The 72,089-nt window shown below is 42.6% G+C and overlaps 1 protein-coding gene across 1 annotated transcript; it reads right to left on the reverse strand.

Annotated features, from left to right (window-relative positions):
- Positions 1-667: 667 nt before the first annotated feature.
- LOC135221261 (general transcription factor IIH subunit 2-like) lies at positions 668-55,010 on the reverse strand. Its single transcript, XM_064259077.1, has 8 exons — positions 54,985-55,010; positions 53,980-54,181; positions 53,583-53,711; positions 53,130-53,303; positions 16,873-16,968; positions 16,321-16,484; positions 5,045-5,153; positions 668-787 (listed from the first exon to the last, which is right to left on the reverse strand). The coding sequence occupies exons 1-8, from the start codon at positions 55,008-55,010 to the stop codon at positions 668-670; spliced, it is 1,020 nt and encodes a 339-aa protein (XP_064115147.1).
- Positions 55,011-72,089: the final 17,079 nt, after the last annotated feature.

Genomic DNA, 72,089 nt, shown 5'->3' on the forward strand with positions numbered 1-72,089 from the left:
GATCTAAGCATGCGTTGCCAGATATCACAAGATTCCTTGCTTTCATCTGTTTTTTAACTGGATCCAGCTAGGCGCTAGAAATTATCCTATTGTTAAGACCAAAGGTTTGTTCGCGTATGAACAAGGGAATTTTCATGCAATGGAGTCCGTAGCGAGAAGTTGGAGTAGCCTGAGATGTTGGGGAACTGTGGTGCTGTATAGGTGGAGTGATGAAGGGATTATGCTGATGTGGATAAAGTATCTCCAATAAAATGTATTATACAGGTTTTGAAGGAAAAAGTGCATGCATCATTGAATCTGTTTCCCTCTCTTGATCTGTGGTATTCACTAGACACTGACAAGAAGAAAAAAAAAAGAAAAAAAAAAAAAAAAAAAAAAAAGTAAGCATAACTGAATCTTCTATCCATCAAAGTTTGGCTTGCTTACTCATAGACAACTATCAAAATATTTCAAGTGCAATTTTAAAAATCTTTCCCTCTCCGTCTAAAGTATTCATCAGACATCAGTCATAGGCTTAGATCTAGTCATGAGTCCTGGTTTAACAATATCATGACGAGGCATTAGAATTCAACAATCACAAATGAATGTTGCTCAGCAACATTTACACTACTCTAGTGTCCCAACTCTCTTGTGGTGCTTCAAGGAGTTCCACTTCTAGGCCCATTTTCTAAACTTTGCTGTTCTCTAAACAATCTGGTTTATCTATGTATGATTCTCTTTGGTATATTATGCTTTCTGATATCTCTCTAGCTGGAACTTGCACTGAATGCAAGGCATTTTCTGTTTTCTGTAAAATTTAACTAATGGAATGATTTACCTACTTTCAACTTATTATTGAAAAGGTAATACTGTATATGAAATTTTCCAAGACCATTTGTATTTTTCATAGCTACAAACCTGAGGTCTTAACAAATGGATAATTTTCTAGCACCTAGCTGGAGCCGGTTAAATTGTAGATGAAAAAGCAAGGAATCTTGTGAGATCTGGCAACGTGTGCGTATATCGGGTGAAAACCAGTCAAAGACCACGCACCCACGCTACTATGTTCAGCATTTTTCTTAACCGCCTGGGTGTGAGTCGCAGTTGCCCCCTCTCAGCTTGTGTTATGGCTTCCTCTGCTTCTTCTCGGCCTCGCCAACGTATGTGCCCGGGAACTCAAGGTTTCCTGTGTTCTTGTTTCCTGGCTTCTTCAGTTACAGACCCACACTCCATATGCAGTAGATGTTGTGCTAAAGTTTATACCATAACGAATCCCTGCCCGGAATGTTGTGCGTGGCCTAGAGCGCAGTGGAAGTTATTTTATAGTAAGAGGGAGCATCGTAGAGTTTCGACCCTTCCTTCGTGGGAAGGGTTTTCATCTCCTCGCCCCAATGCTTCGCCTTCTTCCGTAGTCACACATCATGATGCTAGTGTTGTCGTGCCTGTCTCTCCTTCTTTTTCTTCCATTGATTCATCATTGGAAGTATCAGGAGGTCCTCAGGCTGATTTAATGTGTAATGTCGGCCCCTCTTCCTCGGGAGTTAATTTACTTCCCGCGATGGAGGAGGCTATTTCATCGGTTTCTTATATTTTAGGTTCAGAGGTGTCCAAAATGGTGGTGCTCTGGTCATTGCTTGGGCTAAGGGGTTCACCCTCCTTGGAGGATTGGTTAACACATTTCATGGATGCTCGCCTTCCCCTCAGGCATGCATTGTACGTAAGGCAGGGGAACGAAAAATTATGAAACTTTGCCAAAACTAATTTGTGCATTTGTACATAGATTCATGCAATTAAAGTATACTTTATTTAAACAAATACCTCAGAACTTTGAGTGACTGCAAGATGAATGAAAAAGGAATGATAATTTCACCTTATGAAAAAATACTTTTACATGTAAATTTAACAACATACAGTAATACTTTGGGTTACGAACCGATTAGTATACGAATTTTTTAACTTACGAAGTGACCGCCCTCATCTGGAATACGAATTCACTTGGAATACGAATGCGCAAATTTCTATCATGGGAGGCCGCCTGCTTTGTTTACATCGGACATCGGATGAGCGTGGGATCTGCGAACGCATTTTTTTCGGCCAAAACTTAACGAGGGTCACGTGACTTCCTCCCACGCATCCCTTGACCCGTTTTAAACCATAACTCTTTCACTATCTCGCTGGCGTTAAGATTGAACGCATCTGTCCGTGATACGCTCTCAAATTTGCTTAGTGATTTGCGCACGTGTTGTGTTTCCGTGATAGTGCTTATACATTACTATTACCCAAATACTAAAGACAAATGGCTCCCAAGATGACGAAGGCAAGCAGCAAGAAGGAAAGCATAAGAAAGAAGGAGATGATTACAGTCGAAATGAAGAAGGAAATTATCCAAATGCATGATAAAGGCGAGCGCGTGAAAGACATTGCAGCATTCTTCAAGCGGTCGCAATCAACGATCTGCACTATTTTGAAGAAAAAGGAAGAAGAAATTAAAGCCAGTAAAGCATCAAAAGGTGTCACAGTATTGACGAAACAACGGCCTTATATTCTCGACGATGTAGAAAATTTGCTCATGGTTTGGATAAACGAGAAGCAGCTGGCAGGAAGATTCCGTAAGTGAGAGGCATCATTTGCGCAAAAGGCTCATAAGATCTACGAAGATTTGAGTAAAAATGAGCCCCAAGGCACCATCAGCAGACAGTGAAAAAGACAGTTTTAAGGCGAGCCGTGGCTGGTTCGAGAAATTTTAAGAGAAGGACTGGCATCCACAGTGTTGTTCGCCATGGTCATGAGGGCGTGCAAGCTCAGATACGAAGGCGGCAGAGGCTTACGTAAAAGAGTTTAAAGGCTCGTGGATTCCGAGAAATACCTCCCCCAACAAGTCTTCAATTGCGACGAGACAGGGTTATTCTGGAAGAAGATGCCCAGGAGGACGTTCATTACGGCAGAAGAGAAGTCACTTCCCGGTCACAAGCCCATGAAAGGGACTGTTAAACCCTACTGTTTTTGTTTTGCTAATGCAAGCGGGGGATTTGCAAGGTTAAGCCTCTCCTCGTGTATCACTCGGAAAATCCACGCGCCTTTAAGAAAAACAAAACACGTGCCAGAAGAGCTGTTGCACGTTATGTGGCGGTCTAATACCAAGGCTTGGGTGACAAGGATCTTGTTCGTCGAGTGGATAACGAGGTTTTTGGTCCCGAGGTGAAGAAGTATCTCCGGGAGAAGGACCTCCCATTCAAAGCCTTACTTGTGATGGACAATGCTCCTGCCCATCCTCCATCCGTTGAAGAGGACTTACTGGACGAATTCAAGTTCATTAAAGTCAAGGTTCTTGCCCGCCAACACCACTCCAATACTCCAGCCCATGGACCAGCAAGTTATCGCCAATTTCAAGAAATTGTATACGAAGGCTATGTTCCAGCGCTGCTTTGAGATGACGGAAGGCACCAACCTTACCCCTCAGAGAGTTTTGGAAGGATCACTAATCTGTTTACAACTGCCTCAATCTGATTGACAAAAGCCTGCAGGGAATCACCAGGAGAACCCTCAATTCTGCATGGAAGAAACTGTGGCCCGACTGCGTTGCTGAACGAGATTTTGAGGGTTCGAAAACCGTCAGAAGAAGGGGCAGTTGAAGACGAGATTGTATCCTTGGGCATGTCCTTAGGGCTGGAGGTTGACACGGACGACATCGAGGACCTCCTGACTGAGCATGGGCAGCAGCTGACGACCGACGAGCTGTTGGAGCTACACAAGGAGCAACAGAGACAGGTAACGGAGGAGATCTCATCTGAGGAGGAGGGGGGAAGACGCTGCACAGTCGCTTCCTTCGAGCGAGAGCAAGGAGGGTTTTTTGAAACACTGGGATATTGTGAAAAGTTTTATCGAGATCAAGGATTTTTTGAAACACTGGGATATTGTGAAAAGTTTTATCGAGAAAAATCACCCGAATAAGGCTGCGTCAGGGCGTGCAACAAATTTGTTTATCGATAATGGGGTGGGTCATTTCTATAAAATTTTAAAGAACAGGCAAAAGCAAGCCTCCATAGAAAAATATTTTTTCAAAATTGTGAAAGACGACATAGTGTCGCGTAAGCGTAAAATTAGTGATTGTAGTGAACGGTGCTCTCTAGAGAAAGAACCAGAAAGTCTTCCAGAAGTGTTCACGGAGGGAGATTTCCCCCCCAAGCCATAACCCTCTCCTCCTCACCCTCCCCTCCCCTCCACCCCCGTCTCCGTCAAGCCAGCAGCCACACTCGCCAAAGGTAAAGTTCAGGTTTTACTGTGCATGCATATTAAATCTAGTGTTTATATTTAATTTCATTCTTCAATTTTATAATTTTATGTAATTCCTACATGAATTTTCAAGCCTTAGTGAACAAAATAAAAGAATGGAAAAAATATGAATTGAAATGGTCATATTCATGGTTCGGTGGGGTTTGGAACGCATTATTTGCTTTTATAACATTCTTATGGGAAAATCCATTTAGGTTACAAATTTTTTAGGTTACGAAGCAGGTTCTGGAACGGATTAAATTCGTAACCCAAGGTATTACTGTACTTCAAATACTACATTACATCATGTAACTATATTGTACACTGCAGTGGCTCTAGTATACTTAGCAAATTATTAGACTAAGTATGAAAGATCATCAGTTTTGACATGATTGTTCCATTTCCATTGTTTAATAACTCTCCTGTACTAAGTAGATCATTCCATTCAGTAAAAATATTTTCAGTTTTACTGGACTAGGAAAATTGTGTTAGCTAATGAAATCTCAGGTAATACTTAAGATTTTTAACTATTATTCATAAAACTACCTACAACAAACAGTACAAATAAATAATTTTACATAAATTATTGTACCTTTAAACAGGAAAAAACTGTGCATTATTAAGTAAACAAAAATATGCAAGATGGGGGTGTACATAAAATATAATTGCCACCAACACTGAAAGCTACATAGTACTGTAACAAATACAAAAATACCAAACCAACATAATATTCACTTCATATCAGATAAAAATACCAAGCACCAGTGAATCAAATGACAGAAAGTATGCTTACATTTTTGTCTGCAGAACTGTCTGTAAATGGCTTCAGACAACCATAGCAATTTGTTGCAGAAGTGTTTTGTGATGGTTCCTCTATGAAATGCTTCAGAGGAAACAAGTGTCTGAAAAATTAAATGAGAAAAATAATAATTAACTCTAAAAATAATAAAACATAAGGTACCACACAGTAATAATATTCAATACAATATCATCTACATTATCATTAATCTTAAGTTGTTATTATTATTATTGGTTTGCCAATAATAATATAAGGGCACTGATGCATTTATTACATGCATAAAACGTCAAAATCAAATTTGTGACAAAAACACAATGCAGACACTCAGAAATCTGTAAATTAATTCCAAATTTTAAAAATCAGTGTTAATGTACATGTAGACACTGCAGCAATTGTTACCAATTGTTAATGTATACAAGAGCAAGGGGACTTATTTACTTCAAGTACAGTAATGGGATTTGGCACTGGTCCTATGTTCAATAAGTACAAACTTCAAGGATTCATTGACTAAGCAAAAAGTACAGGGATTTGAATATCATTTATAAAAATAAAGTACTTTTGCTGACTGCACAGGAATACATAATAACACTTTACAATACAAAAAATAAATTACTAGTATATACGATAATTTTCAGCACCTATGTAAGATAAATCAAATGAAAATTCTTTTATATAAAAAAAGTAAATAAAAAATAGTTTCATTCATTAGCAGAGGAAGTGCAGAAAATGGATGAATCCCATAAAGTAACAACAGAATAACTTAAGACTGGTTTACACCTATGCACTTTTGTGGTGCAGTCTATTATGGCGTGGGACCGCAAGAAACTGCATGGAACCGCACTATAAACGCACCAAAAGCGTGCCATCTTGCTGGCGGGGGTAGGCGAAGACCGTTTAAGCTGCACTACGCTGCCCGGATTTTAAATCATTTCAAATTTCTGCGCGGCGTCTGGCGGGTTGATAAAGTCACACGAAGCCGTAAGCGGTGTGGCGTTGCCCCGCAACAAAAGAAGTAAGAACCCACACGGTGATGTGCCACACCGCACCACACCCCACATGGTGCGATGTGGTGAGACGTAGTACCACCCGTGAGGGAGTGTTATGGCGTGATGTTACGGCGTCATGCAGTGCCCTTACGGCGCCTTCATACACGATTAATAAATGGCGCACACATGTTGCGGGGCGTGCAGCTTGCGTGCGGCGTGTTATGGCATCTCCCTAGGTAGATTTTTTTTTCTTTTAAGTGAACCTCAATATTTTTTTTTTCTTTTATTAAGAAATATTACTTTACAAAATTATATTTTACAATTTTGTATAAACATTATAAGATCTATGTATAATATAAAAATATTACAATTTATTATTTTTCTAAAATATGTTTTTAAATTAGAAAACATACCGATTCTTGAAAATTTTGTTAACATTAGACTTAAATCCTATAATATTTATATTTGATGTATTTAACAGTCTATTCTTTATACATTTAATAATTTGCTGGTCAGTACTTATTCCCAAATATCTTGCCATCCCCAAATATCTTGCCATCCATATACTTGAAATAAAATCTGCTATTATTACCATTGATGTATTTTCATCCCTTTTTGAGTTTGCTTCAAAACTTAGTTTTAAAATCCTTAACCTGCTATTAGTTTTTAATTTACAACATTTTCTAAGCAATTCGAATACCCAAGACAACAAATTCTTAACCAAAGGACAGAAATATACCATATGCATATTAGTTTCTATGCATCCACTACCGCATTCCTTAACATCTTTTATTTTCATCATGGCTAGCCTATCATTTGTACTTAAAACTTCATGAACATGCTTAACAAAATTTCTCTACTTTTATTTTCTATATACTTATTATTTACGTGTTCCCAAATTAGTTTCCAGTTGAATAGTGGATACAATTTTTCAATACTTGGAACATATTTACTGTTTTTCATTAAATGTTCATATAGCACTTTTGTTTTTATCTGTGAATAAGAGGTCATCTTATTAGCACTTCGTAATATATTTATCATACTTTCATAAAAACTAGGTGTAAAATAGTGCACTCCTGATGTTGGCATTCATTTTCTATAAGGTAGGTTGCTCTGACTTTACAAAAATAAATAATCATTTGGTAACCAAAACAACGATCTTTTAAACATTTTAGAAATGTACTAAACATGATTGACTTCGCTTTACACTGAATATCAATAATTCCACAACCACCTCTTAATTTTGACAAAAACATAGGGGGAGGATAAAAGGGGCCGGACAGACCACGGGGGCATCATTCGCGCTCTGACAGCCTGTCGACAATGTATAAATAAATAGAATTTTAATTTTTTAATAATAAATTATTTTTTAGTTATTAAAATGATATTGTTATAATACAATAAAGTTTCATACATACTTACCTGGCAGATATATACTTAGCAGACTCCGTCGTCCCCGACAGAAATTCAAATTTCGCGCCACTCGCTACCGGTAGGTCAGGTGATCTACCTGCCTGCCCTGGCGGCAGGACTAGGAACCATTCCCGTTTTCTATCATATTTTCTCTTTCCACCTGTCTCCTGCGGGGAGGCTGGGTGGGGTGGGCCATTAATCATATATATCTGCCAGGTAAGTATGTATGAAACTTTATTGTATTATAACAATATCATTTTCATACAATGAACTTACCTGTCAGATATATACTTAGCTGATTGGCACCCTTTGGTGGAGGGTAAGAGACAGCTAATATGGAATAGACAGGTAAACAACATATGTTGTAGGTATAAAAGAAAAACCTTGGTTCCTACCTGATAGGTGGTAGACTTCGTGGCTGTAGCCCGGTAGTCTGCATCACCTCAAGACTTTAGCGAGATATGTGATCTATGGCTAAGAGTTCTTGTGGGTCTGTCGATGGGTATATGAACCGCTTACTCGGCAGAGCCTGAAAGGACTTTGTCAATGGGTACTGGACCACTTCTATGACAACACACCTTATGAAGGAGCACAACCAATCCCGACCACCTGATCCTAACCACCATGTTAGTATATAGAATTGTTCTGAGTTATCCCCGAACTCATTACAAAACAAACCCATAACTCGAAACTAAAACGCATTCATACAAAAATTCTCAAAAAAAAATTTTAATACTCCTCTAAAAGATATCACAAGAGTTCCTTACTGAACAACAGTGACTGGCCGCCAGTGCAGCACCGAGCCCTCTTTGTCAGCAGAAATCTAGAACATATCTAGTAGAAGGTATGTACAAAGTTAAGGATTTGGTGTTTGTCCCGTACCCAGTATCGTATCGCGATACGAAAGGCCCCAGAGAAAAACATTTCTCGTAGGTCACGCGAACGTCTTTAAGATAGTGAGATGCAAATACCGAATTGCACCTCCAATATGTCGTATCAATGATTTTCTTTAGCGACATATTCTTTTGAAAAGAGAGAGACGTGCCACTGCTCTAACTTCATGAGCTTTTATCTTAAAAGCGGAAAAAGAGTCGTCCGGACAGAACTTGTGAGCATCTGTAATGACGCTCCTCATGAAGAAAGCTAATGCGTTCTTAGACATGATTCTTGTGGGGTCCTTAATCGAACACCAAAGACTTTGTCTAGAGCCTCCCATTTGTTTCTTCCTTTGTAAGTAGAACTTCAAGGCTCTTACAGGGCAAAGAGACCTTTCTGTTTCTCTACCTACTAGACTCGATAGCCTTTAATCTCGAATCTCTTGGGCCAGGGATTCGAGGGGTTTTCATTTTTCGCTAGAAAAAGTGTTCTAAACGAGCAGAAGGCCGAGTCTCGTTAAAGCCGACTTCATCTTCAAGGGCATGAAGTTCACCAACTCTTTGGCTGTCGCCAAAGATAGGAGAAACAAGCATTTCCTCGTTACATAACCTAAACGAAGCTAAATGAGGAGGCTCGAATCTGTCAGACGAAAGGAACTTGAGAACTACATCCAGGTTCCAGCTGGGAGGAGTTAGTTCCTTATATTTTGTCGTTTCAAACGATCTAATCAAGTCGTTGCAGATCTTTATTATCAGCAATCTCTAGGCCTCTGTTTCTGAAGACTGCCGAAAGCATGCTCCTGTATCCTTTGATAGTCGATACAGATAAGTGAGAGACCTCTCTCAGGAACAAAAGGAAATCAGCGATTTCGGTTATAGAGGTACTGGAGGAGGACAACTTCTTAGACTTACACCACCTTCTAAAAACCTCCCACTTAGACTGATAGACTCGTCTAGTGGAAGCTCTGCGGGTTCTAGCGAGCTAGCGCTTGCAGCTTCGCTGAGAAAAACCCCTCGCTCTGACAAGTCTTTCGATAGTCGAAAGGCAGTCAGCGCGAGAGCGGGGAGTTTTGATGAAAACCTCTCGAAGTGTGGCTGTCTGAGAAGATCCATCCTTCTTGGAAGGGATCTTGGGAAGTCTACTGTCCACTCCAGCACCTCTGCAAACCAATCTTGTGCTGGCCAAAACGGGGCTATCAGGGTCATCCTTGTCCCGTTGGACGCTACAAACTTTCTCAACACTTGCCCCAGGATTTTGAAAGGGGGAAAAGCGTACACGTCTACATGAGACCAGTCTAGCAGGAAGGCGTCGACCACGAGAGCTCTTGGGTCTTCCACCACTGAGCAAAAGACTTCCAGCCTTTTGGAAAGGAATGTTGCGAACAGATCTACGTGAGGAGTGCCCCAAAGATCCCAAAGACTCTGACACACCTCTGAATGAAGGGTCCATTCTGTGTGAAGGACCTGGCTTCTCCTGCTCAGTCTGTCCGCCCTGACGTTTCTCGTACCCTGAACAAATCTTGTCAGGAGGGAGATGTTCCTCTGGGGAGGTCCAAAGTAGCAGATCTCTTGCTATTTCGTATAGGAACAGGAGTGTGTTCCTCCTTGCTTCCGAATGTAGGACAGGGCGGGGTAGTGCTGTCCACATTCACTTGGACCACACTGTTTGCCACAAAAAGGTTCGAAGAACTTTAGAGCCAAGTGAACTGCTAGAAGTTCTTTGCAATTTATGTGCCAGGACACCTGTGCTGCCTTCCAGGTGCCTGACACTTCTCTCGGTCCTAGTGTTGCTCCCCAACCCTTTCTCCGATGCGTCTGAATATAACACACTCGGCTTGGGTTCGGAACTTCCAGAGAAATTCCCTTGTTCTCTTTTAGAGGGGACAACCACCATTGCAGGTGTGGTTTCATCTCCATTGGAAGGAGAAAAACTGTCGGAGAGAAGTCCCGTCTTCCAATTCCATGATCTCCTTAGGAAAAACTGAAGAGGATGAAGATGCAGTCTTCCTAGAGGGAAAGAACTGTTCGAGCGAGGAAAGGAAAAGGGTCCCTAGAAGGCTTAACCATTCCCTCGCCGAAGTCCGTTCTTTCCCTAAGAAGAGAGAGACTTTCTCCAAGCCTCTCACGATTCTCTCTTGCGAAGGAAATACTCGAAAACCCCGAGAATCCATCTGAATCCCCAGATAGACCAAGTTCTGTCTGGGAATCAGTTTGACTTCTCGAGGTTCACGAGTAGTCCCAACGCCTTTATCAGGTCTAGGTCAAAGAAAGTCCTCCAAACACTGTCTCTCTGTTTCTGGCCCTGATGAGCCAATCGTCCAGATATAGAGAGATGTTGAGCCTTTGAGGTGAAGAAACCTCGCCACATTCTTCATCAGGTTTGTGAAGACCTGAGGAGCTGTGGACAGGCCGAAACACAAGGCCCTGAACTGAAAGATCCTTCCCCCATCATGAAACGGAGGTACTTCTTCGAAGAAGGGTGAATCGGGACATGAAAATAAGCGTCCTGGAGATCCAGCGACACCATCCAATCTCCTTGACGTAAAGCCGCAAGGACTGAGGCCGAAGTCTCCATAGAGAACTTCTCCTTTAGAACGAACTTGTTCAGAGCGCTGACATCTAGTACTGGTCTCCAGCCCCCCGAGGCTTTCGCAACGAGAAAAAGCCAATTGTAAAACCCCGGAGAGTTTTGCTCCAGAACTAATTCTATAGCTCGTTTGTCCCACATTTGATTCACCATCAGACGAAGAGTATCCCTCAGTACAGGGTCCCTGTATCTGGCTGACATTTCCCGCGGAATAGTCGTTAGGGGAGGACTGTCCTGGAAGGGGATAAGATATCCCTTCTGATTATGGACATCGAAGAGGCGTCCGAGTTTATGAATGTCCAGGCGTCTGCAAATTCGAGAAGCCTGGCACCCACTGGTGTTTGGAGGTTGTCTGTCTCACTTCCCTTTCTTAAAGGGATGGGAAGAAGCTTTACCTCTCCTCTCAGGACCTCTTCTCTTAGAGGGAGCTCTGGAGGAGGGCCTCCTCGAAAGGGCTGAACGTAGAAGTCGGTCCTTTCTTGTCAACCGCAACTTAGGGGTCTTCTTCTTCCTTGCAGTTTGAAGGAGAAGATCCTGTGTCGCCTTCTCAGTCAGTGAGCGAGAAATGTCCTTCACTAACTGAGAAGGAAACAAGAAGTCTGACATGGGAGCGAAAACCAGGGCTGCTCTCTGTGAGGGAGAAACCGCCTTGGTTAAGAAGGCACTAAAAATACTCCTCTTCTTAACGGAGTACCGCTCCAAAGAGAGAGGAGATTTCTCCCGATCCGTCTTGTACTGCCTTATCAATACAAGAAAGAATACTCAGAATGACTTCGGGGTCTAGACCTTCCGAGTCATGAGCCTTCTTAGACATCACCCCAAGGGACCAGTCTAGGAAAATTAAACACTTCCAAAATATGGAAGAGGCCCTTGAGGAGATGATCAGTCTCAGAAATCGCCCAAGTCACACGAGCTCCATTCAAAGCGTGTCTCTGCAATGAATCAACCAAGGTTGAAAAGTCCGCTTCAGCTGCCGCTGGGAGAGAAAGGCCCATGTTCTCCCCAGTTCGGTACCAGAAACCTCTTTTACCAGAAAGTATGGCTGGAGGCATACAGAAGGTGGTTCTGCCCAGATCCTTCTTCGACAACATCCATTTGTCCAGAGACTGTAGAGCTCTCTTCATAGAGATCGTAGGTCTCATCTTCAACACCGACGAAGACTTTGCTACGATCGCACTCGAAAACAGTGATCGAGGCGAAGGAGGAGCCGCAGGAGTCAACGAATCTCCATACTCCTGCAAAAGAAGGTCCGTCAGAACTCTATAGTTAGAGAATCCTTCTCTACCCATTAAATTCGTCTTGTTCCGAATCTACTTCCACACCGTGCGGAGAATCGGCTTGAAAAAACAAAAACGAGATGGATCTTCACCAAGTTCTCTCACTACTGGTGACAAACTCCTACTAGGAGAGGGACTCATAGAGTGAACAGATTCCCTCTCAAGTCCTACTAGTAGTCTCGCGTCTGCTTGACTTCTCACGCCTGGAAAGCTTCTTCGCGCTTGGCTGGCGCCTCGCGCTTGGCTGGCGCTTCTCGCTTGGCTGGAGCTTGTTGCTTGGCTGGCATCTCGCGCCTGGCTGACGCCTCGCGCTTGTCTGGCGCCTCACGCATAGCTGACTCCTCGCGCCTGGCTGGCATCTCGCGCTTGGCTGAATCCTCGCGCCTGGCTGGCGCCTCGCGCTTGGCTGATTCCTCGCGCCTGAGCGTATCCTTATCTAGAGCAACTCGCTCGGATAGCTCCTGACGCTTGAAAGAATCTTCGCGCCTGGAAGACGTCCCACGCTTGTAAGGCTCTTCATGCCTGGAGGACGCTTCACGTCTGGCAGGCGAAACAAGAGAGACTTCTTAATAGGAAGTCTAGCGTCCTTCTTGCGAGGGGATCCCTCGAAAGAACTCCAACCAAAGAGGCTAACTGCTCTTGTACTGCTAGCAATATCCTCTTGGAAGCCACACCAACGTCCTCTTCAATAGAAGAAGCAGGAGAACTCGAAGGAGTGCGATCCTCAACTACCGATCGAGGAGGCGTCGAGACCAGCTTAGCCTTCTTGATAGAAGAGTGGGCTTCCTCCGAGAAGCGCTCCGGGCTCGAGTCAAACGCGCGTTCTTTCCAGTGCCTTTTCAGTGGCCTAGAAAGATCCAGATCCTTCCACCCTCGTTTAGGTGAAGGAGAACCGGCACGACGAGAAACAATCTCGTAGGACGCTTCTATTAAAGCGGTCCTGAGCAGACTGTAGCGAAACAGAACCTGCTGAAGGACGCCTGACCGTTGGGGATTCCCCACAACCTCCGTACGACTTTCGACTTTCCTTCTCCTCTGGGTATGTGAGTTTGGAAGAGGTCTAGGCCTGGGAGCATCCCACAACACTGGGAACACTCACTTCACTAAGTAATTCACTATCACTTCCTTACCTTGCATGGCCGCCATTTTTGTCTTTCATTTTACGAAGAGTAGCCTCAGATTGGCGATTTCAGAAGCCGAATCCGAATGCAAAGCCTGTGAGGGTTCAGATACATAGGGAGAATCAATCATTAATAATAGGAGAGTTAGACTCAGAAAAAGGCTCAATAGGCCTTGTACTCACACCCCTTTTGTGCAGCCCGTCTAATTCTATCCCTCTCTAACTTCTTCAAGTAAGAAGTTAGAGTCTTCCATTCATTAGCATTTAACTTTTCACACTCAATACAGGTGTTAGCTAAAGAACAGTCAAACCCCCTACACTTACGACATACCGTGTGAGGATCAACCGAAGCCTTCGGTATCCTCACCTTGCAGCCTACATTCACACACACTCTCACACTAACACTTGAATCAGACATTCTATCAGAAAAATCAAAAGCAAGTCCAAATCCAGTCCACAGTAGCGAATGCCAAAACAACGATCCAGTACGTCACCAAGAAATCCAATATAGATGATCAAAAAAGTCTTGAAAAGCGAATTCCAGTCAGGAGGTAGTAACAACAATGTTGATACCACCGGCGACAGAGAAAATATGATAGAAAACAGGAATGGTTCCTAGTCCTGCTGCCAGGGCAGGCAGGTAGATCACCTGACCTACCGGTAGTGAGTGGCGCGAAATTTGAATTTCTGTCGGGGACGACGGAGTCTGCTAAGTATATATCTGACAGGTAAGTTCATTGTATGAAATGATTTTGTACATTTTATATCATTCATAATGTTTCTTTTTGTAATAAATAAGTTGAAATACTGAATTGCATTTACCATTTCCTTATGATGCTTAATTTATATGTCATGACAAATATATATGATGATATGATTGGGTGAAATGAAATTGAAAAATGAAAAAGCATGGCCATAAAGAATAATAACATGAAGAAATATAACAGGAAATCTAACATGAAATATGATATATGAAATATGAAATAAATAGAGCTCGGAAAATAACTTGAACTATAAAATGGAATGTAACATGAAATAAATATGGCCATCAAATGATATGATAACGTACAAGGTAAAGAACAATAATATAATATTGAGAACAAGATCAAATGAACATGAACACATACAAATATGATAATGAAACAATAATTAACATTGACTGGACATAGTTATTAGCAGGGGAACAATGAAAAGTCAGTAACAGACTAAAGACATATTGACCTCAGTTGATCATATATGATATTTGCAGTTGAAAATGTTATGGTATAAACCAAGTCCCAATTTCATTTTTCTACATTTCTATACTTTTAATGTTCATTTCCTTTTTACAAGTCTGTGCTTTTCATGTTCATTTCTTACATTCAATTGCTTTTCATGTTCATTTTTCTTACTTTCATGCTTTTCATGTTCATTTTCTTACATTCTATGCCTTTCATGTTCATTTTTTTTTTTTTTTTTTCTTACTTTCTATGCTTTTCATGTTCATTTTCTTACATTCTATGCTTTTCATGTTCATTTTCTTACTTTCTATGCTTTTCATGTTCATTTTCTTACTTTCTATGCTTTGCATGTTTGTTTAGTATAAGTATTTTTGTTATGTCCATCATTTGCTTCTCATTTGTCTCATTATTATGAATTTTGTTATTATTACTCCGCAACAACACCGCAACCCACCGCCAACTCCGTAACACTCCGCTAGACACTGCAAGAACACGCCAAGACATGCCCGTAACACACTGCACGGGTCCGTGCCACGCTGCCCAATAAGGGTAATTTTTTCTCCCCACCGTGTCAATTTTGAGGCAGTTTCTTGCGGCCCCATGCCGTAATAACCCGCAACACAAAAGTGCGTAGGTGTAAACCTAGCTTTACTAAGCTTTGAGTTAACCTCATGGTTGCTGCTTGACAAAACTCATTTCATAATTACAATTTAAACGATCATTGACATAAAGAATACGTTTACAATTTATGTACAGTGTACCCATACCACAAAAAAAAGATGGTAATTAAAAAGAGTTCAGACAGCAAATCTTTCTGTATCATCCCAAAGTTTGAATCAATGAATTTTCCTTTTTAATACTTATAAAAGGGATAGCAGGGAGAGAGGATAGCTCAGGCTAGATGAAAGCAAGTCCAAACATGGAGTTTATTATTTAGAGACTGTCGGTGTTACACTTACACAGGAAAATAAATATACAGATACAGTGTTCCCCCCCGTATTCGTGGGATGCGTACCAGACCCCCCCGTGAATAGTTAGAATAATGCGAAATGTTTGGAACCCCTGTAAAAGCGCTAAAACAGCCTATTTCGTTAGTTAAAACTTAAGAAAAACCACTAAAAATTTTCATACTGGTTTTTTTTTTTTTAATTTTTTTTAAGTTTTTATTTTATCAAAAAGTGCATTTTATAATGAAATGATCACAAAAAACCAGGAATTTGTGGATATTTCTCATAGAAAAATACCGCGAATGCGCGAATTTTCCGCGAATAATGCGGGGGGGAAACGTTCCCGAGAGAAATCCGGTGAATGTGTGAGTCGCGAATCCGGAGAAGAACGAATACGGGGGGTCCACTGTACACTGTATTTCATGACAGATATAATGATAATTATTGAAGTGCAACTATACCACTGATGCCTATTCCTAGACTCTTAAAACAGAGCCCAAAGGAACTGACATGTGCATGGGGAAAACTGGAGCAAAACAAAGTTAAAAAATTAACACAACTAAAAAAGCAATACAATTGGAGCTGAAGGGATACTGCAAAATACTTTAGTACGTCCTAGTGTATGAGAAGTCACACTGTAGGAAATGAGCCTCACAGGAAAAGGCTTACGTAGACCTTATGATTTTATAAGGCAAATGGAACTCCCATAAATGTGATGTCAAACAAAAGAGCTCATACAATATTAACTACAAATACATGATACAATCAGATTCAATACTATGCCTAAACTGTAGGCTTATTATATATGCTTTACAATAAACATATGCAAAATCAATATAACTCACCTATATGACCGTGCAAGATGTGGAGCAGTCACAAGCATGAGACCACAAACTCTGCATTCAGCTGGCAGATCGCAATATTTAGCAGTGCACTGAGGGCAATAGTAACCCCTGGTGTTAAGGGCTGGAAGATCATCTAAATGGACTATAAAAAAAAAACTGTTTCTCTTTAATTAAAAGTGAAAAATATTTCAACTTGATAATGAACACCAGCAATGACAAAAGACTAACACAGAAGACAAAATCTGTAGTTGAATCTAGGCTAATTCTCCAGTCAGCATAAAACTAATGGTATAAAAAAAACATACATACTATCTCAGGTAAAAACCAATATCACATTGTCTACATTTTGTTGTATGAAAGAAACATAGAGAAAATTCAAATTACAATTAAATATTACTTACCACATGCAAAGGGCTGCTTTGGCATCAATGTTAACCTGATGAGGAAAGCAACTTTGATAAGTGTGTGATCCATCTTGACGGACGCAGCAGGAGGCTTCCAGGTGTTCATTAATTAGTTCTTTGAGATGAACATCATTCATAGAAAACTGACATTGGATCCTCCTGTCTCTTGGCTAATTTCTTTACATACATGGAGCTCTGCTGTAAGGCCAATGACAGACACTCGAACATTAGCCTCCTTGACTTTCTGTTTAATTGTGAGAAAAGAAAAGTACAGTAATGTGTATACATTAGAATAATGCAGATATATTTAGTAAAGAAGAAAATAAGGCAAGGTCATTGAATGAATAAGGGAGACATACATACATACATACATATATATATATATATATATATATATATATATATATATATATATATATATATATATATATATATATATATATAGGCAGTCCCCGGGTTATGACGGGGGTTCCGTTCTTGAGACGCATCGTAAGCTGAAAATCGTCGTAAGCCAGAACATCATCAAAAATACTAAAAAAACCTTACTTTTAATGTTTTGTGTGCATTCAAAACTATGTAAACTGCATTCTTATTGCATTTTTAATCAAAAAAACCTTTAAATATTGATTACTTTGCATTTTTGGTATTATATTTCATCTGCCAGACCAGCGTTTGTAGGCGTCGTAACCCTGGAACATGCGTCGTAACCGTGGAAATAATTTCTGATGAATATAATTGAAAAGCGTCGTAACCTCGGAACGTCATAAGCCGAGACCGTCGTAACCCAGGGACTGCCTGGGCGGTCCCCAGGTTACGACGAGGGTTCCGTTCTTAAGACGCGTCGTAACCCGAAAATCGTCGTAAGCCAGAACGACGTTCTTGAAAACATGTCCACAGGGAAAATTTCACTACTAATTTGTAATTTTTCTTAGGGCTGTATCTCTAAAATTATCACTAATTTACTTTTTTCATGTGCAACACTGTGTAGTATTCACAAATTACTGTATATTTTCATTAAAATACAAGAGAGAGAGAGAGAGAGAGAGAAAGAGAGAGAGAGAGAGAGAAGAGAGAGGAGATGAGAGAGAGAGAGAGAGAGAGAGAGAGAGAGAGAGAAATAACTCCTTACGTCTGTTGGCAACTTTTTCCCCCTCCCTTAAATACATATATTTCTCCAGAGAAGAGAGAAAGAGAGGACTGTGCAATTATGTTTGCAGTCTATCAATTCTTGCTGAGAGCGAGAGAGATAAAAGGAAGAAATAGAAACACCAAATGTATGACAAATATCTTGAGAGAGAGAGAGAGAGAGAGAGAGAGAAGAGGAGGAGAGAGAGAGAGAGTTGTCCTTACAGTATTTAAAGAGAGAAACTGGAAATGATTATTATATTTAAAATACTCAGATATGAATTTTGTACGTACTTAGTTAATAAGTATTATTATTGGAAAATATTAATGATAAACTTATTACATACATGTCCATGAAAATGATCTCAATCATCAGTAAGAGAGAGAGAGAGAGAGAGGAGAGAGAGAGAGAGAGAGAGAGAGAGAGAATTACATAAAACCATTAATTCGTTGACCATTGTTATGGCATTAAGCTCCGAGTGTCACTCGAATTGAGTTAGGGATATTGATACAGACAAAGGGAAGAATTTTCTTTTGAAATTAGTTATGTATTATTACTACCTTCTCATTATTATTATTATTATTATTATTTGAAAATATAATAAACACATGCATCTACCATAAAAAATTCTCTCATTCTAGTAAGAAAGAGGAATTATCCTTACAATTGTGAAATGGAAAGGTAATTTTCATCTCTTTAAATACGACCATTATGAATTTTGTAATTAAAGTTTTATTATTATTATTATTATTATTATTATTATTATTAAATAACTGAAATTATCAATAAACATTTTACATACTAGTACCATAAAAATTCTTTCATCTCGGTAAAAGAGAGAGAGAGAGAGAGAGAGAGAGAGTGTTTATCTCTCTCTGTTCTCTCAAAAAATACTTATAACGCTTCCAGTGAAAGAGAGGGAGTGAGTTACCACTATGACACATTATTATCTTGTGTGGCAAAAGAGAGAGAGAGAGAGAGAGAGAGAAGAGAGAGAGAGAGAGAGAGAGAGAGAGAGAGAGAGAGAGAGTTAACCTTAATTAAAAGTGACATGGATAGATTAGTACGTATTGTATTTCTTTAAAATACTACTCATATATGAATTTTGTAATACAGTTATTACTATTATTATTACTATTTGATAGTATTAAAAACAAATAGTACAAGTACATAAAAAAATCTCGAGTCTCAGTAATGAGAGAGAGAGAGAGAGAGAGAGAGAGATGAGAGAGAGAGAGAGAGAGAAAAGAGAGAGAGAGAGAGAGAGAGGGGGAAAAATTCAGGACCACGTCATTGCAACACTGCAGCATTTCCCCCTCCTGGCTGTCACAGAAACTTGATATATCTGACAGTTTTAGTACCTGGATCTCGAGGAAAAGGTTACAGAGAAGACTGGGATTTCCTTCATTCTTCCATAATTTTTTAAATATAAGCTAAAATCTTACTAATTCACTATGGTTTTTTCTTTAATCGAATTGAAGATATTATTGCTGTAAATTAATATTAATATTTGAAAATAGTAAATAATTTATTTATCATACAAAAAAAACATACATAAACTTTGTAACCTTACAAAACCTTACATCTTGTTCGGGTTGCCCCAGGTCCCTCAGTGTGAGGACCTCTAATGTCTACCAGAGAGTGCTAGTACATCTTCCGGTATATTTGCATCTTCCAATCTTGGATGGTCTGGGATGCAGCTTAGTATTGTCAAGCTTATTCTTAAACACATCTAACGACTCACTCCTGATATATTCCTCAGATGAGCTGGCAAACGCATTGAATAGACGCTGCATTATCGATGCTGGTGCGTAGTGGATTAACTGTCCTGTGTGCTTTCCTTATTTTTCCTGGTATAGTTTTGGGCACTATTAATCTACCTCTGCTTGCTCTTTCTGATATTTTTAGTTCCATGATATTTTATGCTATTCCTTCTATCTGGTTTCCATGCCTGAATATCATGTAGCGTTTCTTGCTCCTTTCTAGACATATAATTTTAAGGATTTGTTAGTCTTTCCCAGTAGTCAAGGTCTTTAACTTCTTCTATTCTAGTTGTAAAAGGGACCTTTTTGTACACTCTCTATTTGTGCAATATCCTTTGATAGTGTGGGTACCATATCATATTGCAATATTCAAGTGGACTACGAACATATGTTTTATAAAGCAATAATCATGTGTTCAGCTTTTCTGTTTTGAAGTGCCGTAACAACATTCCCCATTTTTGCCTTACATTTTTGCCAACAGAATTGCTATTTGATCATTGCATAACATGTTCCTATTGCATTATCACACCAAGGTCTTTAACTGCTTCCTAATTTGTGATTGTCTCATTATTAGGTCCCCTATATACATATAGCGTTTCTTTCTCTGTCTCCATAATTTATTGGATTCAAATTTATCAGAGTTAAATACCATCCTATTTACCTCTGCCCAATCATATACTTTGTTAAGGTCTCTTTGTAGAGCGTTCCTATCTTCATCACAAGTAATTTCTCTACTTATCTTGTGTCATCTGCGAAACTACTCACTACGAATCCTTAACATTACTGTCTATGTCTTCAATCATAATAACAAAAAACAGTATTGCAGCTAACACGTACCTTGCGGCACACCAGATATACCTTGGCTTCATCCAATTTCTCGTCGTTTGCAATAACTATCTGTTTCTGTTGTGTAAAAATTCTTTTAACCATCTTCCTACTTTATCCACGATATTGTGTTTTCTAATTTTCTTCGCTAATATATTATGGTCTACTTTGTCAAAAGCTTTTGCAAAGTCTAAATAAACCACATCTGTTTCATTTGTTTCCGCTTTTCATATTTTGAATATGTTGCTCACGGTGGACTAACAGTTGGGTTTGTGTGCTTTTTCCGGGTACGAAACCATGTTGTCCTTTATTAAACAAATTATTTTTTATTAAATGTTTCATAATATTTTTCTTCATTACCCTTTCATACACTTTCATAATATGTGATGTTAGACTCACAGGCCTATAATTACTTGCCTCTAGTCTTGATCCACTTTTGAAAGTAGGGGTAATATATGCTAATTTGTGCTCATCATAAATCTTGCCTGTATCTACACTTGTCTTAATAATATTGCAAGTGGCTTTGCGATAGAATGAACTACTTTCTTTAACAAAATAGCAGGCACTCCATCAGCCCTGCAGCAGCTCCATTTTTAATTTCATTAATAGCCTGCACAATATCAGCTTCATAATATCTATGTCAGCTAAATATTCACTATTTTCATCCCTTACTTCTATATCATTATCTTCATTATCTATTCTAGGGGTGAATTCTCTCTTATATCGTTCTGCCAATATGTTGCAAATTTCCTTTTTTTCATTCGTTAATCTCCCTTCAATTCTTACAGGGCCTATTTCTATTCTTCTTTTATCATCTTCTTCGCATATGAGTATAATAGTTTGGGATTTGCTTGATATTTAATAGGGTTTTTTCTTCCAAGTCCCGTTTTTCATTTTCTTTTGATTGTATAATCTTTTTGTTCTGCATTTCTATCTTACTTTTTAGTTCTATAACTTTCCATGCATTTTTTTCTTTTGCAAGACCTTTTTTCCACTTTCTGATTTTCTGGAACAAGATCCCTCTGTCTCTTGGTATGCATGACTGATGTTTACTTTTCTTCTTCGGTATATATTTATCCACTATTTTCTCTAATATTTTATATAATATCTCCGTATTTACCTTTATGTCATCACTTACGAAAATGTTATCCCAATCTTTGTTTAATTCTCATTTATTTCTGACCATTTTATATTTTACTTAGAAGTTGTATTTTCCATATCCTTCCCACTTTTTCATTTCTTGCTTATCTCTGTTTTCACTTGCTTTGGAATGGACTGTTAATTCTATGATATTATGGTCTGAAATACTCGCATTATAAACTATTATTTCTTTAACATAATTCATCTCGTTCACAAATACTAGGTCTAAAGTATTTTCCTTTCTTGTTGGCAGGTGATTTATTTGTTGAATGTTGTATTCTAGTAGAGAGAGAGAGAGAGAGAGAGAGAGAGAGAGAGAGAGAAGAGAGAGAGAGAGAGAGAGAGAGAGAGAGAATTATTATTTTTATGGAGATACCGAGTTACTGACAGCTATAATGAAACATTACCCAAGGTAATATTAAAACAGAAGAATTCTAAAAAATACATACGTACTTGTTGGCTTCATGATCGCAGTCTGATTTATTTTATATTTTATGAAATGTATTTAGTCATGAAAATAAACATCAAAATACACTAATTAGTGATTATTTTCGTTGGAAAATACAAAGAGAGAGAGAGAAAAACTGTGCTAAACTATAAAGGATTCTTATCATAGTATATATCTATATATATATATATAGATATATATATATTATATATATATATATATATCTATATATATATATCTATATATATATATATATATCTATATATATATAGATATAGTAATATATATATATATATATACAGTGGACCCCCCGTACTTGCGTTCTCCAGATTCACGGACTCACATTCGCGGATTTCTCTGGGGAACATTTCCCTGCATTTATTCGCGGAAAATTTGCGCATTCGCGGGTATTTTTCTATGATAAATATCCTCAAATTCATGGGTTTTTTTTTTGAAATTCCATCATTAAAATGCACTTTTTGTGATAAAACTATTAAAAAACCAAGTATGAAAATTTTTAGTGGGTTTTTCTTGAGTTTTAACTAACAAAATAGGCTGTTTTTAGCATTTGCGGATTCTAACTATTCACGGGGGGTCTGGTACGCATCCCCCGCGAATACGGGGGGAACCACTGTATATATATATATATACAGTGGTCCCCCGTATTCGCGGGAGATGCGTCCACCACCCCCCCGACCCCCCCGTGAATAGTTAGAATCCGCGAATGTTGGAAACCCCTATAAAAAGGCTAAAAACAGCCTATTTTGTTAGTTAAAACTTAAGAAAAACCACTAAAAATTTTCATACTTGGTTTTTTTAATAGTTTTATCACAAAAAGTGCATTTTATGATGAATTGATAACAAAAACCAGCAATTTGGTGGATACTTCTCATAGAAAAAATACCGCGAATGCGCGAATTTCCGCGAATAATGTAGGGAAACGTTCCCGAGAGAAATCCGCGAATGTGTGAGTCCGCGAATCCGGAGAACGCTAAGGAGAACGCGAATACGGGGGGGGGGTCCACTGTATATATATATATATATATTATATCTATATATATCATATCTATCTATATATATATATATTATATATATATATGTATATATATACAGGCGGCCCGCGGTTAACGGCGCAATCACTCAACGGCGAATCGGTTTACGGCGGTCGTCAAAAATATTCATTAAAAAAATAAGGCATTTTAAAGGTATCTTTACGGCACAAATTTCAGTTAACAGCGCCGCTAGCGCCGTTGTCTAACGAGTTCATACATATGTAGAAATGCCGTTCAGACCATAAAGGTTATGCAAATTATATTAACAAATTTTATGGAGAGTTATTACGTAGGTATTAGGGTAAAATATATGCCTCTGACGCTGTTCTATGCCGAAAATATCGAGTTACATAAGTGCAAATTAGTTCATGCTTTTGTTTAAAATGTGTGTGAAAATGTATTATGTGAAAGGCATTTTTATTTCTGTACAGAAATATGATACAAAGGCAGCTTTTGAAACTGCCCTTCACGATACCGAATACGATGTTTTTTTCATGTTCTTTCTTTGTAAGCCGCGCCTGCCGCTCTTCCGAAATATCGATTTAAAAAAAGTGCAAATTAACGATCGATGTGTCGATTTTATAAATGGTTTATGCTTTTTATGTTTAAAATGTGTATTGAAAATGTATTACGAATATGGGTATTTTTATTTCTGTGCAGAAATATGATAAAAGGCAGCTTTTTGAAACTCCCCTTCAAGTTATCGACTGCGATGTGTTTTTCAAGTTCGTTCTTGTATGCCGCGGCGGCATACAAGAATGAACTTGAAAAACACATCGTAGTCGATAACTTGAAGGGGAAGTTTCAAAAGCTGCTTTTTATCATATTTCGGCACAGAAATAAAAATATCCTAGCCTATTCGTAATACATTTTCATACACATTTTAAACATAAAAGCATAAACATTTATAAAATCGACACATCGATCGCTATTTGCACTTTTTTTGCCGCCGTCTGCCGCTCTTCCAAAAATTATAGTTAAAAAAAAGAAAAAAAAAAAGCGCAAATTTAGCGATCGATGTGTCGATTTTTCAAATGTTTATGCTTTTATGTTTAAAATGTGTATGAAAATATATTGCGTAAAGGTATTTTCATTTTTGTACAGAAATAAGATACAAATTAAGGCAGCCTTTGTAACTACGCTCCACGTTGTCAGGGGATGGTTTTTCATGTTCGTTCTTGTCCGCCAGTTCCGAAAAATGCATTGTGTTATTTTATTAATTATGCATCTTTTCCATAAACCCTTTAAAAAGTTATAACATTATTTCACTGTATCCAAGAATATTGTATGTATTCTCATATTATTGTATTTTAAAATACTACGGCAAACTTAAGCCCGTATTCCGCGGAGCGGCCAATGTTGTGGTTTGAAATCAGCTGATGAATACGAGTCTGTTTCACCATAACGCAATTCTGAGCGAATGCTCTTGCTTCTAGTTAGCATAAACGAATATCTAGATACTTGACTTATATGAGACAAAGTTATTTTTCCTTATACAGCGTGTTTTAAGATGGAATATTGTTTATGAATATGTCTCGTTGTGAATGTGAACTACTATTTTTTTTGTTAACAGATTACGTTGGCGGCATCATGTTTATTGCGTAAAAAATTAAGTGATTCCGTTCGCAATACGTAATCCTTTATATCATCGTAATACGAACTTTACGTTATTTATCTTATATCGGCGTGAAACCAACAGTAAAATGTGTTCTTTCAACACAGTAGTTTTTATTAAAATTATTTTATCCCAATTTTATCTATGGTTGTGTGTGATGGCAGACGTTTACTGCAGTTTTTATCCTTGTTGCCGATGTACGATATAGTCATTAGCAGCTTGAACAGTTTTCTCAGCTTCAGTCATAATTAGGTTTAATTTAACGGTATATTTGCCCGATTGATCTTTAATCTATATTGATCTCTGATCTTAGCGAATAAAGTTATTACATTAAGATATCTCTGTTCTATTCTATACATAACGCCATTTATAACAAATACGGTAATGTTGCACTGTAGTACGATGATCGAAATACAAGCCTAAACAGATGTATCCAGTTCGGTGTACTTAGAAAAAAAAAAAAAGAAAAAAAAAAGTCGTTTTCTCGTTCGGTTGTTTCATGGTTGTACACGTTCACGCAACGAGTATAACGTTAAAACCATACTTTCATCATCTCTTTTGCTGTTATTGAACTTATGTAACTAGAAGATGGATAAAGTTAGGCCATTGTAATTTGATCTCTCATAAAAATCGAACTATCGTAAGACTAATGATCGTAACCTGAACACTACAGCTACTGTACACTGTATAAACTTTATTATATCTTTACATACTCTAGACACCCACATGTACTGTACAGTAAATTCTATAGTACTATACTAGTATAGATAATTTTACTTATTGTGCCGTTGTGGGATTACGGCCCCTTTGACTGGTCCTTTACAGCTAGAATAGAAGAAGTTAAGGACCTAGACTACTGGGAAAGACTACAATTCTTAAAATTATATAGTCTAGAAAGGAGAAGAGAACGCTACATGATAATTCAGGCATGGAAACAGATAGAAGGAATAGCAGAAAATATCATGGAACTAAAAATATCAGAAAGAGCAAGCAGAGGTAGATTAATAGTGCCAAAACTATACCAGGAAAAATAAGGAAAGCACACAGGACATTAATCCACTACGCACCAGCATCGATAATGCAGCGTCTATTCAATGCGTTGCCAGCTCATCTGAGGAATATATCAGGAGTGAGCGTAGATGTGTTTAAGAATAAGCTCGACAAATATCTAAAACTGCATCCCAGACCATCCAAGATTGGAAGATGCAAAATATACCGGAAGATGTACTAACAACTCTCTGGTAGACATTAGAGTGCCTCACACTGAGGGACCTGGGGCAACCCGAACAAGATGTAAGGTCTGTAAAGGTCTGTAGAGTTTTGAAAGAAGGTGTGCGGCGGCCGTAGGCTTTAAAAATCGCTCAGCGTCGAAAATCGCTTGCGTCGGTGGCCAGGAACGGAACCCCTGCCGCTAACCGAGGGCCGCCTGTATATATATACAGGCGGTCCCCGGGTTACGACGGTTTCCGGCTTACGACGTTCCGAGGTTACGACGCTTTTTCTTAAATATTCAATGGAAAAATCCGTCCTGGGTTACGACGCTTGTTCGAGGTTACGACGCTGACGCTTCCGACGCTCCCGAGTTAAACGACGCTTTTAAAAAACGATACTATGATAAAAATCCTTTATAGTTTAGCACAGTATATTAATAAAAATAAGTTTTCTGGTTAGATTACAACAAAAATTTTGAGATTATGATGATTTTCGACACTTTTTATGTTGTATTTTTCTATGTTTTTTAGTGACGCCTCATATGCGGAACTAGTTTCCGAGCGAATGAATACATACTAGTTTACATATAACAGTCCAAAAGCGCAAATAATGAAAAAATCATTGCTTGTTTCCAGTAATAATAACAAAACGAAGTTTCTGGTTAGATTACAACGCAAATTCCAAGTATCCAAAGAGAGACATTATCCAGTAATTTGATCAGGAGAGAGAGAGAGAGAGAGAGAGAGAGAGAGAGAGAGAGAGAGAGAGAGAGAGAGAGAGAGAGAGAGAGAGAGAGAGAGTCTTCCGACGCTCCGAGTTAACGACGCTTTTAAAAAACGCATACTATGATAAAAATCCTTTATAGTTTAGCACAGTATATTAATAAAATAAGTTTCTGGTTAGATTACAACAAAAATTTTGAGATTATGATGATTTTCGACACTTTTTATGTTGTATTTTTCTATGTTTTTTAGTGACGCCTCCATATGCGGAACTAGTTTCCGAGCGAATGAATACATACTAGTTTACATATAACAGTCCAAAGCGCAAATAATGAAAAAATCATTGCTTGTTTCCAGTAATAATAAACAAAACGAAGTTTCTGGTTAGATTACAACGCAAATTCCAAGTATCAGAGAGACATATCCAGTAATTTGATCAGAGAGAGAGAGAGAGAGAGAGAGAGAGAGAGAGAGAGAGAGAGAGAGGACCTTACCTTACCTTACAGACCTTACATCTTGTTCGGGTTGCCCCAGGTCCCTCAGTGTGAGGCACCTCTAATGTCTACCAGAGAGTTGCTAGTACATCTTCCGGTATATTTTGCATCTTCCAATCTTGGATGGTCTGGGATGCAGTTTAGATATTTGTCGAGCTTATTCTTAAACACATCTACGCTCACTCCTGATATATTCCTCAGATGAGCTGGCAACGCATTGAATAGACGCTGCATTATCGATGCTGGTGCGTAGTGGATTAATGTCTGTGTGCTTTCCTTATTTTTCCTGGTATAGTTTTGGGCACTATTAATCTACCTCTGCTTGCTCTTTCTGATATTTTTTAGTTCCATGATATTTTCTGCTATTCCTTCTATCTGTTTCCATGCCTGAATTATCATGTAGCGTTCTCTTCTCCTTTCTAGACTATATAATTTTAAGAATTTGTAGTCTTTCCCAGTAGTCTAGGTCCTTAACTTCTTCTATTCTAGCTGTAAAGGACCTTTGTACACTCTCTATTTGTGCAATATCCTTTTTGATAGTGTGGGTACCATATCATATTGCAATATTCAAGTGGACTACGAAATATGTGTTTTTATAAAGCATAATCATGTGTTCAGCTTTTCTTGTTTTGAAGTGCCGTAACAACATTCCCATTTTTGCTTTACATTTTGCCAACAGAGTTGCTATTTGATTCATTGCATAACATGTTCCTATTCATCATCACACCAAGGTCTTTAACTGCTTCTTATTTGTGATGGTCTCATTATTAGGTCCCTTATATGCATATAGCTTTCTTTCTCTGTCTCCATATTTATTGATTCAAATTTATCAGAGTTAAATACCATCCTATTTACCTCTGCCCAATCATATACTTTGTTAAGGTCTCTTTGTAGAGCGTTCCTATCTTCATCACAAGTAATTTCTCTACTTATTCTTGTGTCATCTGCGAAACTACTCACTACCGAATCCTTAACATTATTGTCTAGTCTTCAATCATAATAACAAACAGTATTGCAGCTAACACCGTACCTTGCGGCACACCGGATATTACCTGGCTTCATCCGATTTCTCGTCGTTTGCAATAACTATCTGTTTTCTGTTGTGTAAAAAATTCTTTTAACCATCTTCCTACTTTATCCACGATATTGTGTTTTCTAATTTTCTTCGCCAATATATTATGGTCTACTTTATCAAAAAGCTTTTGCAAAGTCTAAATAAACCACATCTGTTTCATTTCCGCTTTTCATATTTTTGAATATGTTTTCACGGTGGACTAACAGTTGGGTTTGTGTACTTTTTCCGGGTACGAAACCATGTTGTCCTTTATTAAACAAATTATTTTTATTAAAATGTTTCATAATATTTTTCTTCATTACCCTTTCATACACTTTCATAATATGTGATGTTAGACTCACAGGCCTATAATTACTTGCCTCTAGTCTTGATCCCACTTTTGAAAGTAGGGGTAATATATGCTAATTTGTGCTCATCATATATCTTGCCTGTATCTACACTTTGTCTTAATAATATTGCAAGTGGCTTTGCGATAGAATGAACTACTTTCTTTAACAAAATAGCAGGAATTCCATCAGCCCTGCAGCAGCTCCATTTTTAATTTCATTAATAGCTGCACAATATCAGCTTCATTAATATCTATGTCAGCTAAATATTCACTATTTTCATCCCTTACTTCTATATCATTATCTTCATTATCTATTCTAGGGTGAATTCTCTCTTATATCGTTCTGCCAGTATGTTGCAAAATTTCCTTTTTTCATTCGTTAATCTCCCCTTCAATTCTCAGAGGGCCTATTTCTATTCTTCTTTTTATTCATCTTCTTCGCATATGAGTATAATAGTTTGGGGTTTTGCTTGATATTTAATAGGGTTTTTTCTTCCAAGTCCCGTTTTTCATTTTCTTTTGATTGTATAATCTTTTGTTCTGCATTTTCTATCTTACTTTTTAGTTCTATAACTTTCCATGCATTTTTTTCTTTTGCAAGACCTTTTTTCCACTTTCTGATTTTCTGGAACAAGATCCTTCTGTCTCTTGGTATGCATGAATGATGTTTACTTTTCTTCTTCGGTATATATTTTTCCACTATTATCTCCAATATTTTATATAATATCTCCGTATTTACCCTTATGTCATCACTTACAAAAATGTTATCCCAATCTTTGTTTAATTCTTCATTAATTTCTGACCATTTTATATTTTTACTGTAGAAGTTGTATTTTCCATATCCTTCCCACTTTTTCATTTCTTGCTTATCTCTATTTTTCACTTGCTTTGGAATGAAACTGTTAATTCTATGACATTATGGTCTGAAATACTCGCATTATAAACTATTATTTCTTTAACATAATTTCCCATCTCGTTCACAAATACTAGGTCTAAAAGTATTTTCCTTTCTTGTTGCAGGTGATTTATTTGTTGAATGTTGTATTCTAGTAGCATATCTAATAGCTTTTCAAATTGCCTCTTATCTTCTGCCACTACTATTACTCTCTTTTTATATGTATAAGTACAACCACAATCTCCTATTCGTTCTTTCATTCTACGAAAGGAAAGTTGAAGTCACCAGATAGGAGAATAGTCCAGCCTTGTGATTTCTACATATATCTATCCAATTTTCAATTATTAAGTCAAACTCTCTAGTATTAGGAGGTCTATATATTACTATGTTCATCAATTTTTCAGATTCAAATTCTACCGGCTATTAGTTCACATTCTGAGTTACTATATTTCTCATATTTTTACCTTGTTTTTTGTCTTTCCCATATATTGCGGTTCCCCCTTGATTCCTATTTTTTCTATCTGATCTATAAGTTTGGAACCCTTTATTTGATCATCATTCCCAGTCTCTTGGGAATACCAGGTTTCACTTATATTCATTATATCTATTTTCTTTTCATTTTGGGTTAGTTCTTCTAAGTACTCTATTTTTCTTTTTGAGTTACTCGTAACTAAACCCTGCGCATTCATCACTATGATGGTTTGGTCGTGTTTTTTCTCCTTCATTTAATACTGATAGTAATAAGGATTTTTCCCATGTCTCAATTTTCCTGTTCTGGTATGCTTGTTCTTTTTTTTTCATTTCCAGAAATTCTGACATTAAAAAAATCCAACTTTTCATAATATTTGATCTTCCTTCATCATAATTATTAATTTTGTGTCTGAATCTGCAATCTCCGTCCTTCTGCAATATCCTCTTGCATAATAAATACAGTATTATCTCTTGAGTAGAATTTCGGAGCTGATGCTTTGAATTTTTTGCTGACACCTCTGAGAGAGAGAGAGAGAGAGAGAAGAGAGAGAGAGAGAGAGAGAGAAGAGAGAGAGAGAGAGGAGAGGCGTCTTCCGACGAACTCCGAGTTAAGGACAGAGAAGTGTTCGTTTCGCGTTAAACGGCCTCTGACTCATGCCAGTAAATGTTTTGTTGATTACTAATAATATAAGCCATATTTAAAGATACGTTCACTTTAATTAGTCTATATGATACGTAAATAGTAATCAACTGTTCTTGTAGCCCTCAATATTTGGCAAAATCGAAGTATCCAAAAGAGAGACATTATCCAGTACGTAATTTGATCAGAGAGAGAGAGAGAGAGAAGAGAGAGAGAGAGAGAGAGAGAGAGAGAGAGGAGAGAGAGAGAGAGAGAGAGAGAGACGCTTTGGCAACAATGGTCTCGGGGTTTTTATAGCTTCCTTCTGCTTGATGATCGTGATATTGTAGAAGGATTTCGACCATACTCGTTGCCAAATCGACGATACGAACGCCACGTTCATGCTTTGCTATAATTTCATGTTTTGCTTCCATCGAAATCATTTTCTTGGGTTTTTTTCTTATCACCTGCTTTGTCTTTAGCTTTGAGACCCATGGTTAATAATAAAATAGACAAAATAACACGAAAAATAGGCGCAAATACAACGAACTAAACAACGACGTGTTAACATGCAGCACCAACAAACAAACAGACTGAACGCCATTTATCGGTCGCCTATACAACTAACACTCATCGCAAAATCGTATCTCAAATATTTCGTTGTATATCAAAGCTGTATTTTCGCAAATTTTCTGTTATATCTCAAAACATTCGTATATTAGGGCAATCGTATGTCAAGTTTCCATTGTAATTTGATCAGAGAGAGAGAGAGAGAGAGAGAGAGAGAGAGAGAGAGAGAGAGAGAGAGAGATAGAGAGAGAGAGAGAGAGAGAGAGACGCTTGGCAACAATGGTCTCGGGGATTGACGTAACGTTTATTTTCTGAACAGATAGGACAGAGAAGTGTTCGTTTCATTAAACGGCCTCTGACTCATGGCAGGAAATGTTTTGTTGACTAATATATAAGCCTATTTAAAGATACAATTTACTTTAATTAGTCTATATGATACGTAAATAGTAATCAGCTGTTCTTGTAGCCCTCAAGATTTTGCAAAATCACTCCAGGTGTACATAAAAACACTTCAAAGAATGTAGTGTCACCAGAGGATTACAATAGTTTTTTACCTTCAAGAACCAGCATTCTTTTATGAAAATAACTCCAGGTTGTACATAAAACTACAGGAAATCACAGAACTGTAGTGAACCAAAGGATACAAGTAAGGTTTTATAACTTTTTATTAGTTTAAGACATATTTCCCAAGCGTCGTTCCGGCTTACGACGATTTTCGGCTTACGACGCGTCTCAGAACGGAACCCCCGTCGTAACCCGGGGACTGCCTGTATATATATATATATATATATATATATATATATATTAGATTTATGAAGGGAAGGGGAATAACAGATGGTATATTTTGTCTGAGGCAACTAATGGAGAAATTCAGGGAAAGGCAAAGGGACCTACATATGGTATTCATTGACCTTGATAAGGCTTATGACCGAGTCCCTAGACAAGAGGTATGGAGGAGTCTGAGGGAGAAGATGGTGCCAGAGAAGTATGTGCGATTGATAGAAGAGATGTACCAAAATGTATTTACCAAAGTGAGGAGCAGTGTTGGGGAGACAGAGGGTTTTGAGGTGGGAGTAGGATTACACCAGGGGTCGGCTCTGAGCCCATTTATCTTAACCAATAGTGATGGATGTTATAATAGAGGAAGTAAGGGAGACAGTACCATGGGGAACATATTGTATGCAGATGATATTGTTCTGTGTGCAGAGAGCAGGGAAGATCTGGAAGTGAAATTGGAAAGATGGAGACAAGTACTGGAGGACAGAGGAATGAAAATAAGTAGATCTAAGACAGAATACATGTGTACCACCACTGAGGGGGATGATAGAAAAAGTTCAAATAAAGAGAGTTGATAAATTTTAAGTATTTGGGATCTTTTGTTAACGCTGGAGGAAGTATGGAAGAAGAAGTAAAACATCGGGTACAGGCAGGCTGGAACAACTGGAGAGCAGCCTCTGGAGTTCTTTGTTACAAAAGAGTACCGCTTGGAGGTTAAAAGGAAAATTTCACAAGACGTTGGTAAGAACAGCAATGCTGTATGGTACGGAAACAGCAAGCATGAGAAAAACAGAGCAGAAGAAGATGGATGTGGCAGAAATGAGAATGCTCAGGTGGATGTCTGGGGTGACAAGAGAGGATTGGATCAGAAATGACTACATAAGGGGGTCGACTAAGGTGGTGGAAGTATCAAAGAAAGTGCAGGCGGGGAGGATGAGATGGTATGGACACCTGTTGAGGAGAGGTGAGGACCTCGCTGGGAGACATACTATGGGGATGGAGGTTCAAGGAAGAAGAAGAAGAGGGAGACCAAGAAAGAGATGGAAGGACTGTGTGAGAGGAGACTTGCATGAGAAGGGAATTGATGAGGCAGAAGCGCAGGATAGAAATAGATGGAAACGGCTCATCCGAAACAGTGACCCCATATAAAAATGGGAACAAGCTGGGAAGAAGAAGATATATATATATACAGTGGACCCGCCGTATTCGCGTTCTCCGGATTCGCGGACTCGCACATTCGCGGATTTCTCTCGGGAATGTTTCCCTGCATTATTCGCGGAAAATTCGCGCATTCGCGGTATTTTTCTATGAGAAATATCCACAAATTCCTGGTTTTTGTTACCAATTTCATCATAAAATGCACTTTTTGTGATAAAAACTATTAAAAAAACCAAGTATGAAAATTTTTAGTGTTGGTTTTTCTTAAGTTATAACTAACAAAATAGGCTGTTTTTAGCGTTTTTATAGGGGTTCCAAACATTCGCGGGGGGGTCTTGTACACATCCCCCGCGAATACGGGGGGACCACTGTGTGTGTATATATATATATATATATATATATATATATTATATATCTATCATATAATTAATATCTAAATATATTATATAAATATATATATAATTATATTATATAGATAAGAATATAATATATATAATAATATAATATAATATATATTATATATATATATATATATAATAATTATATATATATATATCTATATATATTAATATTATATATATATATATATAGATATATATATATTATATTATTATATAATATATATATATTTATATATTATATATATTTATCTTATATATATCTATATATATATATATTATATATATATAATATATATATATATATATATAATATAATATCTATAATTATATATATATATATCTATATATATATATATATATATATATATATATTCTCTATATTATATCTATATATATATATATCTTTATTATATATATATCTATATATATATCTATATATATATACTTATTTATTATATATATATATATCCTATATATATTATCTATATCTATATATATTATATCTAATATCTATATATAATATATCTATATATATAATATATATCTATAAATATATATATATATATATATATATATTATATATATATATATATATAGATATATATATGCAGTGCATCCTGTACTTACGGCAGAGGATCCGTTCCAGCACCACGTTGTAAGTTGATTTCTGCCATAAGTTGGTTTTTCACCATTAGCAGCACTTAACCATGCTGAAACTTGATGTTGCATCAAGTTACAGCGCAACAAGCGGTTAACCCTTTAACGCCGATTGGACGTATTAAACGTCGACGAAAATTGTCTGTCAGGTGTTGAACGGACGTATGGTACATCGACAAAAAAAGTTTTTTTTAAAATTCGCGGAAAAATAGTTATAGGCCTACTAGGCGAAAACTTTTGAATCACGCACCTTGGGGGATGCTGGGAGCTCACGGATCAATGCGTTGTTTTGTTTACAATCGTTACCCAGGCCCGCAAGTGCGAATTTCTTTCTTCTAAAAAACATCAGCGACACATCTCAGAAATTATTTCGTCACATTGACATAATTTTTGCACCATTTCATATTAGCCGTTACATGGAGTATTATATATGAAAATGTGTGCAATTTCATATAGAATACAACTAAAACCAACCCATGGTTGTAGCTTTTATCAGTTTTGAAATATTTTCATATAAATAATGATAAGTGCCAAAATTTCAACCTTCAGTCAACTTTGACTCTACCGAAATGGTCGAAAAACGCAATTGTAAGCTAAAACTCTTATATTCTAGTAATATTCAACCATTTACCTTTATTTTCCAACAAATTGGAAGTCTCTAGCACAATATTTTGATTTATGGTGAATTTATGAAAAAACTTTTTCCTTATGTCCGCGCGGTAACTTCTGAAAAAAATCAGAAATTTTTTCGTCTGATTGTCGTAATGTTTGCACCGTTTTAAATTAGCCGTTACATAAAGTTTTATATATGAAAATGAGTGCAATTTTATGTAGAATACAACAAATAACAACCCATGGTTGTAGCTTTTATCAGTTTTGAAATATTTTCATATAAATAACGATAAGTGCCAAAATATCAACCTTGGGTCAACTTTGACTCTACAAAATGGTTGAAAAATGCAATTGTAAGCTAAAACTATTACATTCTAGTAATATTCAACCATTTACCTTTATTTTCCAACAAATTGGAAGTCTCTAGCATAATATTTCGATTTATGGTGAATCTATGAAAAAAAAAAAACATTTTCCTTATGTCCGCACGGTAACTTCTGAAAAAAATCAGAAATTTTTTCGTCTGATTGTCGTAATGTTTGCACCATTTTAAATTAGCCGTTACATAAAGTTTTATATATGAAAATGAGCGCAATTGCATGTAGAATACAACAACAAACAACCCATGGTTGTAGCTTTTATAAGTTTTGAATATTTTCATATAAATAACGATAAGTGCCAAAATTTCAACCTTTGGTCAACTTTGACTCGACCGAAATGGTAAAAAAACGCAATTGTAAGCTAAAACTATTACATTCTAGTAATATTCAATCATTTACCCCTTTATTTTGCAACAAATTGGAAGTCTCTAGCACAATATTTCGATTTATGGTGAATTTATGAAAAAAACTTTTTCCTTACGTCCGCGTGGTAACTCTTCCGAAAAAATCATAATTTTTTTCGTCCGATTGTCGTAATGATTGCACCATTTTAAATTAGCCGTTACATAAAGTTTTATATATGAAAATGTACGCAATTTCATGTAGAATACAACAATAAACTTCTGGTACTTGGCGCCCGGACGGCGCTGTCTGCGTACGACATTTTTTCCTGTCCTGGCTGTCCGCCTTGTCCAGGTTGTCCGTATCTGGCGCTTGGCGCCTGGTCGTAGCTGTCTGCATACTATAATTCTGCCTGTCCGGGCTGTCCGGGTCTGGCGGCTGGTGTCTGGTTGGCGATGTCCATGTAGGACACTTTTTCCTGTCCGAGTCGTCCACTTCTGGCTGGATCTGTTCGACTCGGACACTCGTTGTCATTGTCCGTATCTGACGTCCCTAGCCTATGAGTTTCCGTCCGTTCTTCCGTTATCGTCTCTGTTCTCGGACGAGAAGTAGAGGAGAGGAGCCTGGAGTCCGAACGCCTACCGGACGAGATCTCTTAACAGGAAGAAAAGTCTTCTCTCCTAGGAGGGTCTTTTCTTAATACTCCTACTAATGAAGATATCTGTTCCTGCATTTTAAGTAGGATATCTGTCACTGTTTGTTCCTTTTCCTTATCAGGAATAGGAGAATGCGCCCTGGAAGGCGTAGGTGATCGTGATCTTAGAGCAGGAGAATTCCATGTCCTCTTGGCTCTTTTCCTCTCGCAGGGAGAATCCTCCGGGAAGCGTTCCGGGCTCGAGTCCAGCGTAGGCGCTTTCCAACTCCTTTTGATCGGACGCGATAGTTCGTTGGAAGTCCATCCACTTCTGCGGGGAGAAGAATCGGATGACGAGAAGCACTCTTTTAGGATGCCTTTCCAATGGCGATCCTTGGCAGTCTGGGACGCTACAGATTCTGCCAAGGGGACGCCTGAACGTGAGGATTCTCCATAACCTTTGTACGGCTGTCGACATTCCTTCTCCTCTGGGCCTGGGAGCTTGGAAGAGGTCTAGGCCTGGGACAGAGCCAATCAGACGCACCCTCCACTACACTGGGGACACTTACGTCACTTTCCACAGTCTTACCTTGAAGAGCTTGCATTTTAAGCTCCAACCTTCTTGATGCGGTCTTCAGATTTGCAATCTCCGTAGCAGAATTTGCATTATCTGCTACGGGAGAGGGTGATACTGCATGTGAGGAAGCAATTAATTGGGGGTTAGTTATACTAACTGGCTCGTTAGAGTGAGATCTACTCAAGCTTCTAGAGGCAGCTTTTCTAACCCTATCTCTCTCTAGTTTCCTTAAGTAGGAATTTAGAGTCTTCCATTCTTCCTCATTCATATTCACGCATTCATTGCAAGTGTTATTTCTAGAGCATTCATTCCCCCTACACCTCTTGCATACATTGTGAGGATCTAACGACACTTTTGGTAGTCTCACCAAACCACCCTCATTCACACATCTTCTAACTTCGCAGCTAGAGTCAGACATTTTGAGCACAATCCGAAGCAAAATAAAAAAAACAGTCCACAAAAGCGTATGCCAAACCACAGATCCAAATACGTCACCAAAAAGACAGTCCAGAAGATCAACGGCGATGAAAATACGAAAATCAAGTCAGGAGGTACCAACAACGATGTTGTAGGCACCGGCGACAAAGAAAATCTGATTAGAAAAAAGGAATGGTTCCTATTCCTGCCACCCAGCGGCAGGGCGGTAGATCACCTGACCTACCTGTAGCGTGCGAAATTCGAATTTCTGTCGGGAACGACGGAGTCTATAGTTAAGTAGTATATATCTGACAGGGAAGTTGAATGTACAAAAATATAAATTAGTTACAAATTTGGTATTTGTTCATATACGGAACAAACCTTCGGTCTTAACATTAGGATAGACTTACTTATTGGAGGGAGGTAAGTCTACAACTGACTGGGAGTTTGCCACCTTATCCATTTCCGAATATATTAGGGAAATTCTAAGAGAATGGACAATGAACCTAGAACCAAAGATATAAGCGAATCTATTGGTTTTCCTCACTGGGTGTTGATACCATTCTATGGTTTACTCTTGTCCCTTGTAACTGGATCCACCCTCACCCCTCTCTTCCCTATTATCTAGAGGGGTGTGTTGCTACTGAAAAGTATATCATAACCTAAGATAGCTTCACAGTATGGCTGACCACCTCACCTGCATCTAGTCTGTTCCAGCATATGACGGTACCCTCCTTCATATTCCCCGTAGTTAAAGGAGTAGGAAGAAAGTAGTAAAGAAAAAAGACCAGTCATCCCATTCATTCTACTCTCATACCTTCATCTTAGACTAGACGCAAACTGACCCGCTAGGGGTACTGGATGAGCTATATCACTTGTTGGGCCGCCACCACTGGACCCAAGGAAAAAGTGTCCAAGGATCTATGGGCAACGTCTTTCAAATAAAATGAGGTGAAAGTTGTTTGGCGTTTCCACACACCAGCTTTCAGAATTCTCTCCACAGACATGTTCTTCTTAAATGCCAAAGAAGCACTCAAGCCCCTGATGTCATGAGCTCTAGCTCCCACCTGGCTATTTGACCCACTGTCTTCTGTCATATAAGCATTTCTTATCGTCTCCCTTAGCCAAAACGATATTGTATTCCTGGACACTTCCTTCTTGTTCCGTCCTGTACTTACGAACAACCTCCGGCACCCTGGCCTGAGGTGCCTTGTCCTTCTTAAGTACTCCCTTAGTGCCCTGACGGGGCACAGAAGCATCTCATCTTTGTCATTGTCGACAAAGTCTGCCAAGGAAGGTATGGCAAAGGAGTCGAATCTGCCGTCCACTATTGTTGGGTTTTGGGTCTTGGCTACGAATTCTGGAACAAACTCAAATACCATTGACCTCCAACCTCTTGAGTGCTTTATGAGATATGACAGGCCATGTAGCTCCCCCACCCTTTTGGTTGAAGCCAGGGCCAATAAGAAGACTGTCTTCAGGGTCAGGCTCCTATCCGTGGACTGCCTTAGTAGTTCGTAGGGGGGTTTTGTCAGACTGCTCAGTTCCATGGTCAGATCCCAACCTGGGGCTTTTAGTTCCTTTGGTGGACATGACTGTTCAAAACTCCTCATCAGCATGGCCAACTCCCATGAAGACGAAATGTCCACCCCTTTCATTCGTAAGACTAAGGCTAGAGCAGCCCTGTACCCCTTCACTGCAGATACAGACATATGCTTTTCTGTTCTGAGATATATCAGAAAGTCTGCTAACTGCTGAATAGTGGTACCGAGTGGAGACAAGTTCCCTCTACGACACCAATCACAGTATGCTGACCACTTTCCTTGGTATACTGTCGCAGATGATTTTCTGATGTTTCCAACCCTCTGAGTTGCTGCTTTCTGCAAAAACTCGCTCGGAGGAGATACTTGACAGTCTCCACCCGTGAAGCGATAGGGACCTTCACCGACTGGTGGACCTACTCCATGTGCGGCTGACACAGTAGGTTGCTCCATGGGGGTAACTCTCTCGGCACATCTATTAGGAGTTCCAGTAGGTCTGGAAACCACTCTGCCTTCGGCCATAACGGAGCTACCAGGGTCATCTTGAGGTTCTGAGACCACATTACCCTGTTCAGAACCTGACGGATTAGACAAAATGGAGGAAATGCGTACACGTCCAGATTGTCCCAAGGGTGTTGTAGCGCATCTTCTGCTACTGCCTCTGCGTCTGGGACTACCGAACAATACACTTCCTTGGTATACTGTCGCAGATGATTTTCTGATGTTTCCAACCCTCTGAGTTGCTGCTTTCTGCAAAAACCCTCTCGCTCGGAGGAGATACTTGACAGTCTCCACCCGTGAAGCGATAGGGACTTCACCGACTGGTGGTACCTCTCCATGTGCGGCTGACACAGTAGGTTGCTCCATGGGGGTAACTCTCTCGGCACATCTATTAGGAGTTCCAGTAGGTCTGGAAACCACTCTGCCTCGGCCATAACGGAGCTACCAGGGTCATCTTGAGGTTCTGAGACCGCATTACCCTGTTCAGAACCTGACGGATTAGAACAACAATGGAATTGGAGGAAATGCGTACACGTCCAGATTGTCCCAAGGGTGTTGTAGCGCATCTTCTGCTACTGCCTCTGCGTCTGGGACTACCGAACAATACACTTCCAAGTTTTTGTTGTACCTGGTTGCAAATAGGTCTATGATCGGTCCTTCCCACAACATGAGCATCCTGTCCACTACCTGTTGGTGCAAGGACCACTCTGTTCCCAGAATCTGATCCCTGCGGCTCAACTTGTCGGCCACTATGTTTCTTTTTCCCGGAATATACTTGGCCCTGATGTCTACCAGGTTCTCTACAGCCCACTGATGAAGTTGAACTGTCATCACATGTAACTGCTGAAAAACTAGGCCTCCTTGTTTGTTTATATAAGCTACTACTGTGGTGTTGTCTGACATCAATACCACTGAGTATCCCTTTACTCTCTCCCTGAATTCCTGTAGAGCTAGAAATGCTGCTTTTAACTCCAGCACGTTTATATGGAGTTCTCTGTCCTTGCAACTCCATTTTGCTGACACCATCAACTCCTCCATATGGGCTCCCCAGCCTTCTAGTGACGCATCCGAGAACAGCAAGAGGTCTGGAGAGGGTTGTTGAAGGGGGACACCACTGTCATACTGTCGTCGTTCACCCACCACAGCAAGTCTTTCCTCACTTCTGCCGACAAGGGAATTTGCTCGTACGGGTGATCTACTATTGGTGACCAAAACTCCTTCATCCTCCATAGTAGAGCCCGAAGGTGTAGCCTTCCTTGTGGTACTAGCTTCTCCAGGGAGGTTAGGATTCCCAGTACCAACTGCCACTGCCTTGCTGGCTGTGTTTGTTTTCCCAGAAAGGCATTCACCACTTGTTTGCATTTCTCTATTCTTTGGTCTGTCGGGAATACTTTGGCTTTTGTTGTGTCTATAACCATTCCCAGATACTCCAAACGTTGACTTGGATCCAACTGCGACTTCTCCTGATTTATCACAATACCTAGGCTGTGACAAAGCTGCAGGAGGGTCGCCCTGTCCCTGAGTAATTTCTCTCTGGACTTCGCTATCACCAGCCAATCGTCCAGATATCTTATTAGCCTGATCCCCTGAGCATGCGCCCACGTCGACACGAGAGTGAACACTCTTGTAAAAACTTGAGGAGACGTTGTCAATCCGAAGCACAGGACCTTGAATTCGAAAGCTTTCCCTACAAGACTGAAGCGGAGAAATTTCCTTGAAGACTGATGGACTGGTATCTGAAAGTATGCGTCCTTCAGATCGACTGTCAGCATAAAGTCCCCGATCCTGACTGCTTGTAGAACCGTTTTCGGGGTTTCCATTTTGAAACTGGTTTTCCTTATAATTATACAGATTCAGAGTTGACAGGTCTATTACTGTCCTCCACTCCCCGTTGGCTTTGGGTACCAGGAAAATCCTGCTGTAGAAGCCTTTTGACGGACTGCATACTTGTTCCACAGCTCCTTTTTCCGTCATCTTCTTCACTTCGTCTTGCAGAATAATGGCCTTCTGAGATTCGTGAGCATAAGCGAAGTGGGGTAATGGCTGTTCTGTCAGGGGCGGGGTTACCTCGAATGGAATCAAATACCCGATCCTGAGAACATCCACCACCCACTGCTCTGCCCCCAGTTCCTGCCACACCTTCCAGTGATTTGCCTGGCAACCCACCACTGGTGTGGCCGAGTGATGAGAGGCGCCCATCCTATCTTCTTGAGCCTCTCCCTCTTCCCCTACTCCCCCTTCCTCTGTTGTTTCTATTTTGAAAGAAAAGAAAGGGCCCGATGAGTTAGCCTCTTTGGGGAAGAGGGTCTTGTGGCTCTATTGGGGATGTTATTTGTTCTCTGTTCTTCTTCCGAGATATTTGCTGTTGTCTCACCTCCAAAGGAGTAGCTTGACTGTTAGACGTTTTCCTAACTGCCTGCTGCACCAACATATCGTTAGTGTCCATCCTTCTTCTATCTATCGCCTCTTCCAGTATGACCTCTGGCAACAGCAGTTGCGACTCCAAGATATGACAATTTGTCGAAAATTGCATTTTTCCTAACTATACAAACCTGAGGTCCTTTAACAATAGGAAGGTAACTAGCGGCAGCTGGGACGGTCGTAAGCTTCGAACAAGGGGAGAACGGTAGTTAACTGCTTGTCCGATCGTGGCGCGCGCGCCCGCGCCCGAGAGGTGAAGAATCACTTTTGCTTTAGGCCCATGCAAAAAGTTGCAGAGTGAGGGGTGGCATGAGGTGGGACTATATGTAAAGGACCTCAGGTTTGTATAGTTAGGAAAAATGCAATTTTCGACAAATTGTCATTTTGTTCCGATACGTAATACCAAACCCTCGGCGTCCTTTAACAATAGGAAGACTCACTTCTTGGTGGGAGGAATCTGAGTCTTTTTGGTGAACAGACTGGTGTTCGTCCAACCCTGGAGTGCCTCCCTGGTCGTAAGAGCAAGGGAGGGATCCAAACTCTGTCCGATTGATCGGGGTGTGCACCGCAGGATCAATGGTCAGACCTCTGGGCCAAGTACTAAGAGAAGAGGCAAGCGTATCTCTTCGTACCAGCAAGCAAGAACTTGTTCCTGTTTGCAAGAGACAATCATAAAATGATGGGTTTGTCTCAAATGGCATCCACTTCCTCCCCTTGTTGGAGGAAGTGGTGGATATTTACTCCTATCCCTACTGAAAGGGATAGGATGGTGCTCTATTGAGTAGCTCACCTGCATCTCGTCCTTACCCAGCAGGGTGACGACCGTGTCCCTCTACCCAGAGGTAGAGGGAAGAAAAAGATGGGAAGAGGAGCCAGTCACACTCTCATTCCTCATCCATTCTACGGTCACACCAGGACTCGATGCTGTTCAGCCTGCGAGGGTCTGGCTTAACTACACAACGTGTTGAGCAACCACCACGGTTCCCAAGGATAAAGATCCAAGGAACTGTGGGCAATATCCCGAAGGTAGAAGGAGGTGCATGCGGTCCGGATTGGACCAGGCCTCGCCTGCCTTCATTACCTGCGCCACGGAGAAGTTCTTGCGGAACGCGAGAGAATGATGAAGAGGCGTCCACACTCATCCTGGTGTCGAGTTTCTTCAGACAGCTCCGTCGCGCCTTCACAGGACAAAGCAGCATAGCCTTCGTATCGGAGGCGGTGAAGTCCATTAGGGAGGGTATTGTGAAGGACTCGAACCAATCGTCAGTTAACCCGAAGGGTTCTGAGTCTCGCTACGAAGATCGGTACGAAATCGAGCATCACAAATCCCCATCCCTTTGTGCTTGACTTCTCAAGAGAAGTCATGCAGTTACCTAAGACGAAAAGAAGGAGATAGTCGTATGACCTATCCCTCTTCTCGACTTTGGTTATGTACAGTACTCATACTGACAAGCTATTAAGACGAAGTAATGATTGCTCTGGAACAACCGAACTAAGTCCACAGCATAGTTCGTAACTGACTCGGGCGCTCTGACAGCTGCCGACTGACTGGTTCGGAATCAGTAGAGGCAAGTTGTCCAAGCATCCGGGTAAGTCACGTGACCTTCGCCCTTTAAAGAGTTATGCTGAGAGACCAAACAAATAAAATATTTGTAGTCACCGATGCCGGACGGCGCGGCGATGATTCTCTTAATGCATAAGCTCAAAAGGCGAAAGTCAATTGCCTTCAAAAGACCGAGGTCCCTGATGGCAAGAAAATCTCATAGACGTTGAATCTCAGCTTAAGGAGAAACAACACTATGTGACGTTGAAGACGAAGGTAGGCAATGAATGCAACCTACGTCTTCCAGCTGAATCGAGAGAAGGAATCTCAAGATTCTAAACCTGCTTACAAATGACTGAAACGCTAACCGCCATTTCACTGCTGTCCGGTGTGCAGTGGAAAGCGGGCGTTCTTCAGTAATGAAACACAGGGGAGAGCCGCCTGAAGAACTGCTTCTCATGGGCTGAACGTTTGGAAGTAGAGCTGGCAGGTGTGGGAGTAGGCGATGTCTTTCAATACATCTGCTAATCCGGGGTGAACAATGAACAATTGTACACCTCCGAATACAAGAATTTTTGAGGACAAACTCAGATTCCGCAAAAATCATTCGCATTATCGAGATACGATGCAGCAAGAGACTATTACAGAATTCTGTTACCGTGCGGTAAACAGAAAGATGAGAGTCGAATAGATATCTCTGTTTAAAATTCTGCAATACCGAAGACGATGAATACTAGCGTCACAGCAGTAGATGGTCATTCATGTATGCGAGAATCCCCGTTAATCAGAGACTTAAGTCCGTGATTGTTGGGCAGAGATACGGTTGGTATTCAATCAAAGCAGGTGAGAAAAGACATAACCAACCGTCTATCTCAAAGCGCAGCTGGTACTGAAATGCCTCGGGCAATTCAATACGCAGTAGCTGTCGCTGACTCGTCATCCTGAGTTGCCAAGTAATCCTTTCCACGAAGGAATGCGTTCGGCTAGAACCACCGAGCATAAAAAGATATGCTCAAGCAATTATATTTATGCGAAACGAATTTCGGTAAATATAAAAGCTTAAATGGTGTTGTTGTGACAAACACCATAAGTATATAAAATTGAAACTGGAAACTCCTGGGAGGTTGCAGGCAACCCTAGTTGCAGTTCAATTAGAATACTTTTCGTCAAAGTCGCAATCCGTAGAATAACCAGGATATGCGCCTACCCCTCGGACCATTCAACTGCTTAGCAGAATCATGTCGCGAGGTTAATATACGTAGTATATCTGTAGGATTCTGAACAACGATCTCATCCTAAATTCTTTCCTTCAAGAAAACAAAAATAAGGATTGGAGATCGACCACCTTCGGTCTCTATCAAAGAGAGTGAAGAAGTCTTCCTCGAAGGAAAGCTTCAATGGTGAACAGAATACTAAGACGATAGTTCAAGCCAAACTGGATATTCCCGTACGCCTCTTCTCTATTCCAGGTTGGTCGCCTACTGTGAGATAGTAGTCTTCTTTCAGCAGCAGTCTTCTTCCTAATGCTAGAAATTCCAGGAATTCGAGCATAGGCGAGGTTCCCGATTATCGTGTAACTATCGAGGGGATTCTCGTCTCGCTCACTTGGACCGTGGTCTCGCCTAAGTGTTTGGAGATCGTAAGAAACTCTAACACTCTGAATGCGCTAGAAATTCCGTAGAATTCTAAGCAGTCTGCGAAACCCCCACCGAATTCGTCAAACGATATCGGCTGGTGGTCCTCTCGATTCCCGTAGAAATCGAGAATGGGGCAGGATCCCTCCTCAACGACGGGCGGGGCTTACGTCAGGTAGGACCGAAGGTCCCCCCGGTAGCGCAGTCCCCAACGTGGAATCCTACAGAGAAATCTCTGTAGGATTCCTCCCCTCCCCTTTCCCTCGTAGCCGTAAGGAGAGAGGGAATGGGGGAGGAATTGGATACTCGCTCGCCTTCCCAGTGGAACTAGCAGTTGGAGAAGAGTAGGGAGCAGCCATCGCCTTGCGGCGATGGCCTCTCAGAGTCTGGGAAAACGTATCGTCAGGAGAAAAACGTTTTACCCGAGGAGGGTTACGAACTCTCAACTGTAGGTAAGGGTCTGCCGCCACTGTGAACGTCGTCTGGGTGGGGCTGATCGACATCTGACAGGAGAGAGCCGATACCGTCCTCCGACTCATTCCAGTCCTCGTCGAGGTCGAAACCTCTCAGGAGGACCGAAGGAGTATTTAAATACGGTGTCCGAAGACACGTAGAAACGCCGCTGTCGCAGTAGAGGAGGTGGGGGAAGTAGCTTGATCGACCGGCCAGAACTGAGAGAGCCTTCTTGTCCGGAGACGAGAGACTCTGGTTCAAGACAGAATCGGCAAGCTCGATCGCGGCAAACCCACCGTCGGTTGGGTTCCCTCTCGGGCCCCAAAACGACTCGAGCAGAGACATGGGCTCTGCTGGTGGGAGCGGCGATCCGCCTCCCCCAGGTCGTTGTGCTGACGAATCAGTGCAATAACCTGGGCAAAGTTACTCTGAATCTCGGAAGTTACAGCGTCTTGAGGAGTAGGACCGTCCAGTCCCTCCAACAAGAGCAGCTCCCAAGACCCTCCTCCTTCAGAAGAAGGACCAGCAACAGATCCCTGACGGTTGCCTCCAATCACTTGCGCGTACGTCCTGGCTGGTTCTAAGACAATACCTGGCACGTGCGGCGTCGTGACGGATCGTGAGCGGCGCAATCTCACGATCACTCCCATATACCTCGCTCTTCCTGGCGTATGCAAGGAAAGTTGAAGGTATCGGAGAGACAGAACTGACGATACCCCCCTCCCCCCCCCCCCCTGACGGTCGCCTCCAATCACTTGCGCGTACGTCCTGGTTGGTCCTAAGGCCATACGTGGCACGTGCGGCGTCGTGACGGGATCGTGAGCGGCGCACCTTCTCACGATCACTCCTAGCTACCTCGCTCTTCCTGGTGTAGCCCGAGGAAGTTGAAGGTAGTGGAGAGACAGACCTGACGCTCGCCCCCCGCTCGTCTGGCAGGACCAGCGTACGTGGGGGGCTGCAGCCGATCACCAACCCGCGGTGGGGATCGATCTGCAGGCCTGCCGTGCCGCTTACCTGTGGCGAGCGGCTCGACTGAGCACGTCGACCCCGGTCCCGTGCGTCAGACGAGCTGCTGCTGGTCACCGTATCCGCCCGGTCCCTGTGGAGCGGCGGTTCAGGTGACCTGCAGAGATCGCTTTCGCGGTGAGACCGACGTGAGCGTCCTCGCGGCCCACGTCCAAACCGCCGGCTGGTACCGTTCGGTCGAGGGGACCTGGGGGAGGGACCTCTTCCCAGTCTCAACCTGTGGCCGGTCAGAGACCGTCACGTCCACCCGAGGTACCGGCTGGTCGCTACGAGAGCGGCCGCTGGCCTGGCGAGAGTCACCTGAGCGGCTCTCGACAGTCTTCTGCTCCGTGCCTCGGTCATGACGCTGAGCGAACTCAGGCGTCTTAACTTTGGCTGCACGGTCACCCGAACCCGGAAGACCGTACACTCGGAACTTCTCGCGGACGAGAAAACTGAGCCGGTACCTGGCTTAGCAGCAGAGCTGCCAAGACCAGGCGAGGGTGTACCAGCGGTAGCCAGCACACCCTTGGTCCCCGTCTTCTTCTTCTCAGAAGGGGAGACGGGCCCCGTTCCCGTTGAAGGAACAGGAGGACCAGCAGAAGAACCCCCCCGTCACACCGGAGTGTGACGAGCCCTTCGAAGTTCCCGAAGGAGTCTTCTGAGGGGGAAAACCCGGTTACCGGCTGGTCGCTGCGAGAGCGGCCGCTGGCCTGGCGAGAGTCACCTGAGCGGTTCTCGCCAGCCTTCTGCTCCGTGCCGTGGTCTTGGCGCCGAGCAAAAATCTGGCGCCGAAACTTTGGCTGCACGGTCTCCCGAGGGAGAGCGTACACTCGGGATCTCTCGCTGAACGAACATGAGGACCGAGCCGGAACCTGGCGTAGCGGCATCGCTGCTAGCACCGGCAGAGGAAGTACCAGAGCTAACCGATACTCCTCTGGTCCCCGTCTATCTCTTCCTTACGGAAGGGGAGACGGGCCCGCTCCGGAAGGAGCAGGAGGACCAGCAGAAGGACCCCCCGTCCCACCGAGGTGAGACGGGCCCTTAGAAGTTCCCGAAGGAGACTTCTTAGGGGGTGGGGGGGGGAGGCAGCCTTCTTCTTCTTCGGCTTATGGGCCTTAGAAAGTCGAAGGGGAAGAGCAGCAGCAGACAAAGACGAAGATGACACCTTCCTCTTCTTCGTCAGCTCACTGCCAGGACAGTCGTCAGGTCCTCCATCCAGGCCGGAGTCAGGCCTATTGCCGAAGCAACACGGCCCGACTGCACCTGTCCGGGAGGACCTGGGGACTGGGGAAGACACACCATGGGCAGGACCAGCATGGACAGGCGCAGGAACCAGGAGCGACAGGAACAGCAACCAGCTCAGGAGCGGCAGGAACAGCGGGCAGCGGTAAACACAGAAGGACAGCCAAGCCAGTAGCGGGAACCACATCAGCGACAGGTACGGCAGGCCCAGCCATCGCCTCGTAGAATCATCGGCAGCCAGCGGGAACCTGGTACTGGCGGCCGGTCCAGGGGCGAGCTGCTGGAACAGCGGAAGTCTGGGGCAGGCAACACGAAGAAAACACAGGCGGCGGCGGCATACCCCTCCTCGGTACGGCGGCGACCGGCCCTAGAAGCGGCAGACGGCGTCACCGACACAGCATGGGGAGTGTAGACCAGCGGGGAAGCAGCATAAGCGGCCGTGAAGGTTGTAGTGGAGACCGCTCCAAGGTCACCGCCCCAGACCTCGCTAGACGCTGCAGCAGATCGTGGATGCTAGGCACGCCCTGCAGCCGCAGTGGCCCATACCTGTCCAAGGTCGTCTCCCACGGATGTAGCACCTGCGGTAGCACAGACAGATTAGTAAGAGGGGTTCCCTCACGCACGGGGGGGAGACATGCCCCACCCCGAACGGAAGGAAGACCCCAAATACAAAATACGAGGAAGCTGAGCGGGGGGGCAGGAAAGAAGACGAAGAATCGGATACCAAGGGAGTCGCGGGAGAGCTTTCCGACGACTTCCTGGCAGACCTTCGCTTCCCCTACCCCCCCACACAGCAGTTTAAAGTAATATGAAAATGAAACAGAATACTGCACTTGCGATTCACTTCATAGAACTTAAAGGGGAACGATCAATTCCCGGGTAAGAGCGGAAACTTGATCCATATAATATGATGCTATCATAATATATATGAAAATGAACAATACTGCACTTGCGATTTTCACTTTCACAGCAATAAATCGTAAGGATTAATTCCCGGGTAAGAGCGGAAATTGATCCAAAATTAAATTTGATGCAATTAATAAATGAAAATGAAAAGAAAACTGCATTGCGAATCCACTTTCATTGCATTCTATTCATACAAAATAAAAGGCTCGTGCCGAGCGCAATCAAGCTCTTGGCAACGAACGCACAGGGCAAAAATATAATGAAAAAGAGTACTTACATCTTTCAATTACACACTTTCGCCCAAAATACATGACTCGGCGCGAGTGCGCCCGCCCTCGGCACCGAGACATAATTCAAGTCAATTTCATGAAAAGAGCGGAAATCGCCGCCTCTACGGCGATAGCTCCATGTTGATTGATACATAATTAAGTAATGAAATGAAAACAGTGTACTTACAGTTTCATTTCAAGATCAAACAAACCATTAGTAGAAAACACAATATAAACAAAGCATACGACGATGAAACGGGCAGAGAGCGATGACGAACACGTCCTTCACACCTGCGGCCGAAAGCAAAAGTGATTCTTCACCTCTCGGGTGCGCGGGCGCGTGCACGATCGGACAAGCTTTAACTTACCGTTCTCTCCCCTTGTTCGAAGCTTACGACCGTCCAGCTGCCGCTAGTTACCTCCTATTGTTAAAGGACCGAGGGTTTGTATTACGTATCGAACAAATCCCCATTCCTCATCGCTAACAGGGAATCCAAATAATCCCCAGTGCGGCTTAGTCTAGCCAACGCTGCATCTCTCCTCATTAGCAGGATATTTGCCCAAATCATTGGCACTTAAGTTTGTGTCAGGTACCACAATCGCTTTGGAACCTGATTGTAGCAATCTGAATGAACAATGATTCATCCACTACCTTCCTTGTCACTTCCGAGGATGCAATCTTCGCCACTGCTGTTGACCAAAGATCTAACCAAAAAGAAGTCTGAAAGACAGAAGAAGCTGTTGCTTCTAACGTAGCAGCCTCTTGGTACGTCATCGAAGGGCACTCCATTTTAACCTGATCCAAGGTTAATCCAGGCCTTAATCTTACAACATTAGCGTTCACTTGTCTAGACAGCAAAGGGACCTTCGGTGTTGTATAATATTTCCTTTGCTTCATCAATGGAGGAGGAATAAATTTAAATGATCTATTAGATCTTAAAGAATTATCCCTTCCTGCAATCTCTGCGTTTACGTGTTGTAAGACAGAATCCGCATGACTCGAACAAGGCAATTCATACGACACCTTGGTATCCCTTTTTAATCCAAATACCATGTCAATTCCAGGAGGAAGCATACTGGCCGGTGTTTTGTCTTCTCCGAAAGGTTATTGAATTGACAAATCAAATCAATCACCTCTGCATACGAGGCCAAAATCTCTTGGTTTTCTCCTTCCTCCGGCTCTAACGTACTGTTCTCCGTCACAGGGGATGTTGTCTCACCCCTATCTTCTGACAGACGGCCCGAAATTCCACGGCCGCCTGCCCCTACGGCCGCGGTCTCTTTGATCTTTGCTGGCCGCCGTTGGCTCGATCCCGAATAGTCAGTAGGGGAACGAGAACGCCTCACTCTTTCTCTGCTCACGGATCTAGAGCAAGAATCTCGCCTAGATCTCCAAGATGAAGGCTCCCTTGAAACAGATATAACTTCGTCTCTATTAGTATTGGTATCGTTTTCGAGCGTCGGAGAACTCGGCCTCGACCTTTCATCCAGACAGACACTGCCTTCCATGAACGTATCCGACGAGGTTGCCAACTCCCTATTTTTTGTACTTTTAATAGGAGTCTTATCATCCTTTGTGCGTATTTTGAATGGCCTTACGGGCGAAACTGGAACCTGCATTCTATCCTCTGCTGCACCTTTCGCCGCCAACGTCGATTTTACCAGCGGTATCGTAGCCTTTGTAATCCGAACTGGCAACTCTGCGTCGGCCGCTAGTCCGTCGGCCGTCGCCTCTCTCGCTTGTTCGGACTCTTGCAAACAGCTTCGTCTGCTAGCTTTGTGCTTACCAGCCACTGACTTCCCGACCTTCCTGCTGACTGGGATACGACAGTCCTGGTCTGAAGATTAAGAAGAATTCACTCTTCTCCTCTTAGCCCGAGGATCAGTCACGAAATCCCGATTCCTCCAACGCTTGACTGGCGCTCGCCGTGACATCGTCGGACTTAGCGATGACGCCGAACTAGAGGAAGACGAAGAAGAAGGTGAATCACACCTTTTCTTTTTGTCTCTCTTATCTATTCTCTTCTCTATATTCTGTAATTTCTGCATTACAGTTTGCATTGCCGAGTCAGAAGTCGTATTAGAGTCTGGGTGCAGGGAAATAGGCCGAGAAGCAGTCTGTGACGTCATCGCGCCTGCCATGTCGGTGTGTGACGTATGTTGTGACGTCACCAATCTTGTAGGGAGAGACTGTGCGGCTTCTGGTGGCAACCGCACGTTTGCTGCCAAAGTACCTCCCACGTTCTGCATCACTGTAAACATCGAATTTCATGGCGTAGCCGCGGCATTATTTTCCATAAATTGCAAGCCAGGGGGATGAGGAACATTCAGCGCTGCCGGACCCTGCTGGAACCGTGACGCTATATAATGCGCAAGCAAACCATCCAAGGTTGGTACGCCTAGTAGGCCTAGCGCTGACCACGTACCGTCCAACCTATGCGCTTCGGGAGCCGGCGTCTGGAACAAAGATGGCGATGCTCCCCCTCTACCTACTGGGAACAAAGGAGCGTGCATATTATGCATAAAATTACCCAAGACCCCTCCTGACGTTTCCGATAATGAATCGTTAGGAGAAACCGAAGGGGTATAGGACAAATCAAAAGCAGGTGGAGAAACATATGGAGCAGCCTGGTTTATTGCCGATACAAAAGAAGCCGGTAAGTTTGGTCATCCAAAGATGGCGTCACCACCTTCCTTTTGTATTGCCCTTTCTCATAGAACTTTTTCCACTGTTCCACCGACCAACCGCGACAAACAGAACATGGATTAGTAATCGTACATACGTTTTCCCTGCACCTACTACATGTTGGATGAGGATCCGTCGACACCGAAGTTAGAAATCTAGAACATGGAAAGCCACTGACTCCTGGGCATTTCCTTTGTCTCCTCTTCGAAACGGCAGACGATCCCGATGCTGAGGCGAAAATCTCCATCATACCACCTATACACTCTTACCAATCACACTCACACTGAGCACACTCGGAGAAAGAAAAAGTAATACACTCACACTGAGCACACTCGGAGAAAGAAAAAGTAATAAGAAAATGAAAAATTAAATGGATAAAAAACGGGCATACTGAAAACCGGCCTTAAATCAAATACAGTAAACATGTCTTATCTTAAAGGCGGTAGGAAAATAACTGATGGGTCACAGGTCGCCATGGGCATTCTGGGTATACATGCCCCGTGACCTGGTATAGATGCCAATAGTCCCTGGATCTCACAAGTGTAAATTTAATTCTACCGGTTTCCAGCTTGGCGCTAGTAAATCCTAATGTTAAGACCGAAGGTTTGTTCCGTATATGAACAAGTTGCTGTTTAAAAATACAGCATGGTATGCTGTGGGTATAAACAGGTAAGCTACCTACCTACCAAATGGTGTTTGTTTATGAGAGAGAGAAAAAGGGGTTTGGTTTTTAATTACATATTTTGTTACAAATATGGGAAAATAAGGTAGATACCTTAATTACCTTTTGCAGAAAATTTTCAGTTTAAAGTGTGATTGTTGTTATTTGTAAGCATAGGTACTGGTAAAGTCCTTTATCCACAGGACCTTACCACTACAATATATGTATACGTATACTGTACATGCCATTTATACAACTTTTCAAAAAACCCCATTCTGATGGTTGTTAACACTGGGCTAAGAATGGGTAATGGGGTGGGGGAATAGTTTCCAGGGTGGGACAACCAGTCAGGATGGGTGGGGAGGTGTTGTCAATGCTGCAAGGGCAAAAGGATGTGTTAGTAACCCTGCATACAGGCATAAGAACAGAGAAAGAGTTATATGATTCTTATATTCGACTGAATAATCCATAGTAAGTATATTCAGAATATGTTTTAGTGGTATTCAAATAAAGATCATAGTGTTTATAGAATCTTCAGTCAAACTGTGAAGAATTATCATAAGCAGTGCAGAACTGAACTCTGTAAGCCAAAAACCAAAAAAACAAAAAGTAACTAATTCGTTCACGCAATGGTCAAGGTTTACATTTCCTGAGCACAATAATCTAGACAACAGAACCTCTGATACCAGGGACTGAATACTTCATGCAACAGCATTCACAGTACTAATGAAACACTGTCATACCCACAGGACTGTAACACAACCCAAGGAGATAAGTCATGTAATTGTGACCTAAGAATGTGGAAGTCTACAATCTGTCTTTAAAATCCAGTGCACCTCTACAACAGGAAGGTGTCTTTAGAACAAAAATGAAGCATGTGTAAGCTGAAGCATCGGTAGATATAATAATACAAACCAAAGAAAGAAAAAACGACAGGCATTTTTCTACTTTCCCTTCCTTTGACAGCCTTAGAGCAATCTTTAGTATTTAATCTTTTAGATGACTACAAAGGGTCCACCAAATAAAGAAAGTACTGTCCTTCTCATGGTAATAATCACATTTGATAGACACCAGAAGTTAAAGAAACATGTATATATATATATATATATATATATATATATATAGTATATATATATATATATATATATATATATATATCATGTATTTACTTATTTCATTTACTACAAATTTCTAACATACTTGAGTGAAATGAAAAGGCTATAATTTTACCTTTACAGTATTTTCAATTTCTCCAGGGTCACAAGTTGTTAAAGCTGCATAAATAATCAACACCTCTCTAGAAGTATGTCGTGGAAGATGGCGCAAAGAAGATAAGGCTACATCTAATGCATTCTGTATTGATGGCTCACCTCGGCATGGAGAATCTAATAGTTTTTTGATAGCCTAGAAATAAAAACACAGAAATTCATGCATGAAAACTTCCTTCATTACAATACCTTCAGGTTACTCACTTGAAAAACTTCAAATATAGAGTTACCAGACAAAAAGAGAGCATTTGATACTAGCCTAAACATGCAGTATGAAATTTCTATAATCTTCCAGTCATTTTCCCAAACCCTGAGTAGTAAATAAAAAAAACTTTTATATTATACCACAGGTCATCTCAACAAAAAATTATCTAAAGATTTACACAAACACTGACAATTTTCCTTGAACAGTTACCTCCATGTGTCTTTGGGGATTATTACTAAGACTACTGCATGGCTTGGCTGTTTTATTCTGCATTGTTATCAAGCCCATCTGACTTATTGGATTTTGATCATGGAATTCTTTGATGAAATCTTCTAGAATCTGCAAAAAAATTAAAGTATCATAAAATGATAGGAATATAAATAAATCAAATATAGTAATTATGAAAGTTAAGAATAACTTGTTTTCATCTAGCCAATAAATATTCTTTGTGCAAATGAGAAGTTTCTACATTTGAGAAGTTAACAAAATATACAAGGAAGTAAATAAAGGATGCAAAAATAATAAGTTAACCATCAAAGACAAAAGACTTTGCATGACTCCTACTGTTAATGTAAAAAACACAACTCTATACTTGGTTATTAGTTACCTTAAGTAAACAGATCTGTCTTGTAGGTTTAAAGTCTTGTTCACTCATTGCCTGAGACATGTCTAATATAACAAAAACATGACGCATAATTCCTAATCTCACACTGGCTTCTCGCTCCAATAATCTTCGTCTTCTTGCCCGCTGGATCATTTCTGTTACCGATGGCTCGATTCGGCCAGACTCGTCTTCCCCTACAATTTCCCTGTAAAAACCATTTACTACATGTAAAGAAAATGCATAAAAGAACTCAATCAAAGAGCAACTGAATAAACATACAATGGTTGACTAATACGTGAAGTAGATAAAGGTCTGCCTAAGCTATTAACAACTTGTCAGTCTTGCAGACGGTCTCAAATTTTTGTGAATGCCATGTCTAACATGATATTGTTAAGATACAATAAAGTTTTGTACATAGTTACCTGGCAGATATATACTTAGCTATAGACTCGGTCGTCCCGACAGAATTTCAAAACTCGCGGCACACGCGACAGGTAGGTCAGGTGATCCACCATTCCCGCCGCTGGGTGGCGGGGTCTGGAACCATTCCCGTTTTCTAAGCCATAACTTTCTCTTCCACCTGTCCTCCTGAGGGGAGGATGGTGGGCCATTAATCGTATATATCTGCCAGGTAAGTATGTACAAACTTTATTGTATCTTAACAATATCATTTTTGTACATGAAAACTTACCCAGCAGATATATACTTAGCTGATTGGCACCCTTGGTGGCGGGCAAGAGACAGCTAAAAACAAAATAATACTTAAACTAAATACATTAAAAAACAGGGAAAAAACAACATATGTTCTTGGATAAAAATAATCCATGGTTCCTACCTGATTGGGCTGAAGACTTCATGACTACTGTCGATGAGTCTGCCTGCCTCAAGAGTTTCAGCGAGGAATGAACCTATGGCTGAATAACTCTTTGGATTCGTGTCAATGGGGGCTAGCCTGCTTACGCAACAGAGCCTATTCTGGATCGTACCAATGGGGGCTGACCCACTTACATGGTAGAGCCTTGACCTTTTGTCATATCAATGGAGACTCGCCCTCTTACATGACAGAGTTAAGGTTACTAAAAATAATCACAAGGAGAACTGAAGCCAATCCCGATCACCTGACCATATTAGTACTGTTATAATCTATGAATTGCAAGAGGGTTCCCTATTCCCTCTGACAATTAACCAATAAAAACAACCACCAATAAAATGTTATTGTTATGATACAATAAAGTTTGTTCATACTTACCTGGCAGATATATATATAGCTGTATTCTCCGAAGTCCGACAGAATTTCAAAACTCCCGGCACACGCAGTGTGGGCGGCCAGGTGTTAGTACCCATTCCCGCCGCTGGGAGGCGGGGGGATATAGGAATCAATTCCCCATATTCAGATTTTTCATACCAACTGTCCCCTGAGGGGAGGTGGGTGGGGTACTTTAATTATATATATTGCCAGGGTAAGTATGAACAAACTTTATTGTATCATAACAATAACATTTTGTTCATGAATAAACTTACCTGTCAGATATATATATAGCTGAATCCCACCCATTGGAGGTTGGGATGGTGGGAGGGACAGAAATAGAAGGATTAGGAAACACCTCAAGTGCAGATGATTGACATCTTGATTCCTTACCTGTTAGCATAGCTGACTTCTTGATTACTGTCACCGAAGTCTGCTTTTGCTTTACTAGAGTTGCCAACAAGGTAGTGACCTGTGTAGTTGGTGCGCTCTAGATGATCTGTCAACGGGAGCGTGACCACAATGTGACTAGACCATATTGACCATACTGTGAGGGCAACGAAGCTAAAACCACCACCTGACCTAACCTATCGAAGTTAGTCCCATAACTTCTAGGCTAACGAAAGGGAAAGCGCCTCAAGCGACCAACCCTTCAAGTTAAAGCACACCTATCCCTTTTCTATAGGATAGGATTCGTGCTGCTTCCTGCCTCCAATAATATTTCTAGGATATGTATGGTCCTAGCGACTCGCAGATCTCATATGTCGTCTTCACATCCGTCTGGGAGTGTGAAGCGAACACAGAGTTGCTTCGCTCAAACGTGGCACTCAGGATATTACCGAGTGTCATGCTCTGTTGAAATGCTTCCGAGGCCGCGCCCTCACCTCGTGAGCGATTTACTTTAAAAGGTTTCAAATCTTTGTTCAAACATGACGAATGAGCCTCTTAGAAAGACTTCCTTAAAAATAACGCCAGGGCGTTCTTCGACATGGGCAAGTCTGGTCTTTTTACGGAACACCGCAGATTGTCCGAATGACCTCGACTTTCTTTAGTTTTATCAAGATAAAACTTGAGAGTCCCGACAGGGCACAGGACTCTCTGTGGCTCTTGCCCAAACAAAAATTTGTGCCATCCCCCTTGATCTCCAGGTCTCTGGCCAAGGGTTGACGGGTTTTCGTTCTTAGCAAGAACGGAAGGCTTAGAGGACACCGAATTATGTCCTCTAAAGCCAAAACCTCTGATGATGGCTAAAACCTCACTAACCATCTTTGCTGCAGCTAGAGTGGTTAGAAAATTAGCCTTTCTGGTTACGTGTATTAAGTTTACAGAAAGGAGAGGTTCGAAATGCTTTGACATCAGGAACTTCAGACTACATCTAAGTTCCATGCCGGAAGCTTCGATCTAAAAAATTTCAAGATTTCCACAGACCTCAAAGATCGTGAAGGGCTTTGTTGTTTTGACAGATCCGAATCTCTGAGCCTAGAGGCCGTCAACATATTTCCGTATTCTACAATAGTTGGGACTGCTAGCTTATCCCATACTTCAGACGGAATGGGAAGGCGGTTAAAGTAATTCACAGAGGTCAGAGGTGAGGAACAGTCATTCTTCCTGCCTATGTCCAGAAACGGCCCACTCCGATTGGTACACTGCAAAATATGCAGCACTGCTTTGCTTTGGCAATGAGACTAGCAATTAATCTTGAAGATCCTCTCGCTTCTTGACAGTCTGAACGCATTCAGACTCAGAGCGGATGAGATTTTAGGTACCTCTCGAAGTGAGGCTGTTAGAGTAGACCGATTCTCTCGGAAGGAGTCCTTGGAAAGTGCTCTCTGAAGGACGTGACCTCTGTGAATCCAGCCTCTCGAAGGCCAACATGGGGCGATCAGCGTCTTTCTCACTCCCTCTGACGCCAGCGATTATCTTATTACATTTCCTAAGCTTTTGAATAGGGGAAAAGGGCTAACCAACTATCCCCATTCCATACTATAGGATGGCGTCTATTGCTACCGCTCTCGGATCGAGAATAAGGGCGCAACGTAGAGGAAGCTTCTTCGTCTTCAATATTGCAAAATCTACGAAAGGACGTCCCCAAAGTCTCCACAACTCTCGACATACTTCTAAGCGAGGATTACTCAAACGTCAGTAGTTGCTGCCGTCGATCGAGAAGATCCGCACGGACGTGCAATCGTGTAACGAACCTCTTAAGGATCGTTACGTTCCGTGCCTATGCCGATAACCATCTCTCTTTTCTTGGGATATGAGAGAGCTGCGGAATTATCTGAGATGATTTGGACCACTCGACCAAAACCTCACTCTTCGAGGAACTGGAGAGCCAAACCAAATTGCTTCCAATTCTTTTAGATTATGTGCCAGGACCTCTGTCCGGATGCCTGGCTCCCTCTCAGTATCACCTGAGGTGATCCTTAACCCATTGAGAGACGTTTAGAATTATCTCTAGATCTTTGATGTTATTTCAGTTCTCCTGTAGGAAAAACTGTAGAGGTCTGAATTGCAGTCTATTCAGGGAAACAAGCTTCTCCAGCGAGGAAATGGTCCCCCAGCAGACTCATCCATTCCCTCACTAAGCATGCTTCCTTCCCTAATAAGGCTGCGCTTTGCATAAGCAGGAGAGCATTATTATAGTGCTATGCTGCGGTAGACTCGTACAGAATTCTGTTACAGTGCTAGGTAAGTAGCGCCTGAACATGTCTACCGAAAGATATCTCTGTTGAAAAATTCTTAGCAAAAGGAAGTCGTTTATTCATGATTACCAGAAATCCCCTCAACCCGAGGCGAAAGTCATGATTGTAGGGCAGAGATACGGTTCGTAAATCAATCCCGCGGGAGAGAGAGACGTAACCGACTGAGCAGTACAACGAGCTACCTAACACTGAGTTGGTGACAGTGTGAGACACTGTGACAGTTACAGGCAGCAGCTTATGTTCACCTTCTCTGCAGTCTTATGCCGAGTTGCCAGCTATTCTATTCATCTAAGGAATAGATTTTCCATTATTGAACAGAAAACTCTCAAGTTGGCATATTTAAGCGAAACAGAATTCGCTAATACAGAAGCTGATTTTGTGTTGTCGTAACATTACGCTCAATTAACCAAATGTTAAATCGGAAACTCCTGGAAAGTTGCCGGGAGTACCGATTAAATATACTGCGTCATCCACACTGACAGCAACCTCTCGTTTCGCACTATTTCTGCCTGAGTTACCAGCTACTCTCTTCTACGAAAGGAATAGGTTCGTTACTATTATCGATCATAAGAAAATTCTCAAGCAGGCATATTTAAGCGAAACATAATTCGCTCACATGCAGAAGCTGAGTTGGTGTTGTTGTAACAATACCTTCAAGCATTGTCCTTACACCGGAAACTCCTGGAAGTTTGCAGGAAGGACGATTAAATACACTTAAAATAACAGTCCTTTCGGTTGCCATCTGTAGAGGTAACTACGATATGCGTATATGACTTGAACTTTACATTAGTAATATGACGCGAAGATAAAATACATAGGTATTGCAGTCACTTGAACATCTAATTCTCTACTACATTCTTTCCTTGACGAGGAAGAGAGAGAGAATGGAAATCGACTGTCTCCATTCTCTTTGCCAAGAAAAGGAATAATATTATTCAAATGGAAATCCTCAAGTGAGAACCGAAGATCGAAAAGGAAAGTTCAAGCTTCTTATGATATTTGACATAAGACTTCATGGACGTAGTTCTATACGTCTTTTCCTGGATGAGCCTCTGACTAATGAATGAGAGCTCTTTCGAAATTTTGTTACTTATCCGCTTATGCGATAAAATGTTATTAAGAACTTTGTCAATGAGAACTAACCAATTGCATGACGGAAAGTAATCAGGAATTCGAGCATATAGCCTTCCCGATTCCCGCAGAAATCGAGGAAGGAGCAGGATTCCTGATTAGAGACTGGGCTTACGACAGGAAGGACCTTAATGTTCCCCTTCGGCAGCGCAATCCCGAAAGCGACGAGCGTTTTATGACACCGAAATCTGCTTACAGTTTTCCTGGAATTCATCAAGTGATGGATTCTATTGAACGCTCCCTTCGTAGAAAGCGAAGTAGACATCTTGACGAGACCAAACTCCTTCCTCTACTTCGACGACGCCCTCTTGAAGAGCGTTCTTGCAGGAATCCTGCCGAACGTCTTGATGCGTAGGACGCCTATCGTTCTGAAGAACGTCCTGGCAAGTGCTCTACCGAGCGTCATGACGTGTAGGATGCCGAGCGTCTTCAAAAGCGTCCTCGCTAGCGTCCTGGCGAGCGTCCAGATGTGTAAGACATCGAGCGTCTTCCAAAAAGCTTATCAATGTTTATGACGTCGAGCGTCTTCTGAAAGGCCACCCGAAAAGCGTCCTGGAGAGCCGCACGCTGCTCCTGAAGTGTGAGAGCACTATAGGAAGACGTAAGGCTATTGTCTCCAAGACGGCCATTAAAGACTTTCGTTACCTTCTAACAAAGACGGTGGCCGCCTGTGCAACATTTTGCGTCTTAGTAATGCAAATGAACATATCCAGACACGCGCTCAAAAAAGGAACGCCGAGCGTTCCGAAAGGCATCGTCGCGAGGTGCTTGCCGAACGTCCTGATTGCATTCTTTGAGCGTCTTGAAGAGCGTCCGGAATAGAAGAGCGACGAACATCAAGGGAAGCGTCATAGTGAATGACGTGCGTCAACACGAGTAACTTGAGAGGCTTCCTGGCGAGGGGAGAGCCGCTCATGAAACGCGAGCGTCCTAAGCATAAGTACGGTGATCGTCATCAGGACGAAGTCTTAAGGACGTTCGCCCCTCTTGACAAAAACGACGGCCGGCTGTGCGACATCTTGCGTCTTTGTCACGCTCATCGACACTGCAGAAGGGCATTTAAAAGGACGCCTGTGTGTTCTTGGGTATGAGGAATTCTTTGCCCTTCTCCTGTCGAAAACTAGGATAGTCTGTCCAGTGTCATCTCTGTCCGCTGCAGAGCGTCCCTTAGGGATGAGTAAGATGCTTCTTGGCGAGCTGTTTGACTATGCAAATCAGCTTGCCGGACGTCAAGCTTATGAGCTTGAACAATATCCCGTTTCGTAGTAAAAGCGAACGTCACATAACGTATACATAGCGCCATGAGGGGAGGAGGAAACCTTAGCCGATTGACAAGTAAGACCTCCTTGGAGCGTCCACCAAATTGGCGAAATCTCCTTGAGAAGAAGACGGTGCTTTCAATCCTGCTTCTTCTCCTGTTTCGTACCAGATCCCAGCTCTCCCTTTCAGTCTAGATGGAGGAAGTGCAAACGAAGTCTTCCCTTTAACCTTCCTTGAATCCATCCAATCCTGGACTCTCTTAAACGCTCTCTTCGCATAGAGCGAAGTGGCCATCTTACGAAGCCAGGGGCCTTCCTGCTTCGATGAGGCAAATTGTGAAGGTGGAGCGTCTTGGAAAGCAAGAAAACAATCCTTGCTACACGAGTAAAGACGTTCCTTCCTCTCGATAGAGCGTTGAATGTCTCGAAAGGCGTCCTTGTGAGGGTCCTGCCTTAAGGACATTTTTAATCTCTTGACCAAGACGACAGCCGCCTGTGCGACATTTTGCGTCTTTGTCACGCTTATCGATATTAAGTCAAGCCGAAGGGACGCCAGATCAGTACTCTGACGCTCCCTCCTGACAGAGAGAGGACGTGAAGCATCCTCTTCTCTGAAGCTTCTTTTTTAGAGGGCGCGAGTCCTTTCGAGAGCTCCAACCTGCGGGGAGGACGCCTCGGAGGACGAGAAGCAATCTTTCATGATTCGTGCACGTGCACGATCTTTGGCAGCCTTATCCTGCCGAAGGGACGCCAGATCGGTGGGGGGGTTCCCGTAACCCTCCTTCGGTTTTCAACTTGCCCCCTCCCTGGTCCTGGGAGTCCGACAGAGGTTTAGACCTAGAGGCGTTATAGGACCGATCTGACGCCCCCACCCCACAACACTAGGGGCAAAATCAACATCACTACACTCACAACATGATTGGAGAGCGAGCACTTTTTCAAGCTTACTTGATGTAATCCACCATAATAGAAAGGGCATTACTTCTCACAGAACTCCCTCTAGGCCCGTAAGCCATACCACAGGGTTAGGCAAAATAAAGTCTACTGGAGGTTAGTAGGTTCATTATCCTAACTTCTGTTACTGTGGAGGAAGACCTCCTGATTCTATCACGCTCTAATTTGCGTACATACGAATTATACGTCCAACAAAGAAAACATGTAAACGTCATGTATACTAAGCGAGTGTCTACCGAAGGTTTCGGTAGCCTCCCTTACCCGTTGCAGACAACAAAGTCTGAAACTAGGCTAACTAGATTCAGACATCATATGCAATGAAAAAATTTTAATTAATTTATTAGAAAGCGTATGCTCTGCTAGCCAAAATCCAAGTCAATCATTCAAAAATAGCTAGGATACTTAAGCGGCTAATGAAGTTTCAAAATCCTAGGCGGAGGTAATGGAAACAGGTGTTTTCACTACAGCGACAGAGAAAAATCTGAATAGAAAATGGAATGATTCCTGATATCCGCCTCCCAGCGGCGGGAATGGGTACTAACCACCTGGCCGCCCACTGCGTGTGCCGGGAGTTTTTGAATTCTGTCGGACTTTGGAGAATACAGCTATATATATATCTGACAGGTAAGTTTCATGAACAAAAGATAATTTAAACACTAAAGAAAATTACGAAGGATTAGCCTCAGCCCCTTCTCCCAGCACTGAATTCGCCCGAAAACATACGCTCCCAGAGCAAAGCACTTTTCGTACAAAATTTTTACGTCTCTTAGGTAATTCGAGCAAACACAGAATTACATCTCCAAAACGTAGACTCTATAAGTGCCTGCAGAGACCATGTTTTGTGAAATGCCATTGACGTAGCTATGGCTCTCACTTCATGCGCTCTTACTCTGAGAACCTTGAGGTGCTCTTCATCGCACTTAAGGTGAGCTTCCCTTATTACATCCTTTATGAAGAATGTAAGGGCATTCTTAGAAATCGATCTTTTCGGATCTCTTACAGAGCACCAAAGACTTTCTTCTGTACCTCCCAGCAACTTTTTCTTCTCCAGGTAGAACTTGAGTGCCCTGACTGGACACAAAGTCCTCTCTAGTTCTCTTCCTGTTAATGAAGATAGTCATCTATCTCAAAAGCTTCTTGGCCAAGGCTTTGAGGGATTTTCATTCTTTGCTAGAAAAAATGGTTTAAAGGAGCAAATCGCTGAATCCTTCTTAAAACCCACTTTACCTTCCAAAGCTTGCAACTCGCTAATTCTCTTAGCTGTTGCTAACGCAGAGAGGAATAAGGACTTTCTAGTTAAGTCTCTAAAAGAAGCTGCGTGAGACGGTACGAATTTTTCCGACATTAGGAACTTGAGGACCACATCCAAGTTCCAGCTAGGTTTCTTGATTATATGGTCTTTTGTGGTTTCGAAAGACCTTATAAGGTCATGGAGATCTTTATTATTGGTCAGATCTATTCCTCTATGTCGAAAGACTGAGGCCAGCATACTTCTGTAACCTTTCACTGTTGATTGACTGCCGAGGGTTACAGGTCCTTTTCCTCAAATATAGAAGAAAATCTGCGATTTCAGTTACAGAGGTACTGGAAGAGGATATTTTCTTCCCCTTACACCATCTTCTAAACAAACTCCACTTCGACTGATATACTTAGAGTGGAGACTCTTCTGGCTCTTGCAATAGCCTTCGCTACTTCTCGTGGGAAAAGCCCCTTGCCTCTGACAAGTCCTTCGACAGTCTGAAGGCGGTCAGACTTAGAGCGGGGAGGTTTTTGTGAAACCTGTCGAAGTGGGGTTGTTTGAGAAGATTGTTCCTCAGTGGAAGCGATCTTGGAAAATCTACAAACCACTCCAGCACCTCTGTGAACCAATCGAGAGCTGGCCAGAAGGGAGCGATGAGGGTCATTCTTGTTCTTCCGAGCAAGCGAACTTCCTCAATACTTCCCCTACTATCTTGAAAGGAGGGAAGGCGTTAGTGTCCAAGCCCGTCCAATCTAGCAGAAAGCTGTCCTACTGCTACTGCTTGTGGATCCGAGATCGGGGAGCAATAGTTCTCTAATCTGTGATTCCTGTTGGTCGCGAACAGGTCTATATTGGGCCTTCCCCACAGATGCCATAGTTGCTGGCAAATCTGAGGATTGAGAGTCCATTCCGTGGGTAGGACTTGTTCTTTTCTGCTCAACAGATCTGCCCGGACATTTCTCTCTCCCTGCACAAACCTTGTGAGAAGAGAGATCTTCCTTTCCTGAGCCCAAATCAGCAGATCCTTTGCTGATTCGTACAGGGAAAAGGAATGCGTCCCCCCCTGTTTCTTTATATAAGCGAGGGCTGTTGTGTTGTCCGAGTGAATTTGAATCCCCAGACCTGAGACCTGTTCCTCGAAATGAACTAAAGCTAGATGAATGGCTGTTAGTTCTTTTTTTTTATGTGCCAGGACACTTGTTTGCCTCCCAAGTGCCTGACACTTCTTCTGAACCTAGGGTCGCTCCCCACCCCGAATCTGAGGCGTCTGCAAATAACGCTAGGCGAGGGTTCTGTAAGTGAAGGGAGATTCCCTTGCTTAGTTTCTGTGGATCTAACCACCAGCGGATATTCTCCTTGATCCCTTCCGAGGTTGGAAAGGTTTCTCCCAGATTGTTGGACTTCCAATCCCATCTCTCCTTCAGATAAAATTGAAGGGGTCTTAGGTGTAGTCTTCCTAAGGAAACGAACTGTTCCATCGAGGAGAGGGTCCCCAGTAAGCTCATCCATTCCCTCGCGGAACAATGTTCTTTCCTTAAGAAGACTGCCACCTTTTCTAAGCAGCGTTCTCTCCTTTCCTGCGAAGGATACGCTAGAAAATCCCGAGAATCCATCTGAATCCCCAGATAGACAATACTTTGCTGGGGAGTCAGCATGGATTTCTCGCGATTGACTAAAAGTCCTAGGGACTTTGTCAAATTTAGAGTAAATAAAAGGTCCTCCAGACATTTTTTCTCCGATTGGGCTCTTATTAGCCAATCATCCAGATATAAAGAGATCCTGATCCCTTCCAGATGTAGCCAATAAGCTACGTTCTTCATGATGTCCGTGCAGACTTGAGGGGCAGTCGAAAGTCCGAAACACATCGCTCGGAACTGGAATACTTTCCCTTGGAACATGAATCTTAGATATTTCCTTGCTGCTGGATGAATTGGCACATGGAAATACGCATCCTGAAGGTCCAGGGACACCATCCAGTCCCCTGGACGAAGAGCAGACAGAACAGAGGAAGACGTCTCCATCGAAAATTTCTTCAAAACAAAGAAATTCAGGGCACTGACGTCTAGAACCGGTCTCCATCCCCCCGATGCTTTCGGTACCAGGAACAGCCGATTGTAAAATCCTGGAGACTGGAGATCTTGAACCAGTTCTACCGCTTCCTTGGAAATCATCTGTTCCACTGCCTGCAAAATAGCAAGCTTTCGGACCGGATCCGAGTATCTTGCAGTCAACTCCCTTGGAGTTGTCGTCAAGGGAGGATTTTCCCTGAAGGGGATCAAGTATCCTTTTTTCAGGATCGAGAGGGACCAAGAGTCCGCTCCCTTCTGCGCCCAGACTTTTGCAAAGTGGAGTAGTCTGGCGCCTACTTTTGTCTAGACTTCCCGAAGGACCTTCTAGATGGTCTACTCCTTCTAACTGGTCTGCGACCTCTAAGAGAGGTCCTAGACGAGGAGGCACCTCGAAAGGGCTGTACAAAAGAGGGTCTCTCTTTTTTCTCGATAGGCACGGCCGGCCTAAACTTCTTGGCTGAGTGAGTGAGGAGATCCTGAGTTGCCTTCTCCGTAAGAGATTTAGCAACCTCTTTAACAGTCTCCTGTGGAAACAGATGAGGGGACAAAGGTGCAAAAAGAAGAGATGTTCTTTGTAAGGGTGATACGGCTCTTGCTAGAAAAGAGCTAAAGACCGATCTCTTCTTTAAGACTCCCGTTCCGAAAAGTGAGGCAACTTCTACGGAACCGTCCATAACCGCTCTGTCCAAGCAAGCCAGGACGCTTGAAAGTTCCTCCATGGAGACAAAGTCAGTGTCCTGAGCTCTCTTAGCTAACGCTCCCAAAACCCAGTCCATGAAGTTGAAAACTTCCAGGGTCTTAAAGAGGCCCTTCAGAAGGTGGTCAAGCTCACACATGCCCCATGTTGCTTTAGCAGAAAGCAAAGACTTCCTCCTGGAAGAGTCCACTAAAGATGCGATGAAGGGAGGCCTAACCCCATCGGTTCCTTGGTCTCGTACCACCTTCCTGGTTTACCTGTTAACTTGGAAGGAGGGCAGGAAAAAACTGTTTTGCCCGCTTCCCTTCTAGAAGTCAACCACTCTGAAAAGGTCTTTAAGGCCTTTTTCATACAAAGAGCAGGGCGCATCTTGACGAAGGAAGACGACTTGTGAGCTTTTGTGCTCGACATCAAAGATCCTGGTGAAGGAGGGTCAGCAGGATGAAGGGAGTCTCCGAACTCCTTGAGAAGCAAAAGAGAGAGCCTCTTGTAGTCAGAAACTGCTACATCTACGTGCTCCTCCTCTTCCGATACTTGTTCCTTCAAACGGATCCACTGAAGGAGACCGTTTGGGAGTGATCGGGCTCTTCCCGGGAGAAGAACTCCTTTCCCGAGAAGGGGAGCGCTGAACGTTCGAACTTCTATACGAAGAATGAGGCTCCTGTCGGTCCGAAACACTCTTGCGCCTACTAGACTCTTGTTGTCTAGGCCCTTGCGGTTCGCCAGACTCGCGGCGCTTGATAGGCTCCTGACGCCCTGATTCAGGGCGCTTGAAAGGATCCCTGCGCCCTGATTCCTGACGCTTAACAGGCTCCTGGCGCCCTAACTCTTGACGCCTAACATACTCCTGGCGTCCTGACTCCTGGCGCCCTGACTCATGGCATCCTGACTCCTGGCGCCCTGACTCCTGGAGTCCTGACTCATGGCGTCCTGACTCATGGCGTCCTGATTCCTGCCTTCTAGCAGACTCCTGACGTCCTGAATCCTGTGGTTTGAGAGGCTCTTGACGCCCTTTCTTGCGTCTCGCTGCCTCTTTGCGCCTACCTGGCTCCTGGTCCTGTAGTCCCAAAGGATCCTGATATCTAAATCAGTTTAGTTTCTCTTCAGGTTCCTTGAACCTAAACCGATCGAGACTTCTGCTCGATTCACGGCGTCTCATAGGAGAGAGGCTACATTCTTCCTGTCTACCAGGATTCAAAGCCTTACCCGTCATAGGGCGCTTTGGAGAAGAAAGCCTATAGGGCGACAGGACTCTTCTCTCAGGAGAACAACTCCTGTCGGACGAGTCTCTCGACGAAAGCGATAAACGCCCTGGAGATTGTGAGGGTTCTCTCCTATACGAAGAGGGGCGCTTAGCGGAACTCTTAACAGGGAGCGAAACATCTTTCCTCCTTGTCGAATCCTTCGCGAAGGAGCCTACTAAAGAGGCTAACTGCTCTTGCAGATTTATCAAAAACTTCTTCGTAGGATCCTGAAGAGAGGACTCCTCTTGTCTCGTCTTCTTAGGCACCGAGGGCCAATTCTCGGGAAAACGCTCTGGGCTGGAATCAGCCGCGTCTCCTTTAGGCGCCTTCCAGGCTCTCTTCAAAGGGCGCGAAAGAGAGGCCGAACTCCATCCTCGTTTAGGAGAGGAAGAGTCTGAGGCCGAAAAACACTCCCTTAGGACGCCTTTTCCTGCGGCAATCCGAGGCAGCCTGGGACTTTACAACAAAAGGATCTTGCCGAAAGGGACGCCTGACCGTTGGGGATGTTCTGCATCCTCCCTGCGGCTTTCGACATTCCTCCTCCCCTGGTCCTGGGAGTTTGGAAGCGGTCTAGGCCTAGGAGCAATGAGGAACCGGTCAGACGCCCCCTCCACTGCACTGGGGACACTGCACAAGTCACTATCACCACTCTTACCTTCATTTAGAGCTCGTAACTGAGCTTGAAGTTTCTTGATGGAAGCTTTTACATTTTCCCTCTCTGAAGAAGAATCTTTGGATTCAGAACAGGGAGAAGCAGCTGAGGCTAAGGGAAAATCGTTAGTAGGAGAGTTAACAACTTCTTGTTCTAGAGAACAAGATCTACTAGATGACCTAGCTGAAGCCTTCCTTACTCTATCTCTCTCAAGCTTCCTAACATATGAAGATAACTCCTTCCATTCAAGCTCTGTTAAGTTCTTGCACTCAATACAGGTGTTATTAAAAGAACACTCATTCTCTCTGCATTTAGCGCAAACACTATGAGGATCTACTGCCGATTTCGGCAGCCTAACCTTGCAACCTTCCCTACTACAAACTCTAAACATAGGTGAAGCCTTAGCGTCAGACACCGTGAAAGAGTAGTCAAAACCAAAGTCGAAAAACAGTCCACAATAAGCGTATGCCAAGCCAGAGAAAAAACAGAATACGTCACCAAAAAACCAATCCAAATTCTCGGCAAACGAGTTGAAATCCAAGATGGAGGAACGAACAATAGGTGTTGTCCGTTCAACCGACAGAGAAATTATGGCTTAGAAAACGGGAATGGTTCCAGACCCCGCCACCCAGTGGCGGGAATGGTGGATCACCTGACCTACCTGTCGCGTGTGCCGCGAGTTTTGAAATTCTGTCGGGACGACCGAGTCTATAGCTAAGTATATATCTGCTTGGGTAAGTTTTCATGTACAAAAACCTCCCACTTAGGCTGATATACTTGTCTAGTGGAGGTTCTGCGGGCTCTCGCGATCGCGATTGCAACTTTACGAGAAAACCCTCTCGCTCTGACGAGTCTTTCGATAGTCGAAAGGCAGTCAGAGCGAGAGCAGGGAGGTTTTGATGATACCTCTGGAAGTGTGGCTGTTTGAGAAGATCCATCCTTCTTGGGAGGGATCTGGGAAAATCTACCATCCACTCCACCACCTCCGTGAACCAGTCTTGTGCCGGCCAAAAGGGGGCTATCAATGTCATCCTCGTCCCCTTTGAAGCCACAAACTTTTTCAGCACTAGTCCCAGGATTTTGAACGGAGGAAAAGCGTAGACGTCTACGTGAGACCAGTCTAGCAGGAAGGCGTCTACTATCAGAGCTCTGGGGTCTTCCACGACCGAGCAAAAGACTGCCAGCCTTTTGGAGATGAACGTGGCGAAGAGATCCACATGAGGAGTCCCCCAAAGAGACCAGAGATCTTGACACACATCTTCGTGTAGGGTCCACTCTGTGTGAAGGACCTGGTTCCTCCTGCTGAGCCTGTCCGCCCTCACATTCCTTTCTCCCTGAACGAACTTTGTAAGCAGGGAGATGTTCCTCTGAGACGTCCAAAGTAGAAGATCTTTTGCAAGTTCGTAAAGGAACAAGGAGTGAGTCCCTCCTTGTTTCCGAATGTAGGCAAGTGCTGTGGTGTTGTCCACATTTACTTGAACTATTTTGTTCGAAACAAGAGGTTCTAGACCCTTCAGAGCCAGGTGTACGGCGAAGAGCTCTTTGCAGTTTATGTGCCAAGACACCTGTGCTGCTTCCCAGGTGCCTGACACTTCCTTCGAGCCTAATGTTGCTCCCCAACCTTTCTCCGACGCGTCGGAGTACAACACTAGGTCTGGGTTCTGGATTTTCAGAGAGATTTCTTTGTTCTCCTTCAGAGGGGGCAACCACCATTCCAAGTGCGGTCTCATCTCCACTGGAATGGGAAAGGCGTCTGAAAGATGTCCGGTCTTCCAACTCCAAGACCTCTTGAGGAAGAATTGAAGCGGACGTAAATGAAGTCTTCCTAGTGGGAAGAACTGTTCGAGCGAGAAAGGGTCCCTAGAAGGCTCAGCCATTCCCTCGCCGACGTCTGTTCCTTCCCTAAGAAGAGAGAGACTTTCTGCAAACCTTTTGCGATTCTCTCTTGCGAAGGAAATACTCGAAAACCCCGAGAATCCATCTGAATCCCCAGATAGACTAAGTTCTGTCTGGGGGTCAGCTGTGACTTCTCGAGGTTTACGAGTAATCTCAACGATCTGATCAGGTTTAATGTCAACGTAAGGTCCTCCAAGCACTGTCTCTCTGATCTGGCCCTGATGAGCCAGTCATCCAGATACAGAGAGATATTTACACCTTTGAGGTGAAGAAACCTCGCCACATTCTTCATCAGGCTTGTGAAGACCTGAGGAGCTGTGGAAAGGCCGAAACACAAGGCTCTGACTGAAAGATCCTTCCCCCCGTCATGAAACGGAGGTACTTCTTCGATGAAGGGTAGATCGGGCCGTGAAAATTGGCGTCCTGGAGATCCAGAGACACCATCCAATCTCCTTGTCGCATGGCCGCAAGGACTGAGGCAGAAGTCTCCATCGAGAACTTCTCCTTCTGAACAAATTTGTTCAGAGAGCTGACGTCTAGTAACTGGTCTCCAGCCTCCCGAGGCCTTCGCAACCAGAAAAAGGCGATTGTAAAACCCAGGGGAGTTTTGATCCAGTACTAGTTCTATCGCTCTCTTGTCCCACATCTGATCCACCATCAATCGAAGAGTATCCCTCAGCACAGGATCCTTGTACTTGGCTGACAGTTCCCGCGGTATTGAAGTCAGGGGAGGACTGTCCAGAAAAGGGATAAGATATCCTTTCCTTATTACAGACATTGATGAAGCGTCTGTGTTGATACATGCCCAGGACTCCACAAATCCCAGGAGCCTGGCACCTACTGGTGCTTGGAGGAGAGAAGCATCACTTTCCCTTTTTAAAGGGACGAAAGGCAGACCTACCCCTCTTCTCAGGAGCCTTCCTTCTTGAGGGAGCTCTGGAGGTCGGGCCACCTCGAAAGGGCTGAACCGATGTACTCGGTCCTCTCTTTTCCGCCGCAGTAGCAGGTTTGTTCTTCCTAGCTGACTGGGTAAGAAGGTCTTGAGTCACCTTCTCAGTTAATGAACGAGAAATGTCCTTCACTAACTGAGAAGGAAACAAAAAGTCCGATAATGGAGAGTACAGTAGTGCTGACCTTTGAGAGTGGGAGACAGCTTTCGTCAAAAAGGCACTAAAGACTGTCCTCTTCTTAAGAAGACCTGCTCCAAATAAAGAGGAGATCTCAAACGAACCATCCTGTACCGCTTTGTCAATACAAGACAGAATACATAGAAGGACTTCTGGGTCGAGTCCTTCCGAATCATGGGCCTTCTTGGACATCACCCCAAGGGACCAATCTAAGAAGTTGAAAACTTCTAATACATGGAAGAGTCCCTTGAGGAGATGATCCAGCTCTGAAATGCCCCAAGTCACACGGGCAGAGTTCAAACTTTGCCTTCAAGATGCATCGACTAAGGTTGAAAAGTCCGCTTCTGCCGAAGACGGAAGAGAAATGCCCATATTCTCTCCTGTCTGATACCAAATGCCCCGTTTGCCAGCGAGTCTCGCTGGGGGCATGCAGAAGACCGTTCTGACCAACTCCTTCTTTGAATCCATCCAAGAATTTAAAGAATGAAGAGCTCTCTTCATCGAAATGGCGGGCTTCATTCGAAGAAAAGACGAAGACTTCTTCGCCTTTGCGCTCGAGAACAGAGAGCGCAGAGAAGGAGGAGCGGCAGGGGTCAAATCGTCTCCATACTCTTCCAGAAGCAGGGCTGTTAAAACTTTATAGTTAGAAAGTCCTTCTCTTCCCTGATACTTGTCTTCCGAGTTTTCCTCCAACTCGGGGTCTAGAGGAGTCTCTGAAGATAAATCAGGACGTCTTTCCTCTGGGGGAGACAAACTCCTGATAGGAGAGGGGCTGAGGGAATGATATTCCTTCCTCTTTAAAGTCTGAGCTTTAAGAGAAGCTTCCTTCTTGGTAGGCGCCAAAAGCCTAGACTTCACTCCATAAACGGATGACGCCTCACGCTTGGATGACGCTTCTCGTCCGCCAAGCGTCCTGGCTGACGTCTCGCGTTTGTCTGACTGCTGACGTCTGGATGACGCCTCGCGCCTGGAAGACGTCTCGCTCTCAACTGGCGTCCTGACTGGCGCCAAAACCTTGGCTGGCGCCTCGCGCTTACATGACGCTTTGTATGACGCCTCGCGCCTGTAAGACGCCTCACGTCTATCTGGCGTCACGTCTCTGCCATAGGGTTCCCTAGATCTCGATCTAGAAACCGAAACTTCTGCAGTATGTTTGGAAGACAAAGCTTCACGTCTACAAGACGCCTCTCGTTTTGCAGGAGAGAGAGGACGAGTCTTTTTGATTGGAAGCGAAGCGTCCTTCTTACGAGGAGGATCTCTCGCTAACACTCCCACCAAAGAGGCTAGCTGTTCTTGTACAGCCAGGAGAATTTTCCTTGAAGCTTCTCCCACGTCATCTTCAATCAGGGGAGAAGTAGAAGGCAAGCGTTCTGCTACGTCCATGTAAGGTGACGCTGACGCCACCTTCGCCTTTTTAATAGACGAGGGAGCTTCATCTGAGAAGCGCTCCGGGCTTGAATCCAATTCAGGTTCTCTCAAATGCCGTTTCAGAGGCCTAGAAAGGACCGAATCCTTCCACCCTCGTTTAGGTGAGGGAGAGAGGAGGAGAGAAACACTCTCGCAGGACGCTTTTTCTATAGCGGCCCTGAGCAGCCTGAATCGAAACAGAGCCTGCTGAAGGGACGTCTGACCGTTGGGGATTCCCCACGACCTCCTTCAGGCTTTCGACTTTCCTTCTCCTCTGGGCATGGGAGCTTGGAAGAGATCTAGGCCTGGGAGCGTCGCAGGGACGATCAAACGCCCCCTCCACAACACTGGGAGAACTCACTTCACTGTACATTTCACTTTCACTGCCCTTACCTTGTAAGTCTGCCATTTTGGACTTCATCTTATGAATAGTAGCTTTCAGATCGGCGATTTCAGAGGCGATTCTGAAAGTAAAGCTGTGAAGTCGAC

This window comes from Macrobrachium nipponense, chromosome 2 (genome assembly GCF_015104395.2).
Source record: "Macrobrachium nipponense isolate FS-2020 chromosome 2, ASM1510439v2, whole genome shotgun sequence".
NCBI classification, from domain to species: Eukaryota; Metazoa; Arthropoda; class Malacostraca; order Decapoda; family Palaemonidae; genus Macrobrachium; species Macrobrachium nipponense.

Excerpts from the sequence above, each read along its gene's own strand:
- LOC135221261 (XM_064259077.1), bottom strand. The coding sequence starts at position 55,010 with ATGACAAAAGGTCAAGGCTCTACCAT. Across the intron at positions 53,304-53,582 it reads ATCCCCAAAGACACATGGAG|GCTATCAAAAAACTATTAGA; the intron begins GTAACTGTTCAA and ends TTTTATTTCTAG. Across the intron at positions 16,969-53,129 it reads AAATTGAAAATACTGTAAAG|AAAGTCAAGGAGGCTAATGT; the intron begins GTAAAATTATAG and ends ACAATTAAACAG.